General features: G+C 34.4%; 5 protein-coding genes across 8 annotated transcripts; 3 read left to right on the top strand and 2 right to left on the bottom strand.

The window, feature by feature from the left end:
- The first annotated feature begins 7908 nt into the window (after positions 1 to 7908).
- LOC108319482 (lysine-specific demethylase JMJ18) lies at positions 7909 to 16244 on the top strand. The gene is made up of 12 exons (XM_017550642.2): positions 7909 to 8432; positions 8633 to 8714; positions 9314 to 9385; positions 9727 to 9804; positions 9899 to 10414; positions 10509 to 10730; positions 11176 to 11337; positions 12851 to 13216; positions 13358 to 14426; positions 14521 to 14624; positions 15131 to 15328; positions 15595 to 16244. Exons 2-12 carry the CDS (start codon positions 8673 to 8675, stop codon positions 15901 to 15903), a joined length of 3138 nt encoding a protein of 1045 aa, XP_017406131.1. The 5' UTR covers positions 7909 to 8432; positions 8633 to 8672; the 3' UTR covers positions 15904 to 16244.
- Positions 16245 to 18629: 2385 nt separating this feature from the next.
- LOC108319451 (FAS1 domain-containing protein SELMODRAFT_448915) lies at positions 18630 to 19247 on the bottom strand. Its single transcript, XM_017550592.1, has one exon. The coding sequence runs from the start codon at positions 19245 to 19247 to the stop codon at positions 18630 to 18632; it is 618 nt and encodes a 205-aa protein (XP_017406081.1).
- A 1463-nt stretch (positions 19248 to 20710) lies between these two features.
- On the bottom strand, positions 20711 to 28267 carry LOC108319483 (gamma-soluble NSF attachment protein). 4 transcript variants are annotated; one of them, XM_052876309.1, is made up of 10 exons: positions 28111 to 28267; positions 27580 to 27647; positions 27394 to 27478; positions 27096 to 27254; positions 25670 to 25807; positions 23569 to 23647; positions 22324 to 22403; positions 21907 to 22036; positions 21391 to 21532; positions 20711 to 20982 (listed from the first exon to the last, which is right to left on the bottom strand). In XM_052876309.1, exons 1-10 carry the CDS (start codon positions 28155 to 28157, stop codon positions 20975 to 20977), a joined length of 936 nt encoding a protein of 311 aa, XP_052732269.1. In that variant the 5' UTR covers positions 28158 to 28267; the 3' UTR covers positions 20711 to 20974. The 4 variants fall into 4 exon arrangements, with proteins under 4 accessions (XP_052732269.1, XP_052732271.1, XP_017406132.1 ...); XM_052876311.1 differs by lacking the exon at positions 28111 to 28267 and adding an exon at positions 27967 to 28052; XM_052876310.1 differs by lacking the exon at positions 20711 to 20982 and adding an exon at positions 21030 to 21339 and having other exon boundaries at positions 21439 to 21532.
- Positions 28268 to 39200: 10933 nt separating this feature from the next.
- LOC128196151 (uncharacterized) lies at positions 39201 to 40468 on the top strand. The gene is made up of 2 exons (XM_052876098.1): positions 39201 to 39510; positions 39579 to 40468. The coding sequence occupies exons 1-2, from the start codon at positions 39201 to 39203 to the stop codon at positions 40466 to 40468; spliced, it is 1200 nt and encodes a 399-aa protein (XP_052732058.1).
- A 14972-nt stretch (positions 40469 to 55440) lies between these two features.
- LOC128196150 (uncharacterized) lies at positions 55441 to 56708 on the top strand. The gene is made up of 2 exons (XM_052876097.1): positions 55441 to 55750; positions 55819 to 56708. Exons 1-2 carry the CDS (start codon positions 55441 to 55443, stop codon positions 56706 to 56708), a joined length of 1200 nt encoding a protein of 399 aa, XP_052732057.1.
- The last annotated feature ends 11780 nt before the right edge of the window (positions 56709 to 68488 follow it).

Below are 68488 nucleotides of genomic sequence, written 5' to 3'. Positions count from 1 at the left end.
TTTTTGTTTTCGTTTTCGCTTTGAACAACTTAATTGTTGAACTTGTTTGTTGTTTTTTTTGTTGAACTTGTTTGTTGTTGTTGTTTGGTTGAACTTGTTTGTTGTTGTTTGATTGAACTTATTTGTTGTTGGTTATTGTTATTTGTATTAATACTACACTACACGTTCATAGTTCATGCTTTATAAAATACCAAAAACTGAAATTTGTTATTTTTCTGCTTTTTAGGTCTCGTAGAATTGTGAAAAAGGATCACAATTAACTAAAAAAACAAAAAAAAAATTGATTAACGTCGAATATTGACAAAATTCAACGTCAATTTAATGTCTCTCGATATGACGTCGGCCTCGAATTCGAGTGAAAGGCCCAAAATATTCGACATTGTACGTTGTTTTTGTACTAGTGTTTTAACTACTATATAAAGTGGACATGGTGACATTTTTGTAATCAGTAAGAAAATTTTCTATACCGGTTCTAATTATAACTGTAATAGAAAGTAGTTTCCTTCCTCTTCTTTTTTTTGGTAAACAAATAGTTCCCAAATCAATAATCCTTATTCTCCTTATTCTTTCTCTCACTCTCGTACCTTATTATCCTTTATCATCTAGCAACACATCTCTTTCTTCTTTCTTCCCCAATGTGTAAGGCCCTTATGCACGCCTAAAACTTTCTGTTGTCGCACCCTCTACTAGCAGCAGAATGGACGCCATTGTATAGCTTGTGTTTGAGATCATTGTTGGCGTTTGCAAATGAGGTGCACGTAACCTCTCATCTTCTCCATAAGACAAAGTTGTGTTACCCAAGTTTACCGCTTCCTCCGCCACCATCGCTTCATGTGTCCGATCAAAACTTTGACTTGTCGGTGATTGTTTCTCCTTTTCTTCTTTTTGTTTTCTTTTTTGAATAATATTTGTGAGTGGAAGATGGTGCTGAAAATTGAAGATGATGGAATTAGTAGTGAAAGGGATTGAATTTGTGCCAGTGAATCGGTCCTGAACGGGTGTTTGTTGTTTTACTGTTATTGGAGTATATTTGTCTTCACAAAATTATAGCTTATTGTTTCTTGTTTTGGTCTAATAAACTTATTCCAGTTTTGTTATATCCAAGGGTATGTATGAATTTGGCTTCACAAAGATGTTTGTTTTTTGGTATAATCTTTAAACAAATGATATTTTGCTTGTTTCCATATTAGAGATTCATTCAAGGATGATGCATCTAACCATGGAGATTCTAGGGGATCATACAAGTTATTAGAAAAACATTTTTTTAAAAAATTCTATACCAGTTGTACCTTTAACCTGTATAAAAAGTAGCACTTTCTATATCGATTTTGAAACCGATATAAAAAGTCAATACATTTTATACATCTTTCTTCTATGTCGATTTCAGAACTGGTATAAAAAGTCATTTTTAACTGATATAAAAAAGGTTTTCTCCACTAGTTAACACATCTTATGAGGTATGTTGATTATATTCATTAATTACCACATTTATTGTTTGCTGGCACACTAAGTTAACTTGGACATCAAAGTGTCTTCGTTTGACTCGGACATCGGAGTATCTTCTGTAGACACAACCCGTACCCAGCTAAAGGAGGACGAATACCTAGAGAAAAGACAATTATCTTGAAGATTGAAAATTTTAAGTGTTTAAAGTGCCCTTAGAGTTTTTTATAGGATACACATTCAGCTCTATAAGAACAAAAGTTTGCAAGTAAACATGAAATCTTACAATTGGTTATATCACATTTTCAAATGTAAAGAAGTAAAATAAAAGCATAACACAATGAATTATATGTGAACACAATTAATTATGTGCCAAACATAATTTAATTATCTCTTTATTTTTCCTTTTATCATGTGCACCATAATCTTTATGTAACTTTTCTTGGCTTGATTATTGTCTTTCAAGAACATAATTAATTATGTGACAACCATAATTAATTATCTCTTTATGTTTATTCTTTTAATTTTTTTTTATCATGTGCACCTATAAAATTTGTTTGGCTTTTTTCTTACTTGATTTTTATGTCTTCTTTTAATTTGAATGGAAATGAACAATATTTTGCCTTCACTCTTTCATCGTTTCGTCATCTGTAATGCTATGATTCATTACAGGAGATCCTAATTTATTTTGTGAGTTCTAGTGTGTCACATCATTTGTAAGATTTCCACGAAACTTTTGCTCTAATGCAAAGAATTTATAACGCTCATACTCTAATACTTTTTATTTACTTGTTGACAAAATAGATATTTGTTTGATAGGAATGACTTAGGTCTTAAACTTATGACCCTCAGTATGACTCTTACATATGATATACCCTTAGAGTTAGTTCCACATGCAAGATTTGACTAATTATTATTTTTAGAGTTGATTGATTCAATATGTCATTGAACATTATGAACAAGATAAATTAGACCAAAATTAATTATTTAAATATTATACTACTAATTCAATATAATAATATTATTAAAGTAGCAGGTTTAATTGTGAAACTCGCATTAATCTCCCTTTGAACAATTGGCTATTGAGAATCAAGGTTGTGTGGCCTTGGCTTGGATACCAACTTATGCGAGATTCAAGAATGATGAGAAGGTGAGTGATAAATCATGGAGTTGATCACCACGTGTACTACCCTAATAAGATCAAAATTGGATTCTTGTAACTTAAAATTCCAAAAGGTTATCCTAAAGAGAAATTTCATTTTCTGTCAAATTTTAATATATCATTACATTATAATGTACATCCTTTTTACAAGATGCATTAGGCAAGACTCTTTGAATTTTACATTAATTCTCAATAAGTACTCCTTAATATCCATTAGTATTGTATTTAATTCCTATTATATGAATAATTATTTCCTACATTTAATTAAAAGATAAAAATTACAAAAGAAAACTAAAAAGACTCTTTAATATCATATCAAAGCTTAATTCACTCTAAAAAAGAGGTTTTGTGCGAAGAGGTCCACTTATATAATATAATTTGTTCTTAACTTTAGTTCATGTGAGATCTTTAACACACTCCCTTAAGTTCGACATCAAGGATGAACTCGATAATAGATGTCATAGTAGGCTAAAATCTCCAATAGGATAAAATCTTATGACTTTGATACCATACTAAAGTAGTGAGTTTAAGGCTAAATTAATTCTACAAAATCGGCTCAATAAGATAAGGTTTTCCCCCACTTATATGTTATAATTTGGTATTTTTAGTTGAGCATGAGAATTGAGTCGCATGATAGGTCTAAATCTTAGCTATAATTGACTCTTAGGACTTTGATACCATATTAAGGTGGGTGGATTTAAGTCTAACTAAACCTTACAAAATTGGCTCAGTAAAGTGAGGTTTGTCCTCACTTATATATTATAATATGCTTTTATCTCTAGTTGATCTGGAATCTCTACCACACCTCATTACGATGAAAACATTGAGTGTAGAAATTGAGAAAGACCCGATAATGGTGACACAATTGACCCAAATTTTGATTATGATAGATTTGTATGGATCTGATATCATTATAAGATAGTGAGTTTTAGTTTAACTCAATCCTATAAAACCAACTTTATAAAATAAGATTTGTCTCTATTTATATATTATAATTTAGTCTTATCTAAAGTTAATATAGAATCCGTAATAAGTATTAACATATTTTGTTTTCGCTGTATAATAAAATAATAATAATATTAGTATAAAGAACTTTAATTTTGTAGTTTTGTTTAAATTTTGTTACTTGAGATAATTGAACACGTGTTTGGTCTTTAGTAATTTCCACACATGTTTATTAAAGAGATAATTAACCTTATAATATCTAATAAATCTTAAAGGAAGTCTTCTACCTTTGTTTTTGTTCGATACATTTAAAATTTTTAATGGCTTCTTTTAAGGTTAAATATTAATCTAGATCTTCTCTTTAGCAAACACATCTAATAATCATATCAAACAATTGTTGAGTTACTTCAAACCATTAGTGAAATTTAAACAAAATTAAAGTTTTTTTAGTAAAATTATACTAAAAATAAAATATATCAATTCTTGTTATACTTAATTGATTTTTCATCCAATTACCTATTTATTATATGTATGTGAAAGAAGAAAATCTAACATATCTATCTTAATTCATAGGTATAAACGTGTAACAAATGGACAACTCCTTTAATTTAATACATAATCATAGTGGAGGAAGAATTGTCTTAGTGTTATGAACATTCTCTAGTGCAGAAAAAGGATACGGCACCGGTTAATTTCACTCATAGGCATCGATTTTTGAACCGAGGCATATTCAGGCGAGGCAAAAAGTGGTAGCCTTTTTGCCTCGGTTCCAAACCGAGTTATATTGTCTGTCTCTACGGCCTCGGTTAGAGAACCGAGTTATGTTGTCTGTCTCTACGGCCTCGGTTAGAGAACCGAGTTATGTTGTCTGTCTCTACGGCCTCGGTTAGAGAACCGAGTTATGTTGTCTGTCTCTACGGCCTCGGTTAGAACCTAAACCGAGGTAGTAGGATCTTTTTTTTTCTGATTCTAATTTTAAACTCCAGAACCCCAAACTGAAAAACGTTAAAAATGAATCAGAAAGCCAGAGATGAAACTCAGAGATGAAACAGCAAATTACATACTCAGATGATGAAATAACAATATTACATTCTCAGATGAAACAACAATATTACATTGTCAGATGAAACAGCAATATTACAAGACACAATATTACAACATCCAATGTCAAAATTCTCTCTACAGAAGCAGCAAAATTACATACTCAGAAGCAATATTACAACAACAGAAGAAACTCAGAGATGAAACAGAAAGCCAGAGAAACCAAATTTCTTCCTCTTCGCACATGGTGAAACAGAAAGCCAAGTTTCTCTATTCTTCCCCCAACGGCATGGTCAGAGGTCCAAAGGTTTGTAAAATACAAAAGCCTGAGATTTACCGTGTGAGCTTTTGCTCCTCCAAACCCCAACCGCCGCAGGCCCGCCGCCCCTCCACCTCCTGCCCCGCCACCCCGACGAAGCCTTCACCGGCTTTTGTCCCGCATGCCTCTGCAAATGCCTCGTCCTCCTCGACCCCAACAACAACAACAGCCTCGCCACTGCTCGCAAACCTCCATCCACTGCCGCCGTCACCGCCCTTAAAGCCCTCTTCCGCCCTAGAAACCCTAGAAGAAAAAGGAAACTTATTATGTTGATCGGTGTAAATCAAAGTTTAATCGGTGGAAAAAGTTTCTAACGGTGAAAACAAGCTTTTAATCGGTGGAATCGAAGGGAAATGGTGAAAAGGAGAAGAAACCCTAACAGAGATGATTCTGTGAGTGTAGAAGGCTTACCGTGACGATGAAAGGCTTGCGATGAGGAGATCCCTCTCTCGAGCACCGTGGAACGGCAGCGGCCGACGGCGTGGTTGAACGGCGGCTTGCGGCAAGGGATGAACGCGGCTTGAGGCAAGGGTTGAACGGCGGCTTGCTGCGAGAGGGCAGAGGGCGAGAGGGCGAGAGGGCAGAGGGCGAGAGTGCGAGAGGGCAGAGGGCGAGAGTGCGAGAGGGTAGAGGGGAGATGAGAGTGAGAAGAGGAAAGAACGAGAGGGGAGATGAGAGTGAGATGAGAGTGTCAGAGGAAAGAAGAGGAAAAAATGAAAAAGCGGGTCAGGTTGAGTGATTTGACCGAGTAATAGGCCTCGGTTCTACCTTTAACCGAGTCAATATAGTGACCAGCAGAGGTGTATAGGCTTCGGTCTCATTACAAACGAAGCAATAGGAAGGGTTTAGGCACCGGTTTCGTAGCAAACAGGCAGTAGTTACGTGTCAGACTTTTCAGACAGCGCAGTAGAGGTGTATAGGCACCGATTTTGTGTTAACCGAAGCAATATAGCTTTTGAACCTCGGGTTGAATGGGGACCGAGGCATATAACCTTGTACGCTTCGGTTTCTCAATAACCGAAGCGTATATGGGGCGTCAAAATCCGCTTTTTTTACTAGTGATTATATTATTAGTCTTGGAGGGAAAGGTTAAAGAAAAAAAAAAGATATTACCTGAAAGAAATGATATAAAGAGACTAATTTTGATGTTTGTATTTTAATTTTGGGTAATATTGTACAAATGAGTATAGGAGATTTATTAAACTTATAGGAGATATATAGGTCATGGAGATTATCTTCTTCTTTTTTCTCAATGTATCAATATAATATAACTACTTTTATTCTTTGTTTTTTATGGTAGACATTCGTTGTACTTTAATATTTTATTCTAATTCTTTTGGAGAGAAAAAACAAGATAAAACTATTCATCATAATAGCCCCATTATACAAAAAAAATAATATATAATAATAATAATAAAACTATAAAGTAATTAATCACAAAAGTTGATCTAGTTTAGTTCATATATTCAAACTTAATCAAATCAAAACACATTATGATTAATTTAAATTATCCAAATCCAAACATTTCTAATATAGCATTTAATATTACAATTCTAAATTAGTGATTACGTGATTAACATATATAGAAAAATAAGTTTGATATATATTGTCTAAATAATTTGTCAAAAGAAAGAACTAAAATAACAAAACAACCACACGGAAGTGTAAAACTATAGTGCGAAGCCTAAATTAAAAAATAACAAACAAAACAACAAATAATATTTTAAAAGAAAAAAAAAACAATAAACTACATACTATATAGATGCTATAACTCCCTAAAATCACATGTGCATAGGCACACATACAGTACAACAAGACAACTTCTCCCATAAACTTGCAAGTACTAAGGTTCTAAGCTTTCAAATAGTTAATCATGACATGCTTATCCAACTTTTGTAAATCTTATAAACCCAAATTGATAAATATTTGTAGTAAATATTTTTGAAAACCTTAAACAGATAAATATATTTTTCAATATATTTTTTAGATTCAAAATAAAAAAAGAAAATTGTGTTTTAAATGGAGAAAACAGAAAATTAAATCAGAAATTACACTAATTAAATAGGTATAAACTGTTTAAGAGTAGGTAGTAGTAATTGCTAGTATCTCTAAAATTATACCAAATTAACCTAAAAAGAACACAAACATAATCATAAATAGTTTCATACAGCTAACAATAATTATGTCTGTTTTAGAGTAAATAGAAATAAATAGTTGGTTATTTGTGTTTTTTGTTTGATGTTAATTTTGAGAAAAATAAAATAAAAAAGGACCCACAGTTTTGAGGTTGAGATAGTTCGTGATGATTGTTTGATGTTTTTTTTGCAAAGAGAGTACACAGAGTTCGTTGGTTGGTTTCACACTTTCCGTTAATACTGCGTGCGTTAGAGCGGGTTCATTTGACTTTCTCACGGTCTCTTTTTTTTTTTTTATATATTTTAGTTTATACTTACCCTACTTTCAATGGTTTTTTATATTTTTTATTCATTCATTTATTTTATAGTTTAATAATTATGCACTTCTAATGTAATTGGTTTCATACTGTTAACTGGTCAAAGTAATTGTTGTCATAATTTTTATATTATCACTATTATAAAATTTAGTTAGTTTATAGCAAATGTATTATCTACAGTTATTAGATGGTAAAAGATTTTGTAATATTATAACTAACATAACAATTTATCTTGATAAAATATTTAATCTTATTTCAAATGCACATTAATTACTTATTTGGTCTTTATAGATATGCAATTTTGATCTATTGATTCCTAATAGATATTACATAATATTTTAATATCTTTTAATTTTTAAACCATCATTTGTAATTTTTGAGCTTTTATAATCTAGATTTGTAGAGAGAAAAAAAAATAAATAAAGAATTTGATAATATATTTTAAAGATATAAAAAACTGTTATAACAAGAGGAGTAGATTACTTAAGAAGCAAAGACACCTTTCAAAGAAGGATCTTCACCTCTCTCTTTCTCTCTGCCGTATGTACAGTTTTATATATTTATTTTTTTAGAGGCTATACTATATATTTTCTTCACAAAAATAATAAAAATGGTTTTGGTTTTAGTAAAATAATAAAGGGAATTGAATAGAATATTTTGAAAAGTATTGGGATTTTACTTTTTGTTGAGGAGATATATCTTGCTCATTATTTCTTTTTATTAATTATTAATTTGATAGTTTTGTTTCCCAGTCCACCTGTCAAAATAAATTAAAGGAAATTACTGAGTCAATTGTTGTTTCTGTTTCTCCTTTTAATTTTGTTGTCTTCATCTTGTGGGAACTGTTTGAATTTTTGAGCATTTGATTTGATTCCAAAATTCATAGGATTTTGTACTATTTTACATTTGTAGGTAATTGTTAAGGGGTTTCACAGAAATTTGCATACACATGCAAATTGAATTTGCATTTAGGTTTTCTTCACTGTGTTGATCTCTAAAGGAATTTCTAGTTTAATTCATTTGTACGCAATCACAACGTGAAAGGAACGAACTATCTTTTGCTGCATTGGGTGAGTATTTTGATGTTCTGCATTTGTTCTTCTTTTTTCCCCTTTTAATTTTCTTTTTTATTCCTTTTTACTGTTTTTTAACGTTTTTTTTTCTTCTGTCAGTTGGTTTGCTTGTAGAGAAGTAGAAAACTGTTTCTGGGTTATCCCCTTGATCTTTTTGTGAACTGTAATGAAAAAGGGGTATCTGGTTTTTGTTGCAGGCATTATTATTCATTTGGCCTTTTCATAATATTGCACTCAATGGAGCAGTTGAAATTGGCTACAAATTCTGACGCCAAAGAGGTAAGATTTCCAAACCCTAGCAATGTATCTCACGTCTTTGTTTTTGAAGCCTGTTTGGAATATTTTATTATCCTGCCTCTCTGTTCGAATCTTCTATTCTGGTTTTACGGATCACAGTTGTTGGTGATCTTATTATCATTGTTTTTTTCTTTTCTTATTCTACTTATGACATTGTTGGTTCACTTGTGAGAACTATTGTTGTTCAACACTTCTAGTTTAGTTGATGAAGTAACTTCTGCTGATCAGAAGGATGGTTTAAATTTTTAATTTCCTTTTATTGTAATTGCTTAACGTCTTTCTGTACCCTGACCTTTAATATGTATTTGTAAGGTATATGGTTTCTTTCTTTCATGGAGTTAGGGAATATTAGAAATTTTTTTATCAAGTGATGATAACTAGTACTGTCTCTGTTTAGGTTTTTGGAATTGCATACACCAGTGTTATTGTTTTTTTAAACTGTCACACCTGATTGTACCAAGTTCCTTGGCAATATTTGGATCGTAACATTATTAGTTATAATTTGATTAAATTCATTGTTTACCTTGATTAATTTTAGTGGGGCTGCTAGTTTTAACAACTTTATCAATCATATTTTTCAGGATAACCCTTTGGGGAACAAGCCAAAAAATAGCAATGCACTTGAGTCTTCTGACAGTCTGAGAAATAGAAAGGTATGCAATATGGTCCTACACTGTGAGACTGCATGATGCTTTGATGGTCCATGAACAATACTTTGTTTTTTCCTTGCCATTCTTTTGAGCTATCTATACTTGTCTAGATAATAACGAGGCGAGTCTAACTTGAATAATCTGATACCCGTCTTATTGAAAGTGTAATGAAATATCAATTAAGTCAATGACCACATTCAGTGTTTCAAACATATTTCCTGTAGTATTGAGGAAAATAGTGCAATGAAAGCCCAACATTAGTGACTATATTATCTAAGAGAGTGAGGGAGAAAGATTTGTTTTTCTTTATATTCATAAATTGGATTTTTGTTGCTATGTTGCAGATATCAGCTCGATGGGATCCAGTTGGAGCATGTCGGCCAATAATTGAAGAAGCGCCTGTTTTTTATCCGACTATTGAAGTACTTGTTACTATTAGAGTCGTCTTCATATTTCTTGTATACTAATACTGTATTTTGAGTAATTTGATTTCTTATTATTAATCTTTTTAATTAGGAATTTGAAGACACTCTCAGTTACATAGCAAAGATACGACCCCTAGCTGAGCACCATGGCATATGTAGGATTGTTCCTCCGGCTTGTTGGGCTCCACCTTGTCCACTTAAGGAGAAAGATCTATGGGAAAATGCTGAATTTCCCACCCGTATTCAGCAAATTGATTTGCTTCAAAATAGGGAACCTATGAAGAAAAAATGTAGGGGAAGGAAGCGAAAACGTAGAAGGCTCTCCAGAACAGGCACATGTAGGAGGAAGCCTGCCAATGCAGCTTCTCATGCTAAGAATGCTTCTGATTCTGAAGAGAAATTTGGGTTCCAGTCAGGATCAGACTTCACGCTTAAAGACTTTCAGCAATATGCTGATTATTTTAAGGAATGCTATTTTGGGTTGAAAGATGCTGATAGAGACAGAACAGTTGGTGACAGTAACCATCAGAAGAGATGGGAGCCCTCTGAGGAAGAAATTGAAGGTGAATACTGGCGAATAGTTGAGCAACCAAGTGATGAGGTTGAGGTATTAATCATTGTCCATTGACTACTATATTAGTCTTTATTGCCACAGAACTGTGCAAACAATATATTTGTTACTGTGTGATATTGTTTTGTAGGTGTATTATGGAGCTGACTTGGAAACTGGAGCACTTGGAAGTGGTTTTCCTAAGGCATCATCCATAACAACGAGTGACTCAGCTCAATATGCCCTGTCTGGTTGGAATCTGAACAATTTCGCCCGACTGCCAGGTTCTGTACTAAGCTACGAAGGAAGCGACATATCAGGAGTTCTAGTGCCATGGCTGTATGTTGGCATGTGTTTTTCATCATTTTGCTGGGTAAGTAGTGAGAGTTTTTTCCAACTCTGAATGTTTTAATAAGGTGAAGTGTTAAGACATGAGATGGAATGTTGCGAGTTTTATGTCATGATCTGTCGTGAAAAGTTTAAGTAATTTTCATGAAAGTTTGCTTAACTTTTTATCATCTTTTATTTGGTTTGGGTCACTTCTCATTTATTTAAAGGTGACAAAATAAAAAAGTAGTAGTAGAGAATGGTGTGGGTTGCCACATGCTTCTTCATCATTAAATTATCTAATTTAATAGAATACTAAGAATGTTTACACTTGCAATATTTTGAATTCTACTTATGTTGATATATTTGACATGTTGAACAATAAATCTACTAACCTGTCTTGATCTTGAATTTTGCATTTCTTTCCTTTTAATTCCTAACTGTTTACATTAAAGCTAACACATTGTTGTCATTTCTGCTTCTTGGAACAGCATGTTGAGGATCATCACCTTTATTCACTAAACTATTTGCACTGGGGTGACCCTAAAGTATGGTATGGTGTACCTGGAAGCCATGCACCAGCCTTGGAAAATGCAATGAGGAAACACTTGCCTGATTTATTTGAGGAACAACCACATCTACTAAATGAACTGGTATAATCTATTGCTTGTACTTTCTTTGTTGCATTCACTCGTTGACCATTGTATGTTAAGTCATTTTTACTGTTTCTATGGAGAAGAAGTATTTTAGAGGTACACACATGTGTACTATATATAGTAACTTATTAAAGTACAATGGGAATCAGTCTTGAATGCTTCAAATCCCTAATTATAATAACGAACATCTTACAGCTATAAGATGTGCCTGTTCTAATTTGACCATGTGTGAAATAGGCTATATAACACACTCATCCTCTAGGTGGAACATATGTCATGTGGACTATGTTGTTACGGGTATATGCAGCCCAAGAACCTCAAAAGGACTTAGCAAACAGACCATCCAGCTTATTGCTGGAATTAACAAAATTGGTTGTGATTTCACTGGCAAACACCTTTTCTCTAACGAAGTTACAATAGATCTCTCTATGCATTGGATCCTTTCATGGGAACTGAGTTTGGTGTAATGTTGAGTCCAACTAGATTGTCATAGATAAGGTTCGTCCCCTAGATGTTTACCAAATTTAGCTATTGGAGTTGTTGGCTAAGTCGCATAAGCTCTCATGCAGCTATTTCCATAACACAGAATTCTACTGTGTGGATTATGTTGTGTTTATTGCTCTTCCACGAGGATAGGTTTCCCTAAGCAATAACATAATCTTGAAGTGGGTCTTCTGCTAGGGTTATCTAGCCCAATCAACACCCGAGGAACTATTTATCTTTGCATACCAACTCATCTAAATGACTATCACAAGAGGCATTCAAAAATTGACAACACACACCATAGTTATAGTTTGCTTATGTTAGGTTTAGTGATGATGAGATGCATGCTAATCGGCACACTGTAAGATGCCTTTATAGGTATAAATATTAAGTGAAACTGAGGAAATATGGTAATTATGTTTTAATTTTTGGGTATATGAGAAACTGAGTCACTATACTCCAGGAACTAAAATTCAACTGCTAGCATGTGTAGGAAAAAGTGGTGAATGAGAATAGGCATTGCCTATCTTAATGACTTTACAGTTCCTTGTAATCAATATCCTTTATTGAATATAGTAAAACTAGGTATAGGATTAATCTCCCTTATGTAGAAAATACACACAGGGAATGTATTTATAATAATGAGAATATGGGCTAAGCCCAAATATGAATGAATATGTAAAAATAACATATTAACATATGGACTATGTTTCTCTAATTAACATAAAATGCAATATATCTAACATCTTTCATGATGTATTCTTTTATGCCACTAATTTTCAGCTCTATTATTGTTGCAGTGATGCTAATTCTTATTGATCTGTGTTGTTCTGTTTGTAGCCTTTCACTCCTTACATGATGGGATGAATGTTGTCAGTTATATTTTTACTAATAATTATCATTTTGTTCATCTCCAGATTTTCTTCATTGCATTTGTTCAGTTTTTAGCATTCTATGTACACAACATAGCTTGTAAGTTTGGCAAAGTACTATAATTCTAATGGTTTTGATTTTCATCTTTGAGCAGGTTACCCAATTTTCTCCTTCTATTCTTAAATCTGAGGGAGTACCTGTGTATCGCACAGTCCAGCATTCTGGGGAGTTTGTTATTACCTTTCCGAGGGCATATCATTCTGGCTTTAATTGTGGCTTCAACTGTGCAGAGGCAGTGAATGTGGCTCCTATTGATTGGTTAATGCATGGACAGAATGCTGTTGAGATTTACAGTTCACAATGCCGTAAGACATCGTTGTCCCATGACAAGCTGTTATTTGGATCAGCACTGGAAGGTGTACGGGCCAGTACAGAGATAGCTCTTGGAAAGGAATCTCCGAAAAATTTGAAATGGAGGAGTGTCTGTGGGAAAGATGGAGATCTTACCAAGGCAATTAAGGTAAATAACTCTTTCACCCTCCTCCATTTGATCTTATCATCTTCCACAAATTCTGGAAGCTCCATGAAGTTTGGTTTATTTTACAGTTTTTGCTACCATGCAAATATTTTTATCCTGTACTTATTTTCTCTATTACCGTAGGCAAGGATAAAGATGGAAGATGAAAGGCTAGATTGTCTTCCAACTCATCTTAAGTTGCTCAAGATGAACAGTGACTTTGATTTGTACACGGAAAGAGAATGCTTCTCTTGCTTCTATGACTTGCACTTATCTGCTGTAGGTTGTGAGTGCTCTCCTGACAGATATTCTTGTCTTAAGCATGCTAATTTGTTCTGCTCATGCGCAATGGAGAAAAGATTTGTTCTGCTACGATATACTAGAAATGAGCTAACTAAACTGCTTGAAGCATTAGAAGGAGAGTCACATGCTATTAAGGTGTGGGCAAATAAAAACTGTGGAATGGTTTCTGCCAATGCCAATGAGGTTTGCATAGATAAATCAGATGTTGAGAAAGATATCTACAAAACCAAGAATTGTGAAGAAATAGATAGCTTAACTGGCTGTGAAGGAACCAAGGATAGGTCAAATTTAAACACACCAAGTAGTCCTAATAGTCATATTACTTCTGATATAGTGCAGTCTGAGTCTCACCCTGTAACTTCTAGTGCAGCATATGACAGTATAGATAGTCATAACGACAATAACAGTGATAAAAAATTTGTCACAGACAAGGAATATAAAATGGATCAGGATGGTTATCTGGATTTGAATCTTGATGTTTTCTCTGGTGAAAATGAAAATCATGTGCTGGATATTGCGGATAACCATCACAGCGAAGGTGTTTCAGAAGAGGAAAAAGTATGCTGTTCAGAAGCCAAAAAGGAAGAAGACAGCATGGAACTTGGTGGTGAGGGTAACTTATCAAACTCGACTTCTGTTCTAAACACAGATTTTTCGTCAAGTTCAATGGGCAATCACAATTATTGTACATTTGATGGTGGAAAATTTGAGCTGGATCTGCAAACAGATTCTAGGAAGCTTCACAACAATCTATCCAAAACAGGAGCCATAGACACCACAGATACTCAAATGGATTTGACAGACGAAAGCTGCTTGGTGCGGATGTTTGGTACTTCTGTCGAGCCTGTAAGTTTGGGATCTGTTGTTCATGGAAAGCTGTGGTGCAGTAAGCGTGCGATATATCCAAAGGGTATGTACATGTTCTTTTCTGGGTCATATTTTACCTTCGATTGTTTGTTTTTAAAAAGTGACTTAAATTGCTGCTTTTTGGTATGCTTTTGAAGGCTTCAAGAGTAGAGTTCTCTTCTTTAGCATTCTTGATCCAACGATAATCTGTAGCTATATTTCTGAAGTCATTGATGCTGGATTTCTTGGACCCCTTTTCAAGGTATCATTGCTGACCTATGTTTTAGGTTTGAAAACAAAATATATCGGCAGTTACTGTTCCTTTATAATACAATGATCCATATAGTTTACATTTTCAGATGCCCATTTCGCTATGCATTTTGGCCTTAATATTAATTAAACACACAGTTTCGTAGTCTCCAGTGTAGATTCAACATGAATAATTTGATATAGGAAGATCTTTTTTTCCTATGTACTTTTTGCCATATTAAATAAAGGTTTCCCTCGTCTTGAAATATATTGTATGGGTTGCTTTATGTATTGGTGGGATAAACCCTGTGGCCGCTAATTTTTCCATGATTAGATGTTAAATTTAGTGGCATCATGGTCTCAAATTATTGAATCTGATAAATAGTGATAATATTTTTTTTCTTTAGGTTAAGAAACTCAATCACATTACTATATATCACTAGTTAGTTAACTATATCCGAGTCTTAAATGATTTAAATTGATGTGTATTTCTATCTTGTTCCATCAAATGTATTTCAGGTTACCATGGAAGAATGTCCAAATGAGGCTTTCACAGATACCTCATCAGATAATTGCTGGGAATCAGTTCTGAAGAGATTACATCATGAAATCAAGAGGCGTAGGAGTCTAGGTGAACTAGAACTTCCTAACTTAAAGCTCCTGAGAAGCATTAATGGTCATAGAATGTTTGGCTTCCTTTTACCATCTATTATTCAGGTAATATAGCACACGAATCCTATATTTTAGCCCAACTTGAGATAACACCAATATCTTCTAGGTGTAGTTTATTATCTTTGCATAATTCAAATTACTTTACCAAATTGTGTTGAACTAAATTAACATAGCTTACTATGGGCAATTTTGTTGAATAATACCGAATTAATTTGGAGACAATTTGGTAAAAATTGACTCGTATAGAATGTTCCTCTGGAATTATGTTCTTGCTTCTGATGTTCTATTACATCTTCTTGACACTTTCTCAGGCCATCGAAGTTCAAGATCCCTGTCATATGTGTGTAGAGTACTGGAATCACAAAGTTGCTCCTTCAGGCAGTGTTGTTGATAACTTGACCTACGGTTCCAGAAGCCCTTTTGGTGATATCAATACCAAAATTTTTGGTATCAATTTGATTAAGCGTAACTTTTTTGAAGAGATGAAACAAATACTACAAAGGGCAAGTCCTGATGAGTTAAGCACACTGCATAAGTTACTCAGCTCTGATGCATGGTACTGTGAGTGGAAAGTGACATTGATGGCACTGATGGATGAGATCCGGAAAGCTTGTCAATGAGAAATGAAGATCTCAATTCTTTGAGTCTGGATAGATATATTTGATTTAGTCATAATAGTTAGATCCATTCTTTCAGAGAAAAATTAAACTGAAGAGTTTTGTGGGTGAAGAGGAGATAAATTTTTGCTACTTGCCCTTCATCAGTGACCTATACACATGGACAAAGCCATTGACCCATTTTCCAACATTCGTATACAATTTTCCTTTTAAGGTCTACCATTAGCTGTAGCTGCATTTAGGTTTACATTATATTCCTTTTCTCTCAAAATTTCTGTACATACTAAGAAAAAATGCTGGTGTTACAATAAATGATAAAAGGTTGGGAAAAATTCATGGGGACATTTGGTGCTCAAGTCCAATTGCTTCAGCTCAAAATTTTGAATGTATGATTGTAGTCTCAAGTAAACGGAATTAGTAAATCCTTACATCTTAGAACCCAAAGGGGGTGCTTTAAATATGACAGAATCTTGTGTTTAATAAACTGCAGGTTCGAGATTTCATTCGTCTCTAGCTGATAGACAGATTGAATTTCATGTCTCAATTTTTTTCATACTTGGAATCAAACTTCTATTATTGGATTGTGGAAAACTAAATATTTCCCTTCTATCAAACGCAACTTAAATAAAATGGTTTTGCATAAAACTTAGATTTTATTTTTATTTTATTTTGAATTAAAATTAACAATAATAAATTTTTATTGAGTGTTTTCACTTGACCAAGAAACTAACTCGTGTTTATTGAGTATTTAGCATGATCATCTATTTTGATTATTTATAAAGATGGACAAATCCTGAGTCCGAGCATAATTCCAAAATGAACAAATCTTGTTTAATTTTAGGATTGTTCTACTTTTTTTCTTTATTTTATTAAAACAATTAGAGAAAGACAAAAAAAAAATAGAATAACCTTTTATAGACAATTGTCTTTATTTGTCCATCTTCGTAATTTACTTAAAATATATCTATTTATGTAAAATATGTAAATAATTACATCATTATAGTAAGAAAAACTACAACAATATCACATAAATTCAATTTCTTACTATATTACACATATCTGGATATAAATTTGCATCCGACTGACACAGAAGAAATTAAAAGATTAAATAAATATAAATTTTGAAATATTAAATTTGAACTATATTGTCGTATTGTATTCAAAACTAATTTAGGTCCACTTTCTCTTTTATTCTAAGTTTTTCAATTAATTAAATGGGATTGGCAGAATAATATGCAATCGAGATAAGGATTATAATTGAGATTATGTCCAACTAAACACGAATATGGAAACATTGGATTCACTTTATTAAACATGTATCAAATACTAAATAAATATTAGTGATTGGATTGTCTACAAACACATTACACAACATTCTTTAAAGAATTCATTGAGAGTTTTAAATCTAAGTGCTTGGATAATTATATATTTTTAATATTAATGTGTGGTTTTAAGTAAAATTTTATTATGCTTAGATTTTGGTTTGGATGGTCTAAAGACATCTCATATTTTCTTAGTAAATTTAGAAAAAATTTATATAATGTGTGAAATTGTTAGATAACATAGCTTTAAAGAACAATTTAAATGTTATCGAAGAAAATAAATAGCTATTTGGAAGGAAAACAAATTGTGGATTATATATATATATATATATATATATATATATATATATATATATATATATATATATATATATAAAGTTTTATCTTATAGATCAACAGTGACATCGGATTGATTAATTATCCAAAATGTTTTACATATTATCAAAAGCAAAAATTAAGAAAAAAATACGAAAATATTAAAATCAGAATTCATTGCCTTTATTTATCAAGTGTATTAAAATTTAAATAAGTTAAATATTTACAAGGTAGTAAATACAATAGAGAAAACATCTTAAAATTCAAAAATAATAAAGTTATTATTTTAAAATATGAATTGAAAGTAGCTTGTAAAAGATATCAATTAATAAGGTGAGCACCCTCTCCATTCGATAATTGAATCAAGTCGAATTTTTTATGTTAGACTTGAATTGTGAAAAAAAATAATTTGTTGTTAGAAGTTGACTTATTTATTTAAGAAAACATAGTTAAAAACTTATGTTTGTGCTGCTAAAAAATAAATTCTGTAATTTATCTCATTTATTATAGATTAACTATTTTTTTTATTTTTTGTAAAAAAAATAATTTATCAGCGTAACTTAGTAAGTATTTGAGTATAACACATTTAACTAATGATGAAAAAAACGTAATTATGAAAAATTCGAAAATTACAAACTATCTCATTTTCGTAATTAAAATATATATATATATATATATATATATATATATATATCTCATTTACTATTACACATGATAAAGATCAATAAAAGCTTCGTCATCAATCTTTTGTCGAAAATTTATTTTTATGCTAAAGAAACTAATAGCGGTCTTATTTAGATAAATTGAAATAATTTATTATTAAATTAAAAAAATTGAAAAAGTAAATTACTTAACAATCCTTAGTTTCAATTTTGAATGCTAAAAGTACGAGAGAACAAGGGAAGTGGGACCCACAAAAAAAAAAGTAGTGCATGCAGAACTAAAGAAACGAAGACGTAATTTGTAATGGAAATCTGAAAAAACGTAAGAAAGTTTCTTGAAATTAGTAAGAAATGTTGTTCATCAGAGAAGTAGAAATCGAAGAAACTAACCGTTTGGCGTAAGATGTTATCATAGTTTTCGAAAGCTCACTCAATTTCTTGAATATTCTTGAAATCGATAGATTGAAAAACCTTGGCATAGTAGCAGTGGAAGAACGAAGGAGAAGAGGGGTAGCATAACGACGCCGTTGAGGCGGGAGCCGGAGGAGGACGCGCCTGAGTTCCAGAAGGAGTCGACGGAGTGGCCAGCGGGGGGAGGAGGCGAGGGCGGGAGGCCGTCGCCGAAGAGAGAGTAGTCGAGGAAGGACTGGACGCCGTGGACGGCGAGGGAAGGGGTGGAGAAGAGGTCGGGGTGGGTGAGGGGAGTGTGGTCGAGGGAGAAGTTGGCGGGGGAGTTGTCGGTGACGGAGATGGTTTTGGCGGCGAGGAGGGTAGGGAGGCGGGCGCGGCGGGGCAGGAGGAGGAGGTCGGAAAAGGGGAGGCGCTGGGGGACGACGTGATAGGGGAGTAGGAGGGGATCCGGCGGAGGACTGTCGAGGGCGGCGTCGCGTGGGATGAAGAGGGTGGCGCTGAGCGGAAGGAGGGTGCCGTTGGCGGAGGAGAGGATGGAGACCCAGGCGCTGAAGTCGGTTGCACCTATAAGCGCATCGAGAATGTTGTTGATTTGTTGTGTTGGTGGAGAGGGTGTTGAAGATGTGGGGTCCACCATTATTAGAATGAGGATGAAGAAGATGAGCTTTTGCATGATTGTGAGGAAGATGGTGTTTCTTGGAAAAGAAGAAAGAATAAGGGTTTTTCATTAACCATTTAATCATATTTATCAATAAATCTCTGTTTAGTTCCCTTAACAAAAATGGAGCACTCAATTTCTGTATGTATTTCATTCTATTTTTTCCCACAAATAGTTAATACTTTTAGCAAGAATTAAATGCAACTTCTTAGATACTTCTTTATTTTTTCTATCCATCTTAGCAATTTTCCTTATAATATAAACTTATGGTAAAATCAAATGTAAGTTAAGGAAGTGAAATAATCATTCTAATTGAAAAATAATAATAAATGCCTAAAAAACTTTATCTACCTTTTTCTTTCTTATTTTTCTCTACTGTATCTGTTTTTATCACTTATATAATTATATTTCAATGAACGTACTCGAGTGTCTTTTCTTTTATTTTCTAAGGGATGGATTGAGTTCATTTTGGTATTTAGTTTTTTTAACTACTTTCTATATACCTACACTTATATAAAGAACGATTTTTTATATACTCTTTTTTATGTTCACTTCCTTTTTGTTCTTTTTATTTAAATTCAGCTGACTTTTTAAATTTAACTGTTTTTTTTTTAATTTAACTATTTTTAAAAATTAAATATATAAAAATCATCTATTAAATAAATAAAAATTATTTACAGAATAAATAAAAATTATCTATAATTAAATTGTAAAAATTATTTATATTTATTTTTATAATTATAATTTTATTATTTTTGTTATAAAAAAATAACACATGCATTACATAAATAGAATGTTAATTTTTAATGTGTTAACTTCATTTCAGGAAGTTATAACTTTATTTGTCGATTAAGAATTGGTAGAAATGTAAAGATGGGTTGAAGTCATGGGTAAACTCGCTTAACCTATTGAAATATGACAAGGTTGAATTAGCTTTCAACTTAAATAACCATACTCACATAATTCATCAAATCAAGGCGTTAAGAAAAGCTTGAATTAGGTTAATCCAACATATTGTATTCTTCCATATATTATTTAGCTAAACACGTTCAGCTATACATTGTTTTGTCTTCCAAAAAAGACTAATAGTTACCAATTATACCTTATTAAAACTTAGAACAAAAACAAACTAAATTTTATTAATTGAATAACCCAAAACATAATTTGGTCAATCAATTTTGCAAAGGATTGAATTGTTATTTAAACAAACTAATCACTTAAAAACTCTGTAAGAAAGGTGACACATCTCATCATTGATTGAATTCACATCAATTACTTTCTCTAATAAAATATGAGATTTAAAGTTTCAATTTATAAATTCATCTTAGTATTGTAATTAAATGATTTAATCTTTCTATCAGATTAAATCTATTAAAGTGACATTGAGTGGTCAGATGTCTAATTTGAAGTATTAACATCACACGTATAAATAAAAAAGCATGTGAAAAAAAAAATAGCTCTCCTCTTATTACCTGCACTGCATTACACGCAAGAAAACAAAATATTTTTATACAAAAACCAATATATACTGATCAATTCAATTTACTCGTCAAATTGAAATAGGTTCATCAACACTCCTATAAATAAACACATATAAGAACACAACCAGAGTTTAAGTCAGATCGTCTTCATCGAGGTCATCTTCTTCAGCAGCATTCTTAGCCTTTAATGCATTCACGTCACCTGTTGGAAGTTTCCTCGCAAGCCTAATGATCTGCAGACAATGCACTCCAAAGTGTCATGAAAAGTTAAGTCCACATACATAAACTCCATCAATAAAAGTAATAGCATCAGTAGCTACTGGTTAAAGATTGTGTATGTCGCATAAAATTTGCAAGCAGTTGATAATGGCAAAAATAGGATGTCAAACAAGGGGCAGGTTAAAAAAGAGGACAGGTGAAAGCATAGAAAGAAACAACAACAGCTGAAACCATGAGAAGCTTCATGAAAAGTAATGTTTTCTTGTTATGAAGATGGCCACTGAACTGACAGATTGTGTGAACCAGTACGAGAAGAAATGTTGAACTGAGTCATCATCAAAGTAGTTTACAGATGCATTGTGCTCCATGGGCTATAGGAGGATACAGATAGAGTGAAGAAAGAAACAATGTTCAGGACGTACAATAAATAAACTGAGGAGACTCAGGTTGTATGTCAAGAACCGAGGCACCTTGGAACATAGGACGGCCGTATTCCTCAGAATTGCGAGAGTAGACAACAGGTATCAGCTGTTTCCCCCATACATTTACTTTGGCTCTGGTAACCTGGTTGATATAAAACTAGTTGTCTTTCCCCCTTTTACAATTTACTTTGGATCTGGTAATTTGGTTATGCTATCAAACAAGTCTAACGACATACTGTTACCACGAATTATACATTCAAGGGTTAAGAGATTTTAAGCAAAGTAATGTACGGGGCAACAAGATCATCAAGTTACTATAGCAGGTAACCCTTGAAACCAACCGGAAAATAAAAAAACTGGATTAAATCTGGGATTTATTTAATTTATGGATTCAATAAAAGGAAAACCTAGCATCAAGACAACAAGCCCTCAAGTTTCTACGGCTAGATTGTATTCATTATGTTTTACATTCACTTAACTCTTGTTCCATAAGAACTCATGTACTAAATCACTTACCACATGGTCAAGATGTGAAATACCACTCGACTGAGCAATACGTTTGATTTCTTCAACATCCCCATCTGTGTAGGCAGCAAGTAGCTTGCTAGCACAACGATTCTGGTCACTTCTGAGAAAAGCATCAACCCTAGAGACACCACAAACATTTATTATGCCCTTTAGTCATCAATTTAATCATTTTCAAAATAGCTCAGGATAATAACAAAAAGGTCTCCATTTTTTAAAAGCAGAAACTTTACCGTGTGAGTTATGCTAGGAACTAGAAAAACTTAGTGGAAATAAAAAGAAAAAAAAAAAAACAATAGCAGGGACACCAACAAAAACAATGATGACAAATTCAAAGCTATAATGATCCATATCACACTGTTTGAGTTTGCAGCCACTTAGCAGAATTACAAGGAGTCAGAAACTTACTGAGAACAGTCATTATAGCACTTCTCAGCTTGCTTAAAGTCATCAGCATAAAGGTAGATAACAATTGCACTGAGATACGCCTGCAATATGACAAGGAACATGAGAAGTTTATCACAAATTAATACATTCGAAATTCTACCTTCTACTGTCTGACACAACTCTCTTATTTCTAGCCTTGGACCTGGCCACATAAACATGTGGAATAAAACCAAGCACAACAGGAAGAGTTTCAAAGAAATAATTTAGTCAACAATATTCAAACAAAGGAAGCTAATCCGTTGCCTTCAACTTGCATCAAAGTTTCCAAGTGCTAATTTGTATGTTCTTAATACAAGCAGAATGATGAATTACAGTGCCCGCTGCTCTGATTCTAGATATTTATCATACATCATGCAGTGCAGTTCTGGAGAATCTAAAAGATTATAACAGTGCTAAGCACATTTCATGGTAGAGTATAACTGTGTCCAGACTAAGGAACATGAAATTTAGCCTCAGATTTTATTAGTGAAAGGATTAACTTGGAGAGGTGAACCTAAAAAGAAACACAATGCATGCAATCTAAACATCAGCTATTAGTCCAAAACCAACTTGGTGTAAAAAATTTAAAATATTATTTTACTTAGCTTGTTTTCAGTCTTCTTTTTTGTTTCCCTTTAAGGTTCATTTGACCCAATTTTTTGACGTTAAATCCACTTTTAAGTTCTCTAAAAATTGTTCGACAAACTTTTAAGGCTGCCTAACTTCTTTTAGGTTTTGTTCACTTGAATGAATTTGGGGGAGAGTGATTGAATGAATTTGAGAGGATTTGAAAATAATTTTTTTTTTTGTTTATTTGAATGGATTTGGATGGATTTGGAAATAATTTTGTTTAATCTGTCACATCAATCAAATCCTATATTAATTCTCACAAACGTTGCTTCCAAATTCACTTTCGCTTACCTCAAAATTCACTCAAATAAACAACAACAAAATTTATCTTCAAATCCTCTCAAATCCACTCAATCACCTCTCCTAAATCCATTCAAGTGAACAAAGGGTTAAGGAGGAAAAATGCCAGCTAAACACACTCTTAAACTTTATTTCGGTTGTCTTCTTTTTCTCTCAAGGATTTCTTATTCTCATACTTACAAGGTTCCAGCATATCTGTTCAGAAGGCCTCTCTATTACCAGTTATTTTCTTTTTGAAATCTCTGATGATAAGATATGATTTATGATACAGAATACAAGAATAAAAATATTCCAAACCTTGCTCTGGCTATTGGTAGCATTACACTTGTCAGCTGCCAAGCCCAATCTCAACATGAAAGATGCTGCATCTGTATATCTGTGCATTAAGAAAACAAACCCAACAAAATATGCAAGTCAAAATAGAAGAATTGAAATGTTCAGAATTTGCACTAATGAAAATCTCTGTATTAACATTATGCAAAAAGCATCAATTTAGCTTCCAAAAGTAGTGGTTTCTGCCTAACTGGTTGACATATTTCTTTTTATACAAAAAGAAAAAAAGAGAAGGTTTTCTATAAGAATCCCTCCTGGGATGAAAAAAGGGGAAAATCAACCAATAGAGTTTCCCAATCCCTATCTATAAGGGACGCCCCTATTAGAAGATCACAAACTTTACATCAACTCGAAACCAAATGACTAATCTTCTCCTAGAGAAATTACTCATTCAAAGAAATCTCGATAAAAGATGTGCACACACATAGCCAACTGCCCCAAACATTAGCATAAATTTCATATTTACCCAAAAAATTGCTTCTTTACTTCTACCAAAACAAGAAAAGGTAATTAACAAGAGCTGGTCCAAGAATCTAGAGCTCATCCTAAACTCCAAAAAACTCAAAGTGCCAAAAAAAGTGTTGAACAAAGAAACAACTATAGAAAAGAGAAAAACAATATGCAAGTGCATAAAGAAAACAATAAGCTTAAGGTAGGAAGAAATGCGTTTTGTGACCTCCTTTGAATGCAAGATAACACTTGAGAATTAAACGGTAAAATAATTCTAGAGGGCTTGATTGATCCCTCTCATAATCTTTTATTTATAAGAATAAATTGATACAAAAGTACATGATAAATAGGGTAACCCTAGACACAATATAATCATGATAAATAGGATAATCCTAGACACAATATAATCATGATAAATAGGGTAACCCTTGACACAATATAATCATGATAAATTAGGATAAATATCCTAACAATAACCATTCAACTCTTTCATAAACTATTTTTACATCCCAATAGTATGTTGTGGGTGTCAGATGTGCTTGGTGTGGTTAAACAAACTTCTAGTCTTCTTGATTTGCTGTTTTTCATGTTATTTTAGTAAATGTCTTAGATTAGATATTGATTACTTGTTTCAGTTGGGTGTGAATTCAAAAAATAGAGGTGGCCCTCAGCTTAGTTGAAACCAGAGTCTATCTTGTGAAAAATCTTCACGTCTCACAAGTTTTTTTTTTTTTTTTGTGATAAAATGTCTTCATTCTAGACAGATTTAGAATTCAGTTATAATAAGTCTTCTTTTAATCAGTGATTTTTAGAATGAAGAATTTGAGAAGACAAACATTTTGTTTAATTTGCACTCTGCAATACATTTTGAGGTATCACCAAAACCAACCACCATAGAATTCCTAAGTAAGCTTTTCCCTTCTATTTAGTTTAACATCATCTCAGCAGTCAACTGTTATCAAGAACAAAGTGCTTTCTTGGCTACAAATTTATCATTCGTTAGTCTAAAATTTGTGTTGTTCCTTCCCGAATATACAATGAAGCCCTTAAGCCTCCAATTACTAACTCGGCATTGCAATTCACAGCACCCAAACTGCCAAATTGTCCCCATTATGGTCCTTTATCATCACATCATTGCTAGAAAGTGATTGGAAGCCTTACATACTTAGAAACTCCAATTCACCTGCTCTCCAGACCCCAACTTTTGGGCCTTAAATTATTTATCATTCTATTTCAATTTGATTACAACATCTCAATCACATTTATAATACATCACATGCAACAAGTTGAACATTAATAGGCATGAAATTAACAGAATGTAAATATAAACATTTCTGCAGGATAATGACATTTATGGACATGCTAGATAAAGCAGATGCAAAGAGCCTTTTACCTGAGGATCTTGTAGAGTAGGCTCCTCGTTTAATGAAATAGTAAACTCGTTACATTGTGCTTTTTAAGAGTCAATTATAATATTCAACTTATGTTGTGTCAACAATGCCAACATACAAAAGTAAAACAAATCAATGAAAAAACAGTGGAAGATAAGTTTCCTTCATAGTCTAAGTACCATCAAAATGTAATGCCTCAACTTTTAAGTTCTAATAAAACTTACTTTTGAAGTTTTATATAAACATTAGCAGCAGCACGATATAGGTCAAAGGCCATTTGTTCTCTTCCATCGTCTTCAAGAGCTGTACAAGCATCTGTATATAGCTGAATCGCTTCTTCAGGCATGCTATCTTCCAAAGCACTACAGAGAATGGGAAGGTATTATGAAATGTATTGATAGTGATGAAATGATATATATAGACAGTCATACAGTATTGTATATACAGACGTAGTATATGCATTGATTAGTGTTTCTTTACATACACCATCTCCATTCTGCTGAACTGCAGTACATAATGAGATAAATATGATATGAAAGCCATTATGTGTTAAATTTAGCAGACTTGTACGCATGACTTCTAATATTTTCTATTGCCTCCAACTAAGGTTTTGCTTTCAGTAGCCATTCACTGAAAAAAACTATTGATGTCAACTCTTCCTTAGTAGAAAGATAAGGTATTAAAGAGAAAAGGGGAAGGAACATGGCTATGTTTAAAACAGAAGGAAACATGTTGAGAACTTGAAAAAATCATGAAAGTAGAACCAATATCATATCTGAAATGGAAGCCCTTTAGACACAGTCACAGCAGCTCACCAAAGAGAGGCCACATAAAAATTCATCCCAAAGCAATCCAGATGGGATAGAAGCAGATTTTCAAAAGTGACTAACGCTTTATGAATTAAACATTTTTAGCCTTCTATATAAACAACTAAAAAAATGTATCAAAGGACTCTAAAATACACACTATCTTAGAAAGTAAACTTTATGTATACCTCAACATCACAAAACCAACTTGTGAGATAAGGTTTGCACCCACTTATATAATATAATTTGCTCATATTTCTGGGGAATGTGGAACCTCCAACACATCTTCTTACACAGAAAACTAAACATCTCAAGCATAGGACTACATATTTGTCAATGGTCTAACAATAGGCACAACAGACGTTGCTAGAACAGGCTGTAATATCATATTTAAAAGTGGATTTTATGTTTAACTCAGTCTCATAAAACCAACTTAAAAAGTGATACTTGCTCCCACTTATATAACTATGTAAGAAAATAAAGAATTTACCAATAACAATCACACCGATTACGTTTTCATCTCCTTTATTTATGATGATCAAATTCTTTGAAATAAAGAAATAAATATGTTAAAAATATTTTCTCTTAATCACTATGGAGATGTTGAGGATATTTTTATCTTCATAATCCGCTATTTACAACACACTACAACAATGTTTTAGCTTCCTATATCTTCACAAGGGATAGACGTAAGCTACTGTGTACCACTCATTAGGGCTTCCACATTATGAATTTCATAAGAAGTTGGTGGCAAGTTAGTTAACAATAATAAAAACAATAACAACTAAAATAAAGCATAGAATTTTGTTGCAAAGCAACGGGGTAAAGGAAACAATCTATTTACCGGGCTGCCTTTGCAAGGGCATCTGATGCAGGTTGTGGTCTCCCACACTCCATGTACAATTCAGATGCCTTTCGATAGAAGTCCCCAACTTCCTGCCAATTACTTAGATCCTTTCCCAAAGCTGCGGCAGATTCCATGTGCTTAGCTGCATCCCAAGGTCTGGTTTACTTGTCAAGGAAAGACATAGAGACAGATTAACATAGTGAATCTAATAACACTCTATAGTATAGTAATATTTTTTTCTCCTTTATGGAACAAAAGGAAGAAGGAAACCATAAATCATATGATATAAGGATACGATGAAAGCATCTCTTGTCCTTTTGAAGCTTTCTCATATGCTATTTTGGCTTTCTCATGGTTCCTGGCAACTCGAAACCCATTAGCTGAAACAGAAAGAGTTTATCAGATTCCCATCAACCAATCTTGTCTCCAAAATTTCCTTTAGCACCAAGAATCAAATATTAAGGAAGCTTGAATACTTTACCTGCCTGCTCATAAAGAGCAGTAGCACTTTTCCAATCCGCACTCCACCTCGTGAGACTGAGTGTTGTTCTGCAATGAAAAATAAATATAAGGTAGCATACATGAAAAAAAAAACGTAAGTACAATGCCCTGGAATCAACGGGCTTAATCACAAATAAATCATATTGAGAATAAGAAGTACAGTGAAGTGAGAGCTTATTCATTCACACAACTTAAAAACAGAATCAAATTAATGAAATCCACAAGCACAAAGGCACTCGATCGATACCAATGTCATTACCAGTATGATTTCAACATCATTAGGACAAATCAACCTAAGAAACAGAAATTGTGTGCTGCTGTTAAAACAACTTGTTTGATAAAAATTAAAAAAAAAAACATGGATTACATAAGATTGGTGCAGAGAAAACCCAGACGATTCAAAATTTAAACCTATCAGCAGCGAAATCGACAATGCATTTGAAAATGAAATTGCTAAATTGATTTGAAGAGAAAAGAAGGAAAAGAGAATGGAAAGAGAAGATGAACATACAGCTTATCAGCTTTGGCTAGCAACTTGTTGGGATCAGAAGCCGCCATGGTTGGTCGATTGCGTGCTTGTGTGCGTCTTCTGCAGTCCCTCCGATTCAAGTGTGCGAGCGAACTCACCCTGCTAACACGCTTCTTTGGGTCCACCCACAACTTACCACGTGGCTCGTAATTAAATAAACAAAAATAAAATATTGAGCTCTTCGGTCCTATAACAGTTTAACAAATTTCATGCAGAAAAAGAAAAATTTAACAAATTTTGTTAAGACAATTTAACCAATTAAATATTTAATTATTACTATTTCATTCTTTAAATGTGTAAGTTAATGAGAATATAAAAGAACCAAAATAATATGATTTAGTCCTTGTTGTGTAAGAAGAATAATTGATTTCTAAACTTTACAATTCATCCTCATATCCACCGTACTAAAATATAAATTAGTGCCAAAGTAGATGTCCAACATTACAATTTAATGACAAAACGATTTCCAAGAATTTAACAATGAGATACACTTTTAAGGACTAAATCAAATTTGTTGAATTTTTAAAATCTAATATACCACTAGTTTGTATATTTAGATGGTGATTTATTATTTATTATTTTACATTATTATTTAATTAACAAGTAAGCTGGACTTACGTGATAAAAAAAGATTTAGTTTTACAGTAAGTTAGATTTATTATATTATGATAGGTTTTCGCTATGAATACTTGTCATAAAAAGTTTTGTATACTAGTAATTGATAAACTATGAGAATTATATTTATGTAATATTTTTTATAAAAATAAAATTCAAAATTACGTTATAGTTTACATAAATTATAAGGATTAAATATGTTTTTATTCTTTAACATTCAATAAAAATTAAAATTAGTTCTTTTAAAATTTTGAACTAATTTAGTTTCTTATTTTTAACATTTAACATGAATTTAACCTTTTAAACCAAATTTTATTAAATTTATTTGAAGTTTCAAATGTGTTCAACTAACATTGAGAGAAAAAATGTATCAAACAATATAATAGAGATGTCACTTTTCTTTTTAACCCCAAAGGACCTTTTTTATAATAAGTCCATTTTTTCTGACCCACCACTGAGGAGGTTTTTCTAAAGTCCCTATCCTAAAATTATATGAAATATTTTTAAAACATCAAATAAAGTTAACAAAAGTTTATTAAAATAATTAAATTCACAGATCTTTAAAGTTGAGAGACTAATTTGGATCAAAATTTTAAAAATGAATTAATTTTAATTTTCACTTAAAAATAAAAGAACAAAAACATATTTAATCTAAATTATAATTAACCCTTACAATAATAATATTTGTAATAATAATAATAATAATAGTTTTTTAACTTAATTTCTACTAATCCCATTTTATTTCAGTATATTTTTATCAATTTTAACTTTTTTAATTATTCACATTTTATTTTAACATAATTTACACTAATTATATTTTATTTTAAATTACTTTTATGAACAAAGATAAAATGATAATCATCTAAATTTTTTTAATTTATCAAACTCATCACATAATTCATTAACTTTCATATATATTTTCTCCCATTTTCTTTGTTTCTTATCATATTTTTCTTAATCCAAACTTACTTTTACCTTTTTCTCCTTTCAAATTCATTTTTCTAAACTTATTTTAGAAACAAATTAAGCTTAACTGACAAAAAATAATGTTAAAAAAATGTAGTAAATACACTCTCATATTAAGTTCTTTCTTAAAACTATTTTGTTAAAAAGTTATCATCATAAGAACTAATTTAACATTTAATTATACTTTTATAACTAATTTGGCACTAAATAATAAATTTTGAGACCATTTTATACTTTTACATGTTTAAAATAAATAAAAATATAGTACTTTGTTTTGATGTTTTTATAACACTTTTGTTAATTACAAAAACTCGTTTTATTGAAAGAATTATAATGTATAACTATAACACTTTTAAAATGCACCTAATATGTAACTTGTTAATTTCGTCCTTCTAAAAATTTAAGTTGGTGTAATTTAGGAAAAAATTATACATACGTAAGCACGTGTATATATATATATATATATATATATATATATATATATTAAGTCAAACTCATGAGTAGCACAATCCTAAAAAGTAGGTAGCAAGTAGAAATAGCATGAAAGATGAATCTCAAGAAGAAAAAACCTATTTTACCCTCAACATTTCTTTGTGGAGAAAAAAACCATCTTCATGTTATACTCTTGGTCTCCTATAAATCCCAGTTTCATTGAAACGTACATGAACTCAAACATCACATCATGACTTTCAATTTCACCAACCTTCAACTGATGATCACCTTTGCTCTTGTGCTACTCTACACCAACATTCAGATTTCATTTGCAAGTCGCTGCTTGTTACTGCATAAAAACAAGCTTCCAACAGATCTACCTTCGTTTCCACCACTATTCTCAAAGTCTATAATTGAAAATGTTCCCAACCCTTTATTACCAACAATACCGTCATTTCAACAACCAGTTGGTGTGCTTCTCAACCCTCCTGCATTTTCACTTCCAATGTTGCCACCTCTCCCCAAATTGCCTCCTTTGCCATCTCTTCCTCTTGTGCCTTTACCACCAATTATGCCTTGCTCTCGTTTTTCACCATCAAGATCTTCTTCTTCTGCCTTGCTTCAACCAATCCCACAGGGAGAAAATGTTGCAAAGCCATGAAATCCAACTTCAGCTAATTAAACTCATTGGTGAAAGTAAATTAAAGAAACGGTTAATGGTAGCAAAAAGCTTACTACAATTACTTTACCATTATTTTTTATGTGATTATTCTCTTATTAAATATGTCATCTTTGTCTATTTGCAGTGATCTGACATTTGTAAGATGACTACATCTTACAAATAATTACGCGTTATTAAATGATTTAATTTTTATATTTTGTCAAAATGATTATTTTTGTTAATTTAACACGTAACATACGAAAATTACCATGACAAATTAAGGAAATATAAAAACAGTATATTAAAATAAATCATGAATTAGTTTAAAATAAAATAAAAATAACAGTATATATATGTGGTATGTAGAATTCAATATCTTAATAATCTCGTAATTCAGAATTACATTGGGAGATTAAAGGTTTATTTTAAAATAAAATAAATATAATTATGATTTTCAAGATATTTCAACCATTTACTAACCAAGCACAGAGGGTTTTCTGTCTCTAACTCAGTCTTCATTACTCTCTTTACTAATGCTTCAGTTCTGTCTAACAGACAAAATAACTATACTCAAATCAGAACCTTTTAATAATTTTATTAAGATAAGATGCTTATTAACAAAAGTATTGCATAACTTTTTATTTTTCAAAAGTTTTAAAACAAAAATACTGAAAAGCAGTGTAATTTTAAAACATATAAGAATTTTTTTTTTAACCATGGTAGTTTATAATTGATCCATTATAATTAATCCATTTTACGAATATATCATCAAATTGTTAAAAAAATTGTTAAAATATCATAATTTATTTGAGAACTTATTATAGGGACCGTTCCCATCGTTATTCTTGGCAAATGAGTAGGGTTAAATATTAAGAACTTAAAAAAAAGAGATTAATTATAAACTTCATAAATAAATTAAAAGAAATATGATAAAGCCAACACATAAACAGAAACATGTTTTATTCAAAAGACATGAACACATAAAACTGAAACATGGTTTGTTCAACACACGTGCTCTATTCTGAAAATAACAGACATAAACCAAAACACAGACACCATGCACACAATTGCTTAAAAACATATGAAGGAAGTAGATTTCCATGCATAATCAGGTAGGTGGAGAAGGTGCAGAAAAGTGAGCACGATGAGGGATTGGTACAGGAGGAAGTGGAAGTGAAGGTCCTGGCCATGGTAACCCTGGAACGTTTGGTGATGGAAGTGGAAGCGATGGAGGTGGGAATGGAAGAGGAGGAAGTGGAATTATGGGTGGAAAAACCTGGTTTTTATCATTTTTTTCTTCTTTCTTTTCCACTTTGTAGTTGCTTGTTCCATATGCTTCTACTATGTCATGATTTTCTCTATTTTCATCACTAGTATTACTCTTGAGATTCCTTGCACTACTTGGAACAACTTCACTGTTCATCACTGCAACCAAACAGAACAAAAGCACAAGATTAGAGGCCATTTTCAAAACTGGCTTTGGTGAGTTGTGTTGCTATAGAGAACATGTTATAGAGGCATATATATATGTAAGAAAAAGTAAGTTAAATAATAAAATTGTTACTTTTAAAAGAGTTAAATGATTTTATTTCTCTAAATAGCGGATTTTAATTATTATAGCTTTTTGTTGAAGTTTTTTTTTTGTTTCTTATCTTTAATATTACATGACTAGATAATTGAGTAAATTTAACCTTATTGTTAATTATTTTTAAAATTTTATTTTCATTAGTTGTTAATGAAAACATATAATAGTTTTCCTTAAAGAATTTATTGACTGTGGCAGAAGAAACTCATATTAAAATGTTCAATGTTATCCATGTACATTTAATAATAAGTAGTGAATATTGATAATTGCATGCACGTTATAAGAGAGAATCAATTGACACGATAACACCATTCTGAAGGTTGCTGAAGAACCTAGATGGTTGAGAAGAATGCCACGGTGAGGACACAAATTCACTCATCATAATTAATTAATTCTTTAAGAAAACTAGTGTTTATGTATTCTTTTTGTTAAATATATTTTTAGTAAATTAAATAAAATTGAAATTAATTTTTTTCAAAATTTTAGATTAATTTTTTTTTAGAATTACATAAATTTAATTTTTTTAATTAAATTTAATTATAAGTTTATTTGATGTCTCAAATATATTTTTAATTAATATTAAAATAAAAAATTGTTAAACTGTGTAAACAAAAATATCATGTATTTAAAATATTAAATAAATTTAACAGAATTTAATATAATTAAATTCATTTTTTTAAAATTGAGGAATTAAATTGAACTAAAATTTTGAGATGGAATAATTTCAATTTTTCCTAATATTTATCCTGTATTTCATAAACTATAAAATAAATAAATAAATAATGTAAATTTTAGCTTTTAAAAATCTTTTAAACAAATATTTAATAAATACTATAAAAACAGGTATATTGGCATGTCCGCCCTTAATTATTTGAGACGTCTGTTATGAATAAAATTGTGACAAGATTGAAGTCTTAAAGTACATAATTGTTAACACCCAATTTTGTCCGGGTAATTTTTAATAAAAAATATATACTTCTTTCCTTTTTATGATGTTTACTTCATTTTATTTCACTTGGTTTTATCGATTATTATGTTTGAATTGATTTTATTTTGATGAGATTTTATTTTATATGATTTAATTTTATTTTGTTAGATCTTATATGATTTTATTTTATTTGGTTTTATGTGATTTTTTTTTAATTATATTTTATGTTATGTTGTTTAATTGGGTCTAATTTTATTTAATTTTATTTGTATTTTTATGTGATCTTAGATTTTTTTTTTACGTTTTTTCTTTATTTATGGAATGATTTGATTTGATATTTATTTTGTGGATAGCATGTAATTTTATTTGATTTGGTTTAATGCGGTTTAATTTTATTTGATTTGTTTCAAATTTACTTTATTTGATTTTGTCTTCCTTATTTGGATTTATTTCATGTAATTTTATTGTATGTGATTTCATGTGATCTTGTTTCTGTTATTTGTTTTTAGTTTTAGTTAATTTTGTTTGTTTTAAAACTTACTTTATTTTATGATTTTTATTTCTATTTTAGTTTTATTTATCTTAATTTGTTTTATTTATGGAATTAGTTGATTTTGATTAATATGATTTAATTTGGTAGTGATTTTATTTGAATTAAGATTCCAATGTGTCTTCTGTTGATAATCTTCCTATTGCACCTTTAGACATTGCTCCTTTCCAATTATTCTCCAACGTGCCAGCCATTCATTGTTCTCTTCAGTTAATCACTTTCTTTTCCTAGCCGCCCACTAAGTTTTCCAACCATACTTTCATTTCTCCTCTTCCACCAATTAACTTAATCCTTCACAAAAAGCCTGAATCAGATCAACAGGAAGCAATCGAAGCTGACAGATACCATCTAATTTTATATATACCATTTGAGGTATCACATGGAGAACAGTTTACAAATTTCTACCTTTACCAATCCTCCAATCACAGCTACCGACACTCTCACCTCTTACTGTGTTAAAGCCTACATAATTCACAAGAGAGGGGGAGGAAGAAAAACACAGCTACTGGGGAGACCCATCATTCTACACTCTGACCAATCTTCATCCTAACCCATAAACATCTCTCGGCCATCCTTACAGCCGACACTTATGAGCCAATGAAACCCGCCGACAATTTGCGTTCTTTTGCCAATTTAAGCAGAGGGAAATCTATCAATCGGGGCATACCCACGGCTACTTGAGGCCATCATCATCCGACTCTCATCATTTTCCAACCTCTATTCCCCTCCATCAACCTAACATCGTCACCTTCATTTTACCTCACGGCCATTTCCCCAATCTTCATCATCTTAATATCATCTTCATCCATATACCACCTCCAGCATCATCTCTTCATCCTTACCCCTTATCCCACAACCATCGGGAACACCCATCATCATTAACCCTCACTTGTAGTACCAAAATCCCCAAAGTCGTTTCCCTGCAAGTAAAGAGAATTAATCCAAACACCCAAATCAATACACAAATCAATACACAGAGCAGAACTAATCCAGTGTTTACCCCTCCCTGGGTTACCAATTTCGAAACAAAGAAGAGAAGGAGGGAGGAAGCAATGATGCTGGCCGGATCGGGGCGGCGTGATGTGGTGGCTGGTCCAGAGAGGCAGTGACTCGGTGGTCATTTGCGGCGTGGTAGCTGGATCGGAGAAGCAGTGGCGCGCCAGACTGAATCGAAGAAGCGACGACCCCGGCTTGGTGGTTGCAGCAGCTGACGCAGCGGATGGCCGGCATCGTTGGTGGCTGCGAGAGCGTGTCCAGATCGCGGTACAGCGAGCAGCGGAAGAGGAGAGCTTTCGCCTCCATCGGCAATGGCTCCGACAACGAACGTCGTCATGGACCGTGGCTCGCGGCTGCCGTTCGGGCGGAAGTTTGGTTGTACGTGGAGGAGCTCAGCTACCTTTGGATTCAAATGAAGAGGAAATGAGACTTTGGTCTCGTTTAGCACAAATGGGAGGAGGTGGCAGCACCCCTTGGGCCAGATCCACATAAACAACAAAATAAAAAAATAATAACAAAAAAAATATAAAATGAAATTGAAACAAAACAAAAAAAAGTATTTTCCTCCTTCACGCACCCCGTCATTTTCATTTTCATACCTCCATTTCATTTGGCTTAAGCCCATTCTTGCTAACAAAAATAAAAAAGAAAGAAGAATTGGGCTCACACATTTCAGGATACACCACCAGTTTCATCCTTTCACTCCTAACAGATACAAAAGTTGGAAAGAGCGATTTTGGCCCAAACTAAGGGGGCTCCAATTTTACTCCGCACGCAACACTGGTTTTCATCTATGCACTCCTATTCTTGTTGGTTTGATTCTCTCGCTTTATTTTTAAGCCTTTATTTCTTTATTTTTATTACTTGTTTGATTGTTAGTTTTTTTTACTGTATGTAACCCTTTGTATGATACCTCACTTGTATATTGTATCTTATATTTTGTCAGATTTGTTCATAAAAAAAAATTAAAAAAAGTAAAAATAAAAATAAAACAAAAGACAAAAAGAAAAATACAAAATTAAAAGATAAATTAAAAATTACAAAAATATGTTTTAAAGGTTTAGGCACATGTGTGATCGCACGCATCGTCCTTGTGCCAAAAACTTTTTCTCTTTCTTCAAAAAATACCAAAAATACGTTTCAAAGGTTTAAGCACATGTGTGATCGTACGCATCGTCCTTGTGCTAAAAAAACCTTTTCTCTTTCTTCAAAAAATGCCAAAAAAATATGTTTCAAAGGTTTAGGCACATGTGTGATCGTACGCATCGTCCTTGTGCTAAAAACCTTTTCCTTTTTTCAAAATCCCAAAAATATGTTTTAAAGGTTTAGACACATGTGTGATCGCACGCATCGTCCTTGTGCCCAAAACCTTTTCTCTTTCTTCAAAAAACGTCAAAAATACGTTTCAAAGGTTTAGGCACATGTGTGATCGCACGCATCGTCCTTGTGCTAAAAACCTTTTCATTCTCCTAAATAAAAAATACAAAAAATATAAAATCTTCAAAAACTAAAAAAACATCTATTTTTCAAACTACAAACAATATCGCCTTGCAGAACTACGTGATCCTTGATTCTCCATCAAAAGTGGAGATACGTAGGAGCAAGGCCAGTCCTTGTCAGGCTCATTCTCCCAAAAATCCAAATTATCCATAACAAGTTCTCAAACAAATTTCCAAACAAACATCTCAAACAGTTTTCAAATGAACTACGGAACCCTGATTTCTCATTCTGAATGAGAATACGTAGGAGCAAGGTCGATCCTTGTCGGGCCCAAAAAACTAAAAAATATTGTTTGTTTCTTTAGAGTTTTATTTTAAGGGGAAGTTAAATACTTTGAAAACCACATCCACATTCGCACATTTAGTTAAAGGTACTGCCTTAGGGCAGGCGTTGTAGGGTGCTAATACCTTCCCTACACGTAACCGACTCCCGAACCAAGAATCTGGTTCAATTTGACCATGCCTTATCATTTTATGGTTTTTTTCCGTAGTTTTCCAGAATAAACTATGGTGGCGACTCCAAAATCTCTTTTCAATATTTATTCTTTTTTATTGGATCGTCGTCCCGTCGCGATTCCGGTTGCGACAGATGGCGACTCCACTGGGGACGTGAGGAGAGTCAGGCCATTTAATTAGATGTGCGAATTCAATGTGGTTTTTCTTTGTGTTCTTCTTCCCTTTTTTTTTCTTTATCCTTATTTGATATTTGTCATAATTGTATGTGTGTTTGTTTTGATTATATTGAACCCTAGGGTAGAAAAACATGTTATATCTGCCTGGGAATTTTCTGGTTGTTTTGCAGGTGAGGGTTTGGGGTGTACAATTGCATTCTCCCTTCACACACACACAATATGCATATCGTGAGTGGGGCCCTATACCCGGGTCTGAGCGCAACTTAGAAATAGAGGGGTTGTGTAGCGGTGTCATTTGGGACATACTTCCTGTTTGGCTATCGTGAGAACCCCAGCCAGAGTCTGTTCTCTTCATTTGGGTCTCCACATCTAGTTGATTACTTTGAATGTTGTGGAGAAACAGTGAAAAGAGCCATAGCTCTGGTGGCCTGATTTAAGCATTAGGGAGCTATCCTTGTGAGTGCATATATTTGGCCTTAGAACTTCAGTCATCCAACCTTTGATAAGGCACAAAAGGGAGAAATGTGTATTCTTATAACCCTCATGTTTGCTTAATAAAAATCACGCACCTTGTACATATCACCATATCTCTTTATCTTTTTTTTTTCTTTCTTTCTTTTGCTTTTTCCTTTTTCTTCGCTCATTGTTTTTCTTCATAGTCTTGTCACATTTTGTGGATTCTAGTCAAAAATTATAAAGTTGTGATTAAGGCCCTTAAGCTAAAAATGGAAATTAACATGGAATTTGAGTCAAGGGGTATAAGAATTTGGTGAGTTTGTCAGAGGGGAAGAATTTGGGAAAATATTAAATGCAAGTCTTGAGGCCAAAGCTCTATACAACTAAATCGGGCAATATACCCATGTCCCGTCCTGGCTGAAGTTTATGGGACCCTTAATCGTTGTTACGAACTTAAAGAGGGAAAGATGTTATGTTGTCTACCAGTGGTGTATTTGTGGTTCATTTCTCGTGAGACTGGAGACGCCTTAAATTCCCTGTACCCCATGGACGAATTATTGTAGTATGTAATCGATTACAAGGACATTGTAAACGATTACCCGAGAGAAAATTGGATTTTGTACAAAAAGTCCATCACAGGTACTCAGTCAGGTGAACATGGGTCACCATTGGAAAAAGAAGTGACTTTTAGGCACTTTTGCGCTTGTCTTAGGCTGTTCCTTGTGAATTACATGTGAAAAGAGCAAATGAATGAGCGCAACTTTGTGCAAGTTTAAACGAAGAACAAGATAAATGGTGTGTCCCTTGGCAGCATAAATCAGACTACATATCATTGCAGGAGGTATCCTAATGTACCCCTCATGGGTATTAGGTGGTGTATTAATTGCAATCATATGTTAGCGCAAAAAATAATTTGAGTATCCTGAGAGGATCGCTAACGCCTGCATCTCTCGCCACATTGCAGATCATATGAGGCATGAATCTTTTGCTGAAATATTTCATCAAGTTAAAGACACTCGGGGAAATGTTGTTCGCTTCAAAGAAAGGCCCAAGGTCATGGACTGTTAGTGGAAGTTTCCCTTAGCCAATGAATCACATAAAGGGTTAAGACAGTCAAGTTGTAATTCAGATTAATTTCCCCTACCCAACTTGTGAGAAGAAATTTCAAAATGATGAGCAGTGGATAGAAGCAGCAGTGACAAAACTAGAAGGAATGTTGGCGTCAACTAAAAAAAGGGGACATAAAAGATTGATGAGTCAGATGAAGGAATATGTCGTTGAAGAAGGACAAGTTACGAAGAGTTGGAAGAGAAGTCTCTCACAATTATCTTTCCTCATCAATTAAGTCATTGAAAATGTTCCTAGGCTATTAGCTGATGCTGGGTCTGTAATGTCAATCATCAACCCGCCTAAGGGGATTGAAACATTCCTCAATTGCTGCAAGAAACTGATCAGACAAATGAAGAATGTGATGACTAAAGCCTGCGATGGTTGACCAAGAATTCCTATGTCTCGCATTTTGGAGATTTCTGAATGATGAATCGCCTTATTGACTCTGTTTCGTGTTAATTTCCAAAATTATACCGGGGCAAATATTTTCACAGCTTTGTAGTTTCTGACTAGAGAATTTGAACTATGTTTTCTTTTCTTTTCTTTTTTATTTTTATTTTTCTTTTTTCTTAATTTGTTTCACAAAAAAAATACAGCTAAGCATCTAAGACACCCTAAAGGACACGAACCAGTGGCAAAATCATGGAGAACCAAGTAGAAGTTCAAGAGGGAATGAAGGCCGATATCCGACAGCTGAAGGAACAAATGAGACAGGTCCTAAAGACCCTGGATGCCTTACAAAGTCCTGGATGTTTATGCACACAACGATCACAACAAGGAGTTCCAGAAGCACAAACTTTCCCTTCCTATGGTCTTCCCCCGAATTATACTCCACCCTCAGGAGTGGACTCGAGACATCTTGACACTCAAAAGGCCGAAGGTAATGCAGCTGAAGTAGAAGACGAGCCTGGGGCAACCACTTTTACAATTCCTAGGCAGACGATCCAACTAGGTATTGAGAGCATGATAATGAAAAAGAACCTGAGACGAAGTCTCCATCTTGTGTCATTACACCAGCAGATTTTAAGGACGATAAGAGCAGATTAGAAGTCCTTGAGAAGAGGTTGAGAGCCATAGAGGGTGAAGGAAGTTTTGAATTTGGAGATGCTAAAAAACTATGTTTGGTTCCTGACGTGGTGATACCTCCAAAGTTCATGTTGCCAGAGTTTGAGAAATATCGGGGAAATACTTGCCCGAGGGGCCACATAAGCATGTACTGCAGGAAAATGGCAGCTTATGCCCACGATGAAAAACTTTTGATTCACTTCTTCCAAGAAAGTTTAATTGACGAAACTCTAACTTGGTACATGCGCTTAGATACTACTCACATCTACTCATGGAAGCATCTGGTTGAGACATTCCTAAGGCAGTATGGATATGATAAAGATTTGACACCTGACAGAGCACAATTGCAGAACATGGTGAAGAAAGAATCTGAATCATTCAGAGAATATGCCCAAAGGTGGAGAGAGATAGATGCTCAAGTAGAACCGAGTCTGAACGACAAGGAGATGACTACCACGTTTTCGAGTACTCTGCAACCACCATTTTATGAGCACATGTTAAGCATCTCAGTCTCCTCAAGTTTTACTGACATAGTAGTAATTGGAGAGAGGGTTGAGAGTGGCATAAGAAATGGAAAATTTGCACTAGGCCCAGAGCTAGTAGCAAGTTTAAATGAGTATGATCCTAGACGTGAGAAAGGCAAAGAACGAAGAGCTAATTCACATTTTATTGCCTGTCCTCAAATGTCGCATTCCTATGGGTCTAGTCGAGCAACTGAACGAAGAAATTACAATCGTGATGAGAAGGGCGTCAACTTCACTCCTATCCCCATGACCTATACAGAGCTACTACCAGATCTTCTCCGCAGAAACCTCATAAAGATTTGTCCAACTAGGCCTATATGACCTCCGTATCCAAGGAGCTATGACATAAATGCCAGGTGTGATTATCATGGAGGGACGTGTGGACATTCAACTGAAGCATGCAAGGCTCTAAAACGTAAAGTGCAATCTTTGATTGATTCAGGATGTTTAAAGTTTGAAGAAAGTTAATCCAGCACTGTGGCAAGACGTAAGTTCACCTCTACAAATGCCATGGACGAGTGAAGATGACTCTCGGATTATTTGGGAAAGCATAAGTTATTGTAAAAGTCGGAACTGATGTTGTTTTGCTCGAGCTTTAATGAGGTTTATGCTCATTGATGTCACGCTTTCATCCATGAACTGTTAATGTAAACTTTCATTACTTGGTATCTCCAAGGTTTACTGGAAATCGTATCCTAATAGGGTGTCAAAAAAAAAAATTAATAACAAAAAAAAAATTGAAGAAATCCTGAGTCATTTGTCTTCTTGCAGATTGTCAAACTCTTGTTTTTCGAAAATAGAAAAAAATAATCAAAGGCAAAGTTACAGTGTCATACTCTTCCGAGGTCAAATGTCTAATAAACAATAACAATTTGATGCTTTCTCTCGAGACGTTTGTGCGCATGGTGCTTGAAAAATATCACCCTTCAAAAATAGAAGATTCCTCCCAACAATATTGCCAATGCCCTAGGTAACAAAGTAAACCTTCACCCCGGGGCAAATTGGTTTGGCCAGAAGTTTTCTCGCTTGCGCTAGTAGGTTGATCCTTAAACCCATTGAAAAAAAAAGGGGAGAATAGGTCACTTAGATTCAGAAACCCGAAAGGGTGATATAAAAAAAAAGGGGGGGAGGGGGAGGTGAGAGATGAAAATGAATAATGTCTCAGGAAGAGAGGATTTCCTTGCCAACTAGCCTAAAGCATACAAAAATATCGAACCCATTTGGGGCCATCCTTTTAGCCTTCCCTTTTTCATACCCACTACTTCTTCCAAACAGAGCCCCATGCAAAAAAAAATAATAATAAAAAAAACTGGGGCAGCTTTGATCTTACTTGAGTTTTTGTACAAATTATCATGGATTCATCATCATATTCATTATACCAAATCGGGGAAACGTTTTAGGTACCTCGTGTTTCGCTTCGGCACTCGTCTACTTTACAGAACGTATGAGGTGACATTAGCGTGACTATCCCGTTTTCTCCCAAACCATTCTAACAACTCCCATTTTTCACTTGCGAGTCTCTTCAAGCATGCGTACGTTGATGTCTCGGGAGAAAAATTCAAAATGTAATCCCAAAGTTAGACCTCGGATATGTTACATTCCTCACTTTTCTAAGCTTTGAAAATAATTACTAATTTGATGACTGCAAGTAAGATAATTAACTCGAAAAAAAAAGGAAGTCGTTTTTGAAAGCTTTTACTTGAGTCCGATTTCATTGCACAAAAACAAATTTTCAAAAAAAAAGGGAGTCATCAAAATTTCAATTTGTTCAAATTGTTTTACGAGTTCATTGTTCCTCTCTTCCCATTTCTGCTTTGTCTCATATGCATAATGATTTCAAAATTTTGTTTTTCATGCTCATGATGTTCGCTTTGGATCTCATTTCATTCGAAGTCTTTTTTCCATATTTTCTTTGTAAATAATTTATTTTCTGTTGAACCCGGTTTTCCATTATTTAGTTTAAATTAGAAATTTTTGTTTATACTGAAAAAAAAAAAACCATAAAAATCTAATTTCATTTCATCATCGGAGCAGGAAATTACAGTAAAGGTCGGATACACTCATGCGATCTTGGCATCATGATAAATAAAATAAAAATGCATAAAAAAGAAAAAAAACAGATATAACAAAGAAGTGCAAAGTCACAAATTCAAATAAAAAACAAAAATAAAGCAGATAACAAAAGCAAATAAAAGATTGTTCAGGGTTCGATCACTGGTGATCGTTAATATTACAGACCATGAAAATATAAAAATAAAATCAAAAGGAAATTCAGCGAAAAAATTCCCGAGCTGGTTGCGGTGGTCTGAGGGAGAGCTCCGTCGAGGGAGCTCTGGTCCGGAATGTGAGAAGCATGGGTGGAGGGATTTGTCGTTCGTCCCTATCGTCGTCAATGATGATCGGAACGGGGAACAAGTCCAGCAGCCTTGGCGCCCTCATGATCACCCAGTCGTATTCTTTCCAAAAAAAATAAAACAAAAAATTTGTCAATATTAAGATGAAGAGGGAAATTTTCAAAAAAATAGGGGGTGGAGGAGATCAGGATGCTTACCATACATGTATAGCGGCAGTTGTGAAAACTGAGTGCCAGTGGGGTCTATCTCCGCTTGCCAGCGCCTGACCCGATTGCCGTGGTTGTTAAACCAGCAGTGCACATTGTATTCACTGGCTTCTCCGAAAGCCCTTAGTCGAGATGCAATCTCAACGACTTGAGCTCTGCTAGGATGTGTGACCCCGTAATTGTAGATGTGGGTCATCATTCTGACCTGATCGTCAGTAGGTCGCCACCGCTGACTGGTGTACCTCTCCATCTCCATCTCGCTCATCTTTCCTCTCTAAGTTTTCTGAAACAAAACAAAATATATAAAAAATAAAAAGAACAAGAACATAACAAAAGCATAAAACAAAAAGTTTTTTTCAGTGTTTTCTTTATGTGTTTTTGTTTCCTTTTAAGTTTATCTTGTCCGGTCGGTCTTTGTTATTTCAGTGTCTGGTCTCGGATCTGTTTCACGGTCCTTGCAAGAGGGTCCTAAACGGATCTATGTCCTTTTGTCCTTGTCCATTTGTCCATGTCCGGTTCATACAATTAAAATTCTCTTTTTAAGTTTTCTGTTTTTATGGGGTACGTGGCGTTGTTCTACCCGATTGTCTCTGCCATACCTTCAATCGAAGGGAGATAAACGTCTGGTTTCCAGCCTATATACCCCTTAAGTTTAAGACAGTTGTGTTTTTAAGTGTTTTAAGTTTTTAAATTTTAAAAAAAAAAAGAGGAAGAAAGAAGACTCAGAAAGAAAAGCAAAGAAGAGCAAGACGGAAATAAAAGCAGACAAAGCAGAAAGCAGAAGAAAATAAAGAGCTTGCAGGAAAGGAAAGCAGAAAAGAAAAAACAAAAAAAGGAACAAGAAAGGAAGGCAGATGCAGAAAGCTAGAGAGTAAAAAATAAACCAGAAATCGTAAAGGAAAAGAAAAACGAAAAAAACAGAGAAAGAAAGATCGAAAGAACAGAAAAGCAGAGAAGGAAGGATGGAAGGAAGGAAAACAAAAAGGAAAAACTTAAAGGAAATAAAGAAGATCGAAGAGCTCAGAGGACTTACCTGGAAGTGGAAGGCACACGGAAGCTCCTCGGAAGGCACGGACGCTGTGGAAGGCGGGGACGGAGGAGCCTCGCAGAAGTCCAGACACTCAAGGAAGAGAGAGGAGAGAGAGAAGAGGGAGAAAGAGAAGGATAGAGAGAGAGAGCGAAATCAGAAAATGTCGCTCGACCCCGAAGGGATACCTGTTTTATAGCTGAGCAAATCCATTGTGGCTACAGTTCCGGTCGCTGCAACCGTCTGGTGTCGGTCTGATTGCTTTCTGAGTTCAAAAAAAAAATTTTGAAAATCTGAAAACGGGTATGGTTTTGTTGGGTCGATCCGGCCCAATTCAAGACTTCTTAGATGATCCGATTTCACCAAAAAAAAATAATAAAACAAAAAAATCAAAAATATGATAAATGGAAAATTTTCAAAAAAATAATAATTGGAGTGTTGTAAAATTTGAAGTGTTCAAAATTGTTTTTCATTTGCTTGATAAAGGACATTTTTCAGGTTCATTGGGCCTCATTACCATGTTAGCCTTCTTTGAACCCAATTCTTTCTGAAATATAAATTTGAGTGAAGAATTGTTTTGGCATGTTTGTAATTTCACATCACACCATTTTGTTTGATTTTTATTCCTTCTTCTTCTGCATTTTGAATAAATCTAAAAAGAAATAAAGAAAAAAAAGGGAACAGAGCTTGAGCTCATTAAGCCCAATGGCCTTCGTGGTTTTTCTCTCAGAGTCTACTTCTTTTGAAAATATGTCAAAAATATTTTGTTTTCACATTTTTGCTGTTGAATGATGTTTAGTACATTTGTTCAAATTGTCCTGTGTGATTTTCTTTGAATTTTTTTTAAAAAAAAATCTGAGAATGAAAGATGAACAGTTTTTGAGCCCATTAGGCCCTTTGTCATATGTGGTTTCTCTTGAACCAGTGCATCTGAATTTCTGAAAAAATAAAAGATGCATGTTTATGTAGATTTTGTGTTTTCATTTCATAATTTCCCTTTTCATTTGTGTGAACAAGTATTTGTGCAAAAAAAAAATAAAAAATAATGGAATTCAGACCTTTGTCTGAAGATTTTGTCATGGTTGTAAAAGAGGAATAGTGTTGGGCCCATTGAGTCTAGTGGTGTTGCAAATTTGTCTTTACTCCAATCTTGTGAAATCCTTTCATAACACAAAATTAAAAAGAATGAATTTCTTTTAGCTTGTTCCGTAAACTTTGAAAAAAAAATGTTTTCTTGGTCATCTTCTTGTGTCAAGTTCACACGGCTCAGGTCATCTGATCCATTGGGTCAATGTGTCTGGTAAGTCCAACTTCCTTTTGTTACTTCTCCTCAGGTTTTCAAACGTTTTTTGGCCCAACTCGGCCCATTACATGCATATTTCAAATTAATTTCTATTTCTAAAAGATAAAAAACACAAAAACTTTTTTCTAATATGTTTAATGTTTTTTTACATTATGTAAATGAATAAAACAAAAAAAAACATTTTTATTTTTCAAACGTTTTTTCTAAATCAAGTTTTCTCATATCAATTTTTGCATTGCTCACCAAGCCTAGTTTCCGCACTGGTTCCCAAGCTCATTTTCCACATTAGCCCAGAAAGTTCATTTTCCATACTGGCCTGCAAAGCCCAGTTCCCATGCTGACCCGCAAGGCCCAGTTTCCACAATGGCCGAAAAATATCAATTTCCACAATAGCTCTCAAAGCCCATTTCCCATACTGGCTTGCAAAGCCCAGCTTCCATGCTGACCCGCAAGGCCCAGTTTCCATTGGCCAAGAAATCCCAATTTCCCCAATGGCTCACAAAGCCTATTTCCCATATCGGCCCGCAAGGTCCAGTTTCTAGGCTGGTCCGTAAAGCCCAATTTTCAAAAAAAAAATACAAAAACAAAAATAATAAAAAAATCTGTTTTTCAACTAGCATCATCATTTTCATTTCATATTACTTTTCTTCATGCATAAAACCAAAAAAAAAATACGCAAAAGTTGAGTCAATTATTTTCGATGCAAATCATCCATTTTATGAGATTTAAAAAAAAAATAAGTATAATGGATGTCATAATCTCCTGGAATCAAATGATCAAATCACATATTCTTAAGAGATATTTGTGTGTGCATCGCTTGAAAACATCATCCTTTAGCCCTCACTATACCAAGAGATTGGCCCAATCATGTCCTTGAGCCCAAATAATAAACACCAAGTTTTACTCCGGAGCAGATTTTCCGTTACCTCCACTGCTTTCATTTGGGAGATCCTGGAATCCGTAAAAAAAAATGAAAAAAATGAAAAAGAATGAAAAATGACTCTGTTGAGATCATTTAGTCTTTGTCTCTTAATTAATCTTTTGAAAATAAAACAACCAAAATTTGAAATGATGTGTGGCCATTTTTCTCCATCCAAAAAAAAAAACAAACAAAAATATATCCTTTGATACCAAATTTGAGCCAATAAGAAATTTTCTTTTCAAAATTTTACCCAAACAAGAGTTACCATCACAGTAGAAGTCGACTCAAATTGCAAGAAGAACACACTTAGTGATCAAATGAAGAGAATTCAGCAAAAGCAAAGCAAAAATTGAAAAGAGTCACAAAGTGATGACAAACAAAGAGTGAAGTTTGCAAATTAGCAAGGGAAGTCAAAACAGATTTGACAAATAGTTGATACAAGTGTAGATGGTAACTCCTGTTTTTCAAAAGTACCCACAAACATTTATTTGGGCCTTTATATCCTTTCCTTCAATACCCCTTAGCCCAAGCCACATTACAAGCCCAATAAAAGTCCACACAGATTGAATAATGGTTGCTTAAATTTTCATAAAGCTTAATTTTGAGGCAAGACAAAATGACTAACAATGCAATTAAAAAAATGATGAAAAAAAGAAAAATGTCCTCGGAAGAAGGGAACTCCCTGTTAATCAAGATTATACAAAGGAAAATCAAGCCAATTGGGGCAATCTTTTCAAGCCAATCCTTTCCATATTCATCACAAATTCATGAACACATTCAAATCCCATTCAAACTCTTCCCCCAATTCCCAAACTAGGGGACAATTTTGGGCAACTTTATTTCATGTGTTTTGGCCCTTCCAAGATATGGTCAACTTTGTTAGTCTCACATTTGTTGCATCTGTATATTCAAAGTTCGTACCAAGACCGAGGCATCCCTTGTTGGGCCTCTCAGATTTGTCTGCACTGAAACTCATGGATCCACCCTCAAAACAGGGGCAGACACTTTAGGGCTTTGTATGATTTTGAGTCCATCTTATCATTCGTAAACCCAGAGTGGGGGGAAACTTCTTTTTGAACCTCGCTTAATTGACTCATACCCAAAACCAAGGCGTGTCTTTCATATGCTTCGGCCCATTTAGAGTATTGAGCAACTTTGTTAAATCTCAAACTTTTTTCATCTGAATATTCAAAGTTCATACAAAGACTGGGGCATCCCTTGTTGGGCCTTGCATGATCTTGGTTCGCCCCGAACTTCAAAGTCTAAAACCACCAAAATTGGGGCAATTTGCAAATCACACATGATATTTTCACTCCCTGATTCCTGACTTATTCCCTCTCATTTCAGATACATGTGTCCATACCAATACTTCTACCATGTTCCAGAGCAGCTTCTGGGTATCTACTACCTCACATTGGCCTTTGTAGCCGTTTTAAGGAGTAAGAGGCTCAAGTAGCCATCCCGGTACTCTCCAAATCCTTCCAATCATCCTCCACATATTTTTCCAACCCCTGATATCAAGCATGTACACACTAGTATCTCGTCAAGAAATGCATAGCACACAAGCTTCATTTTGAACAATTGACTTTAGAATTGGACATCCATTGAAAGGAAATTGGAGATCTAGATCATCATAAATTGGATGATTTTAAAGGAAACAAATTGACTCTAAAAAAAATGTCATAGTTTCATAATCTACCCATACATCATGTACATATTTTCATCAAACTTTGAATTTGCCTCCATGTATATTCATCAAATTTCCTTCCTTCAAAAAGACAAAAATATTCAACATGCATCAAAGTTTTCTCCTCCAATTTCAAAATTACGTACTTTCACCAAATTTTCTTCTTTCAAAAAAAGACAAAAAATCAACATTCATCAAAGTTTTCTTCTCTAAATTTCAAAATTTTCATCAACCAAGTTTCTCTTGCATATCAAGATTCCATATACTTGTACAAAAATGCAACACCTTGTTTCTTAATTTCAAAATTTTCAAAGAAAAAAAAATCAAAAATCAAAATCAAAAATCAAAAAATTTTCTCAAAATTTCAACCAATTCCAATTTTCAAATTCAAAGCAATCAAACATTTTTCCCTCTACCATTTTATCTCGGTCATCTGCAAGAAAATGGTCGAAAACACTTTCCAGTTTTATTTTATCTCGGCCATCTGCAAGATAATGGTCGGACGCACTTTTCAATTTTGTTTTATCTCGGCCATCTGCTAGATAATGGTCGAGCGCACTTTTTCAATTCCATTTTATCTCGGCCATCTGCTAGATAATGGTCGAAAGCACTTTTCTCTTTTTTATCTCGGCCTTCTGCAAGATAATGGTCGAAAGCAATTTCAGTTTTATCTCGGCCATCTGCTAGATAATGGTCGAAAGCACTTTTCTTTTGTTTTATCTCGGCCATCTGCAAGATAATGGTCGAGTGCACTTTTCTTTTAGTTTTATCTCGGCCATCTGCTAGATAATGGTCGAAAGCACTTTTCTCTTGTTTTATCTCGGCCATCTGCAAGATAATGGTCGAGCGCACTTTTCAGTTTTGTTTTATCTCGGCCATCTGCTAGATAATGGTCGAAAGCACTTTTCTCTTGTTTTATCTCGGCCATCTGCTAGATAATGGTCGAGCGCACTTTTCAGTTTTGTTTTATCTCGGCCATCTGCTAGATAATGGTCGAGCGTACTTTTCTTTTGTTTTATCTCGGCCATCTGCTAGATAATGGTCGAGCGCACTTTTTTGTTTTGTTTTATCTCGGCCATCTGCAAGATAATGATCGAAAGCACTTTCAGTTTAATTTTTTTTTTTCTTGGCCATCTGCAAGATAATGGTCGAGTGCACTTTTCTCTTGTTTTATTTTGGCCATCTGCAAGATAATGGTCGAAAACACTTTTTCAGTTCCATTTTATCTCGGCCATCTGCAAGATAATGGTCGAAAGCAGTTTTCAGTTTTATTTTGTCTCGACCCTCTGCATGGCAATGGTCAGGTACATATTTTAATTTTTTCAAACGACCCTCTGCATGGCAATGGTCGAACCCAATCAAATTCAAATTTCTCATTCATTTAATCTTGTTCATTTTATTTGAAAAAAAAAACAAAAAAATTTTAATTAATTCAAAAAAAATGAAAAATTCCCTGTTTGTTCCTGATTCTTTTTCATTGAAAATTCTCTGTTTTTCCTTGTGTATTTTGAAATCCGAACGAAATTAATATTTCTATCTTTACTTATCTTTTACTCTGATAATATGAAAACTTTGTTTATCATATGATCTAGTAAAATCTAAGTAAAGAGGGGCAACACTCAATTTCGTCCGGATTGATTAATAAATTTACTTTCAAAAAAAAAATTAAAAAAATATATTTCCTCATTCACTGCATCTGTAGCATTAGTGGACCCTCCACGAGGTTGTTACACCTCAATCTCTCATTTACCGTGCACTTTATTGAAATCTTATTGTTGTTTCTTTTCGTCTATTTCATTTTGAGACCCGAACAAAATTAGTGTTTCTATCTTTACTTATCTTTTACTACGATAATATGTAAATAGTAAATTTTCATATCATCCAGTAAAATCTAAGTAAAGAGGGGCAGCTGTTAACACCCAATTTTGTCCTGGTAATTTTTAATAAAAAATATATACTTCTTTCCTTTTTATGATGTTTACTTCATTTTATTTCACTTGGTTTTATCGATTATTATGTTTGAATTGATTTTATTTTGATGAGATTTTATTTTATATGATTTAATTTTATTTTGTTAGATCTTATATGATTTTATTTTATTTGGTTTTATGTGATTTTTTTTTAATTATATTTTATGTTATGTTGTTTAATTGGGTCTAATTTTATTTAATTTTATTTGTATTTTTATGTGATCTTAGATTTTTTTTTTACGTTTTTTCTTTATTTATGGAATGATTTGATTTGATATTTATTTTGTGGATAGCATGTAATTTTATTTGATTTGGTTTAATGCGGTTTAATTTTATTTGATTTGTTTCAAATTTACTTTATTTGATTTTGTCTTCCTTATTTGGATTTATTTCATGTAATTTTATTGTATGTGATTTCATGTGATCTTGTTTCTGTTATTTGTTTTTAGTTTTAGTTAATTTTGTTTGTTTTAAAACTTACTTTATTTTATGATTTTTATTTCTATTTTAGTTTTATTTATCTTAATTTGTTTTATTTATGGAATTAGTTGATTTTGATTAATATGATTTAATTTGGTAGTGATTTTATTTGAATTAAGATTCCAATGTGTCTTCTGTTGATAATCTTCCTATTGCACCTTTAGACATTGCTCCTTTCCAATTATTCTCCAACGTGCCAGCCATTCATTGTTCTCTTCAGTTAATCACTTTCTTTTCCTAGCCGCCCACTAAGTTTTCCAACCATACTTTCATTTCTCCTCTTCCACCAATTAACTTAATCCTTCACAAAAAGCCTGAATCAGATCAACAGGAAGCAATCGAAGCTGACAGATACCATCTAATTTTATATATACCATTTGAGGTATCACATGGAGAACAGTTTACAAATTTCTACCTTTACCAATCCTCCAATCACAGCTACCGACACTCTCACCTCTTACTGTGTTAAAGCCTACATAATTCACAAGAGAGGGGGAGGAAGAAAAACACAGCTACTGGGGAGACCCATCATTCTACACTCTGACCAATCTTCATCCTAACCCATAAACATCTCTCGGCCATCCTTACAGCCGACACTTATGAGCCAATGAAACCCGCCGACAATTTGCGTTCTTTTGCCAATTTAAGCAGAGGGAAATCTATCAATCGGGGCATACCCACGGCTACTTGAGGCCATCATCATCCGACTCTCATCATTTTCCAACCTCTATTCCCCTCCATCAACCTAACATCGTCACCTTCATTTTACCTCACGGCCATTTCCCCAATCTTCATCATCTTAATATCATCTTCATCCATATACCACCTCCAGCATCATCTCTTCATCCTTACCCCTTATCCCACAACCATCGGGAACACCCATCATCATTAACCCTCACTTGTAGTACCAAAATCCCCAAAGTCGTTTCCCTGCAAGTAAAGAGAATTAATCCAAACACCCAAATCAATACACAAATCAATACACAGAGCAGAACTAATCCAGTGTTTACCCCTCCCTGGGTTACCAATTTCGAAACAAAGAAGAGAAGGAGGGAGGAAGCAATGATGCTGGCCGGATCGGGGCGGCGTGATGTGGTGGCTGGTCCAGAGAGGCAGTGACTCGGTGGTCATTTGCGGCGTGGTAGCTGGATCGGAGAAGCAGTGGCGCGCCAGACTGAATCGAAGAAGCGACGACCCCGGCTTGGTGGTTGCAGCAGCTGACGCAGCGGATGGCCGGCATCGTTGGTGGCTGCGAGAGCGTGTCCAGATCGCGGTACAGCGAGCAGCGGAAGAGGAGAGCTTTCGCCTCCATCGGCAATGGCTCCGACAACGAACGTCGTCATGGACCGTGGCTCGCGGCTGCCGTTCGGGCGGAAGTTTGGTTGTACGTGGAGGAGCTCAGCTACCTTTGGATTCAAATGAAGAGGAAATGAGACTTTGGTCTCGTTTAGCACAAATGGGAGGAGGTGGCAGCACCCCTTGGGCCAAATCCACATAAACAACAAAATAAAAAAATAATAACAAAAAAAATATAAAATGAAATTGAAACAAAACAAAAAAAAGTATTTTCCTCCTTCACGCACCCCGTCATTTTCATTTTCATACCTCCATTTCATTTGGCTTAAGCCCATTCTTGCTAACAAAAATAAAAAAGAAAGAAGAATTGGGCTCACACATTTCAGGATACACCACCAGTTTCATCCTTTCACTCCTAACAGATACAAAAGTTGGAAAGAGCGATTTTGGCCCAAACTAAGGGGGCTCCAATTTTACTCCGCACGCAACACTGGTTTTCATCTATGCACTCCTATTCTTGTTGGTTTGATTCTCTCGCTTTATTTTTAAGCCTTTATTTCTTTATTTTTATTACTTGTTTGATTGTTAGTTTTTTTTACTGTATGTAACCCTTTGTATGATACCTCACTTGTATATTGTATCTTATATTTTGTCAGATTTGTTCATAAAAAAAAATTAAAAAAAGTAAAAATAAAAATAAAACAAAAGACAAAAAGAAAAATACAAAATTAAAAGATAAATTAAAAATTACAAAAATATGTTTTAAAGGTTTAGGCACATGTGTGATCGCACGCATCGTCCTTGTGCCAAAAACTTTTTCTCTTTCTTCAAAAAATACCAAAAATACGTTTCAAAGGTTTAAGCACATGTGTGATCGTACGCATCGTCCTTGTGCTAAAAAAACCTTTTCTCTTTCTTCAAAAAATGCCAAAAAAATATGTTTCAAAGGTTTAGGCACATGTGTGATCGTACGCATCGTCCTTGTGCTAAAAACCTTTTCCTTTTTTCAAAATCCCAAAAATATGTTTTAAAGGTTTAGACACATGTGTGATCGCACGCATCGTCCTTGTGCCCAAAACCTTTTCTCTTTCTTCAAAAAACGTCAAAAATACGTTTCAAAGGTTTAGGCACATGTGTGATCGCACGCATCGTCCTTGTGCTAAAAACCTTTTCATTCTCCTAAATAAAAAATACAAAAAATATAAAATCTTCAAAAACTAAAAAAACATCTATTTTTCAAACTACAAACAATATCGCCTTGCAGAACTACGTGATCCTTGATTCTCCATCAAAAGTGGAGATACGTAGGAGCAAGGCCAGTCCTTGTCAGGCTCATTCTCCCAAAAATCCAAATTATCCATAACAAGTTCTCAAACAAATTTCCAAACAAACATCTCAAACAGTTTTCAAATGAACTACGGAACCCTGATTTCTCATTCTGAATGAGAATACGTAGGAGCAAGGTCGATCCTTGTCGGGCCCAAAAAACTAAAAAATATTGTTTGTTTCTTTAGAGTTTTATTTTAAGGGGAAGTTAAATACTTTGAAAACCACATCCACATTCGCACATTTAGTTAAAGGTACTGCCTTAGGGCAGGCGTTGTAGGGTGCTAATACCTTCCCTACACGTAACCGACTCCCGAACCAAGAATCTGGTTCAATTTGACCATGCCTTATCATTTTATGGTTTTTTTCCGTAGTTTTCCAGAATAAACTATGGTGGCGACTCCAAAATCTCTTTTCAATATTTATTCTTTTTTATTGGATCGTCGTCCCGTCGCGATTCCGGTTGCGACAGATGGCGACTCCACTGGGGACGTGAGGAGAGTCAGGCCATTTAATTAGATGTGCGAATTCAATGTGGTTTTTCTTTGTGTTCTTCTTCCCTTTTTTTTCTTTATCCTTATTTGATATTTGTCATAATTGTATGTGTGTTTGTTTTGATTATATTGAACCCTAGGGTAGAAAAACATGTTATATCTGCCTGGGAATTTTCTGGTTGTTTTGCAGGTGAGGGTTTGGGGTGTACAATTGCATTCTCCCTTCACACACACACAATATGCATATCGTGAGTGGGGCCCTATACCCGGGTCTGAGCGCAACTTAGAAATAGAGGGGTTGTGTAGCGGTGTCATTTGGGACATACTTCCTGTTTGGCTATCGTGAGAACCCCAGCCAGAGTCTGTTCTCTTCATTTGGGTCTCCACATCTAGTTGATTACTTTGAATGTTGTGGAGAAACAGTGAAAAGAGCCATAGCTCTGGTGGCCTGATTTAAGCATTAGGGAGCTATCCTTGTGAGTGCATATATTTGGCCTTAGAACTTCAGTCATCCAACCTTTGATAAGGCACAAAAGGGAGAAATGTGTATTCTTATAACCCTCATGTTTGCTTAATAAAAATCACGCACCTTGTACATATCATCATATCTCTTTATCTTTTTTTTTTCTTTCTTTCTTTTGCTTTTTCCTTTTTCTTCGCTCATTGTTTTTCTTCATAGTCTTGTCACATTTTGTGGATTCTAGTCAAAAATTATAAAGTTGTGATTAAGGCCCTTAAGCTAAAAATGGAAATTAACATGGAATTTGAGTCAAGGGGTATAAGAATTTGGTGAGTTTGTCAGAGGGGAAGAATTTGGGAAAATATTAAATGCAAGTCTTGAGGCCAAAGCTCTATACAACTAAATCGGGCAATATACCCATGTCCCGTCCTGGCTGAAGTTTATGGGACCCTTAATCGTTGTTACGAACTTAAAGAGGGAAAGATGTTATGTTGTCTACCAGTGGTGTATTTGTGGTTCATTTCTCGTGAGACTGGAGACGCCTTAAATTCCCTGTACCCCATGGACGAATTATTGTAGTATGTAATCGATTACAAGGACATTGTAAACGATTACCCGAGAGAAAATTGGATTTTGTACAAAAAGTCCATCACAGGTACTCAGTCAGGTGAACATGGGTCACCATTGGAAAAAGAAGTGACTTTTAGGCACTTTTGCGCTTGTCTTAGGCTGTTCCTTGTGAATTACATGTGAAAAGAGCAAATGAATGAGCGCAACTTTGTGCAAGTTTAAACGAAGAACAAGATAAATGGTGTGTCCCTTGGCAGCATAAATCAGACTACATATCATTGCAGGAGGTATCCTAATGTACCCCTCATGGGTATTAGGTGGTGTATTAATTGCAATCCTATGTTAGCGCAAAAAATAATTTGAGTATCCTGAGAGGATCGCTAACGCCTGCATCTCTCGCCACATTGCAGATCATATGAGGCATGAATCTTTTGCTGAAATATTTCATCAAGTTAAAGACACTCGGGGAAATGTTGTTCGCTTCAAAGAAAGGCCCAAGGTCATGGACTGTTAGTGGAAGTTTCCCTTAGCCAATGAATCACATAAAGGGTTAAGACAGTCAAGTTGTAATTCAGATTAATTTCCCCTACCCAACTTGTGAGAAGAAATTTCAAAATGATGAGCAGTGGATAGAAGCAGCAGTGACAAAACTAGAAGGAATGTTGGCGTCAACTAAAAAAAGGGGACATAAAAGATTGATGAGTCAGATGAAGGAATATGTCGTTGAAGAAGGACAAGTTACGAAGAGTTGGAAGAGAAGTCTCTCACAATTATCTTTCCTCATCAATTAAGTCATTGAAAATGTTCCTAGGCTATTAGCTGATGCTGGGTCTGTAATGTCAATCATCAACCCGCCTAAGGGGATTGAAACATTCCTCAATTGCTGCAAGAAACTGATCAGACAAATGAAGAATGTGATGACTAAAGCCTGCGATGGTTGACCAAGAATTCCTATGTCTCGCATTTTGGAGATTTCTGAATGATGAATCGCCTTATTGACTCTGTTTCGTGTTAATTTCCAAAATTATACCGGGGCAAATATTTTCACAGCTTTGTAGTTTCTGACTAGAGAATTTGAACTATGTTTTCTTTTCTTTTCTTTTTTATTTTTATTTTTCTTTTTTCTTAATTTGTTTCACAAAAAAAATACAGCTAAGCATCTAAGACACCCTAAAGGACACGAACCAGTGGCAAAATCATGGAGAACCAAGTAGAAGTTCAAGAGGGAATGAAGGCCGATATCCGACAGCTGAAGGAACAAATGAGACAGGTCCTAAAGACCCTGGATGCCTTACAAAGTCCTGGATGTTTATGCACACAACGATCACAACAAGGAGTTCCAGAAGCACAAACTTTCCCTTCCTATGGTCTTCCCCCGAATTATACTCCACCCTCAGGAGTGGACTCGAGACATCTTGACACTCAAAAGGCCGAAGGTAATGCAGCTGAAGTAGAAGACGAGCCTGGGGCAACCACTTTTACAATTCCTAGGCAGACGATCCAACTAGGTATTGAGAGCATGATAATGAAAAAGAACCTGAGACGAAGTCTCCATCTTGTGTCATTACACCAGCAGATTTTAAGGACGATAAGAGCAGATTAGAAGTCCCTGAGAAGAGGTTGAGAGCCATAGAGGGTGAAGGAAGTTTTGAATTTGGAGATGCTAAAAAACTATGTTTGGTTCCTGACGTGGTGATACCTCCAAAGTTCATGTTGCCAGAGTTTGAGAAATATCGGGGAAATACTTGCCCGAGGGGCCACATAAGCATGTACTGCAGGAAAATGGCAGCTTATGCCCACGATGAAAAACTTTTGATTCACTTCTTCCAAGAAAGTTTAATTGACGAAACTCTAACTTGGTACATGCGCTTAGATACTACTCACATCTACTCATGGAAGCATCTGGTTGAGACATTCCTAAGGCAGTATGGATATGATAAAGATTTGACACCTGACAGAGCACAATTGCAGAACATGGTGAAGAAAGAATCTGAATCATTCAGAGAATATGCCCAAAGGTGGAGAGAGATAGATGCTCAAGTAGAACCGAGTCTGAACGACAAGGAGATGACTACCACGTTTTCGAGTACTCTGCAACCACCATTTTATGAGCACATGTTAAGCATCTCAGTCTCCTCAAGTTTTACTGACATAGTAGTAATTGGAGAGAGGGTTGAGAGTGGCATAAGAAATGGAAAATTTGCACTAGGCCCAGAGCTAGTAGCAAGTTTAAATGAGTATGATCCTAGACGTGAGAAAGGCAAAGAACGAAGAGCTAATTCACATTTTATTGCCTGTCCTCAAATGTCGCATTCCTATGGGTCTAGTCGAGCAACTGAACGAAGAAATTACAATCGTGATGAGAAGGGCGTCAACTTCACTCCTATCCCCATGACCTATACAGAGCTACTACCAGATCTTCTCCGCAGAAACCTCATAAAGATTTGTCCAACTAGGCCTATATGACCTCCGTATCCAAGGAGCTATGACATAAATGCCAGGTGTGATTATCATGGAGGGACGTGTGGACATTCAACTGAAGCATGCAAGGCTCTAAAACGTAAAGTGCAATCTTTGATTGATTCAGGATGTTTAAAGTTTGAAGAAAGTTAATCCAGCACTGTGGCAAGACGTAAGTTCACCTCTACAAATGCCATGGACGAGTGAAGATGACTCTCGGATTATTTGGGAAAGCATAAGTTATTGTAAAAGTCGGAACTGATGTTGTTTTGCTCGAGCTTTAATGAGGTTTATGCTCATTGATGTCACGCTTTCATCCATGAACTGTTAATGTAAACTTTCATTACTTGGTATCTCCAAGGTTTACTGGAAATCGTATCCTAATAGGGTGTCAAAAAAAAAATTAATAACAAAAAAAAAATTGAAGAAATCCTGAGTCATTTGTCTTCTTGCAGATTGTCAAACTCTTGTTTTTCGAAAATAGAAAAAAATAATCAAAGGCAAAGTTACAGTGTCATACTCTTCCGAGGTCAAATGTCTAATAAACAATAACAATTTGATGCTTTCTCTCGAGACGTTTGTGCGCATGGTGCTTGAAAAATATCACCCTTCAAAAATAGAAGATTCCTCCCAACAATATTGCCAATGCCCTAGGTAACAAAGTAAACCTTCACCCCGGGGCAAATTGGTTTGGCCAGAAGTTTTCTCGCTTGCGCTAGTAGGTTGATCCTTAAACCCATTGAAAAAAAAAGGGGAGAATAGGTCACTTAGATTCAGAAACCCGAAAGGGTGATATAAAAAAAAAGGGGGGAGGGGGAGGTGAGAGATGAAAATGAATAATGTCTCAGGAAGAGAGGATTTCCTTGCCAACTAGCCTGAAGCATACAAAAATATCGAACCCATTTGGGGCCATCCTTTTAGCCTTCCCTTTTTCATACCCACTACTTCTTCCAAACAGAGCCCCATGCAAAAAAAAATAATAATAAAAAAAACTGGGGCAGCTTTGATCTTACTTGAGTTTTTGTACAAATTATCATGGATTCATCATCATATTCATTATACCAAATCGGGGAAACGTTTTAGGTACCTCGTGTTTCGCTTCGGCACTCGTCTACTTTACAGAACGTATGAGGTGACATTAGCGTGACTATCCCGTTTTCTCCCAAACCATTCTAACAACTCCCATTTTTCACTTGCGAGTCTCTTCAAGCATGCGTACGTTGATGTCTCGGGAGAAAAATTCAAAATGTAATCCCAAAGTTAGACCTCGGATATGTTACATTCCTCACTTTTCTAAGCTTTGAAAATAATTACTAATTTGATGACTGCAAGTAAGATAATTAACTCGAAAAAAAAAGGAAGTCGTTTTTGAAAGCTTTTACTTGAGTCCGATTTCATTGCACAAAAACAAATTTTCAAAAAAAAAGGGAGTCATCAAAATTTCAATTTGTTCAAATTGTTTTACGAGTTCATTGTTCCTCTCTTCCCATTTCTGCTTTGTCTCATATGCATAATGATTTCAAAATTTTGTTTTTCATGCTCATGATGTTCGCTTTGGATCTCATTTCATTCGAAGTCTTTTTTCCATATTTTCTTTGTAAATAATTTATTTTCTGTTGAACCCGGTTTTCCATTATTTAGTTTAAATTAGAAATTTTTGTTTAGACTGAAAAAAAAAAAACCATAAAAATCTAATTTCATTTCATCATCGGAGCAGGAAATTACAGTAAAGGTCGGATACACTCATGCGATCTTGGCATCATGATAAATAAAATAAAAATGCATAAAAAAGAAAAAAAACAGATATAACAAAGAAGTGCAAAGTCACAAATTCAAATAAAAAACAAAAATAAAGCAGATAACAAAAGCAAATAAAAGATTGTTCAGGGTTCGATCACTGGTGATCGTTAATATTACAGACCATGAAAATATAAAAATAAAATCAAAAGGAAATTCAGCGAAAAAATTCCCGAGCTGGTTGCGGTGGTCTGAGGGAGAGCTCCGTCGAGGGAGCTCTGGTCCGGAATGTGAGAAGCATGGGTGGAGGGATTTGTCGTTCGTCCCTATCGTCGTCAATGATGATCGGAACGGGGAACAAGTCCAGCAGCCTTGGCGCCCTCATGATCACCCAGTCGTATTCTTTCCAAAAAAAATAAAACAAAAAATTTGTCAATATTAAGATGAAGAGGGAAATTTTCAAAAAAATAGGGGGTGGAGGAGATCAGGATGCTTACCATACATGTATAGCGGCAGTTGTGAAAACTGAGTGCCAGTGGGGTCTATCTCCGCTTGCCAGCGCCTGACCCGATTGCCGTGGTTGTTAAACCAGCAGTGCACATTGTATTCACTGGCTTCTCCGAAAGCCCTTAGTCGAGATGCAATCTCAACGACTTGAGCTCTGCTAGGATGTGTGACCCCGTAATTGTAGATGTGGGTCATCATTCTGACCTGATCGTCAGTAGGTCGCCACCGCTGACTGGTGTACCTCTCCATCTCCATCTCGCTCATCTTTCCTCTCTAAGTTTTCTGAAACAAAACAAAATATATAAAAAATAAAAAGAACAAGAACATAACAAAAGCATAAAACAAAAAGTTTTTTTCAGTGTTTTCTTTATGTGTTTTTGTTTCCTTTTAAGTTTATCTTGTCCGGTCGGTCTTTGTTATTTCAGTGTCTGGTCTCGGATCTGTTTCACGGTCCTTGCAAGAGGGTCCTAAACGGATCTATGTCCTTTTGTCCTTGTCCATTTGTCCATGTCCGGTTCATACAATTAAAATTCTCTTTTTAAGTTTTCTGTTTTTATGGGGTACGTGGCGTTGTTCTACCCGATTGTCTCTGCCATACCTTCAATCGAAGGGAGATAAACGTCTGGTTTCCAGCCTATATACCCCTTAAGTTTAAGACAGTTGTGTTTTTAAGTGTTTTAAGTTTTTAAATTTTAAAAAAAAAAAGAGGAAGAAAGAAGACTCAGAAAGAAAAGCAAAGAAGAGCAAGACGGAAATAAAAGCAGACAAAGCAGAAAGCAGAAGAAAATAAAGAGCTTGCAGGAAAGGAAAGCAGAAAAGAAAAAACAAAAAAAGGAACAAGAAAGGAAGGCAGATGCAGAAAGCTAGAGAGTAAAAAATAAACCAGAAATCGTAAAGGAAAAGAAAAACGAAAAAAACAGAGAAAGAAAGATCGAAAGAACAGAAAAGCAGAGAAGGAAGGATGGAAGGAAGGAAAACAAAAAGGAAAAACTTAAAGGAAATAAAGAAGATCGAAGAGCTCAGAGGACTTACCTGGAAGTGGAAGGCACACGGAAGCTCCTCGGAAGGCACGGACGCTGTGGAAGGCGGGGACGGAGGAGCCTCGCAGAAGTCCAGACACTCAAGGAAGAGAGAGGAGAGAGAGAAGAGGGAGAAAGAGAAGGATAGAGAGAGAGAGCGAAATCAGAAAATGTCGCTCGACCCCGAAGGGATACCTGTTTTATAGCTGAGCAAATCCATTGTGGCTACAGTTCCGGTCGCTGCAACCGTCTGGTGTCGGTCTGATTGCTTTCTGAGTTCAAAAAAAAAATTTTGAAAATCTGAAAACGGGTATGGTTTTGTTGGGTCGATCCGGCCCAATTCAAGACTTCTTAGATGATCCGATTTCACCAAAAAAAAATAATAAAACAAAAAAATCAAAAATATGATAAATGGAAAATTTTCAAAAAAATAATAATTGGAGTGTTGTAAAATTTGAAGTGTTCAAAATTGTTTTTCATTTGCTTGATAAAGGACATTTTTCAGGTTCATTGGGCCTCATTACCATGTTAGCCTTCTTTGAACCCAATTCTTTCTGAAATATAAATTTGAGTGAAGAATTGTTTTGGCATGTTTGTAATTTCACATCACACCATTTTGTTTGATTTTTATTCCTTCTTCTTCTGCATTTTGAATAAATCTAAAAAGAAATAAAGAAAAAAAAGGGAACAGAGCTTGAGCTCATTAAGCCCAATGGCCTTCGTGGTTTTTCTCTCAGAGTCTACTTCTTTTGAAAATATGTCAAAAATATTTTGTTTTCACATTTTTGCTGTTGAATGATGTTTAGTACATTTGTTCAAATTGTCCTGTGTGATTTTCTTTGAATTTTTTTTAAAAAAAAATCTGAGAATGAAAGATGAACAGTTTTTGAGCCCATTAGGCCCTTTGTCATATGTGGTTTCTCTTGAACCAGTGCATCTGAATTTCTGAAAAAATAAAAGATGCATGTTTATGTAGATTTTGTGTTTTCATTTCATAATTTCCCTTTTCATTTGTGTGAACAAGTATTTGTGCAAAAAAAAAATAAAAAATAATGGAATTCAGACCTTTGTCTGAAGATTTTGTCATGGTTGTAAAAGAGGAATAGTGTTGGGCCCATTGAGTCTAGTGGTGTTGCAAATTTGTCTTTACTCCAATCTTGTGAAATCCTTTCATAACACAAAATTAAAAAGAATGAATTTCTTTTAGCTTGTTCCGTAAACTTTGAAAAAAAAATGTTTTCTTGGTCATCTTCTTGTGTCAAGTTCACACGGCTCAGGTCATCTGATCCATTGGGTCAATGTGTCTGGTAAGTCCAACTTCCTTTTGTTACTTCTCCTCAGGTTTTCAAACGTTTTTTGGCCCAACTCGGCCCATTACATGCATATTTCAAATTAATTTCTATTTCTAAAAGATAAAAAACACAAAAACTTTTTTCTAATATGTTTAATGTTTTTTTACATTATGTAAATGAATAAAACAAAAAAAAACATTTTTATTTTTCAAACGTTTTTTCTAAATCAAGTTTTCTCATATCAATTTTTGCATTGCTCACCAAGCCTAGTTTCCGCACTGGTTCCCAAGCTCATTTTCCACATTAGCCCAGAAAGTTCATTTTCCATACTGGCCTGCAAAGCCCAGTTCCCATGCTGACCCGCAAGGCCCAGTTTCCACAATGGCCGAAAAATATCAATTTCCACAATAGCTCTCAAAGCCCATTTCCCATACTGGCTTGCAAAGCCCAGCTTCCATGCTGACCCGCAAGGCCCAGTTTCCATTGGCCAAGAAATCCCAATTTCCCCAATGGCTCACAAAGCCTATTTCCCATATCGGCCCGCAAGGTCCAGTTTCTAGGCTGGTCCGTAAAGCCCAATTTTCAAAAAAAAAATACAAAAACAAAAATAATAAAAAAATCTGTTTTTCAACTAGCATCATCATTTTCATTTCATATTACTTTTCTTCATGCATAAAACCAAAAAAAAAATACGCAAAAGTTGAGTCAATTATTTTCGATGCAAATCATCCATTTTATGAGATTTAAAAAAAAAATAAGTATAATGGATGTCATAATCTCCTGGAATCAAATGATCAAATCACATATTCTTAAGAGATATTTGTGTGTGCATCGCTTGAAAACATCATCCTTTAGCCCTCACTATACCAAGAGATTGGCCCAATCATGTCCTTGAGCCCAAATAATAAACACCAAGTTTTACTCCGGAGCAGATTTTCCGTTACCTCCACTGCTTTCATTTGGGAGATCCTGGAATCCGTAAAAAAAAAATGAAAAAAATGAAAAAGAATGAAAAATGACTCTGTTGAGATCATTTAGTCTTTGTCTCTTAATTAATCTTTTGAAAATAAAACAACCAAAATTTGAAATGATGTGTGGCCATTTTTCTCCATCCAAAAAAAAAAACAAACAAAAATATATCCTTTGATACCAAATTTGAGCCAATAAGAAATTTTCTTTTCAAAATTTTACCCAAACAAGAGTTACCATCACAGTAGAAGTCGACTCAAATTGCAAGAAGAACACACTTAGTGATCAAATGAAGAGAATTCAGCAAAAGCAAAGCAAAAATTGAAAAGAGTCACAAAGTGATGACAAACAAAGAGTGAAGTTTGCAAATTAGCAAGGGAAGTCAAAACAGATTTGACAAATAGTTGATACAAGTGTAGATGGTAACTCCTGTTTTTCAAAAGTACCCACAAACATTTATTTGGGCCTTTATATCCTTTCCTTCAATACCCCTTAGCCCAAGCCACATTACAAGCCCAATAAAAGTCCACACAGATTGAATAATGGTTGCTTAAATTTTCATAAAGCTTAATTTTGAGGCAAGACAAAATGACTAACAATGCAATTAAAAAAATGATGAAAAAAAGAAAAATGTCCTCGGAAGAAGGGAACTCCCTGTTAATCAAGATTATACAAAGGAAAATCAAGCCAATTGGGGCAATCTTTTCAAGCCAATCCTTTCCATATTCATCACAAATTCATGAACACATTCAAATCCCATTCAAACTCTTCCCCCAATTCCCAAACTAGGGGACAATTTTGGGCAACTTTATTTCATGTGTTTTGGCCCTTCCAAGATATGGTCAACTTTGTTAGTCTCACATTTGTTGCATCTGTATATTCAAAGTTCGTACCAAGACCGAGGCATCCCTTGTTGGGCCTCTCAGATTTGTCTGCACTGAAACTCATGGATCCACCCTCAAAACAGGGGCAGACACTTTAGGGCTTTGTATGATTTTGAGTCCATCTTATCATTCGTAAACCCAGAGTGGGGGGAAACTTCTTTTTGAACCTCGCTTAATTGACTCATACCCAAAACCAAGGCGTGTCTTTCATATGCTTCGGCCCATTTAGAGTATTGAGCAACTTTGTTAAATCTCAAACTTTTTTCATCTGAATATTCAAAGTTCATACAAAGACTGGGGCATCCCTTGTTGGGCCTTGCATGATCTTGGTTCGCCCCGAACTTCAAAGTCTAAAACCACCAAAATTGGGGCAATTTGCAAATCACACATGATATTTTCACTCCCTGATTCCTGACTTATTCCCTCTCATTTCAGATACATGTGTCCATACCAATACTTCTACCATGTTCCAGAGCAGCTTCTGGGTATCTACTACCTCACATTGGCCTTTGTAGCCGTTTTAAGGAGTAAGAGGCTCAAGTAGCCATCCCGGTACTCTCCAAATCCTTCCAATCATCCTCCACATATTTTTCCAACCCCTGATATCAAGCATGTACACACTAGTATCTCGTCAAGAAATGCATAGCACACAAGCTTCATTTTGAACAATTGACTTTAGAATTGGACATCCATTGAAAGGAAATTGGAGATCTAGATCATCATAAATTGGATGATTTTAAAGGAAACAAATTGACTCTAAAAAAAATGTCATAGTTTCATAATCTACCCATACATCATGTACATATTTTCATCAAACTTTGAATTTGCCTCCATGTATATTCATCAAATTTCCTTCCTTCAAAAAGACAAAAATATTCAACATGCATCAAAGTTTTCTCCTCCAATTTCAAAATTACGTACTTTCACCAAATTTTCTTCTTTCAAAAAAAGACAAAAAATCAACATTCATCAAAGTTTTCTTCTCTAAATTTCAAAATTTTCATCAACCAAGTTTCTCTTGCATATCAAGATTCCATATACTTGTACAAAAATGCAACACCTTGTTTCTTAATTTCAAAATTTTCAAAGAAAAAAAAATCAAAAATCAAAATCAAAAATCAAAAAATTTTCTCAAAATTTCAACCAATTCCAATTTTCAAATTCAAAGCAATCAAACATTTTTCCCTCTACCATTTTATCTCGGTCATCTGCAAGAAAATGGTCGAAAACACTTTCCAGTTTTATTTTATCTCGGCCATCTGCAAGATAATGGTCGGACGCACTTTTCAATTTTGTTTTATCTCGGCCATCTGCTAGATAATGGTCGAGCGCACTTTTTCAATTCCATTTTATCTCGGCCATCTGCTAGATAATGGTCGAAAGCACTTTTCTCTTTTTTATCTCGGCCTTCTGCAAGATAATGGTCGAAAGCAATTTCAGTTTTATCTCGGCCATCTGCTAGATAATGGTCGAAAGCACTTTTCTTTTGTTTTATCTCGGCCATCTGCAAGATAATGGTCGAGTGCACTTTTCTTTTAGTTTTATCTCGGCCATCTGCTAGATAATGGTCGAAAGCACTTTTCTCTTGTTTTATCTCGGCCATCTGCAAGATAATGGTCGAGCGCACTTTTCAGTTTTGTTTTATCTCGGCCATCTGCTAGATAATGGTCGAAAGCATTTTTCTCTTGTTTTATCTCGGCCATCTGCTAGATAATGGTCGAGCGCACTTTTCAGTTTTGTTTTATCTCGGCCATCTGCTAGATAATGGTCGAGCGTACTTTTCTTTTGTTTTATCTCGGCCATCTGCTAGATAATGGTCGAGCGCACTTTTTTGTTTTGTTTTATCTCGGCCATCTGCAAGATAATGATCGAAAGCACTTTCAGTTTAATTTTTTTTTTTTTCTTGGCCATCTGCAAGATAATGGTCGAGTGCACTTTTCTCTTGTTTTATTTTGGCCATCTGCAAGATAATGGTCGAAAACACTTTTTCAGTTCCATTTTATCTCGGCCATCTGCAAGATAATGGTCGAAAGCAGTTTTCAGTTTTATTTTGTCTCGACCCTCTGCATGGCAATGGTCAGGTACATATTTTAATTTTTTCAAACGACCCTCTGCATGGCAATGGTCGAACCCAATCAAATTCAAATTTCTCATTCATTTAATCTTGTTCATTTTATTTGAAAAAAAAAACAAAAAAATTTTAATTAATTCAAAAAAAATGAAAAATTCCCTGTTTGTTCCTGATTCTTTTTCATTGAAAATTCTCTGTTTTTCCTTGTGTATTTTGAAATCCGAACGAAATTAATATTTCTATCTTTACTTATCTTTTACTCTGATAATATGAAAACTTTGTTTATCATATGATCTAGTAAAATCTAAGTAAAGAGGGGCAACACTCAATTTCGTCCGGATTGATTAATAAATTTACTTTCAAAAAAAAAAATTAAAAAAATATATTTCCTCATTCACTGCATCTGTAGCATTAGTGGACCCTCCACGAGGTTGTTACACCTCAATCTCTCATTTACCGTGCACTTTATTGAAATCTTATTGTTGTTTCTTTTCGTCTATTTCATTTTGAGACCCGAACAAAATTAGTGTTTCTATCTTTACTTATCTTTTACTACGATAATATGTAAATAGTAAATTTTCATATCATCCAGTAAAATCTAAGTAAAGAGGGGCAGCTGTTAACACCCAATTTTGTCCGGGTAATTTTTAATAAAAAATATATACTTCTTTCCTTTTTATGATGTTTACTTCATTTTATTTCACTTGGTTTTATCGATTATTATGTTTGAATTGATTTTATTTTGATGAGATTTTATTTTATATGATTTAATTTTATTTTGTTAGATCTTATATGATTTTACTTTATTTGGTTTTATGTGATTTTTTTTTTAATTATATTTTATGTTATGTTGTTTAATTGGGTCTAATTTTATTTAATTTTATTTGTATTTATTTGTGATCTTAGATTTTTTTTTTACGTTTTTTCTTTATTTATGGAATGATTTGATTTGATATTTATTTTGTGGATAGCATGTAATTTTATTTGATTTGGTTTAATGCGGTTTAATTTTATTTGATTTGTTTCAAATTTACTTTATTTGATTTTGTCTTCCTTATTTGGATTTATTTCATGTAATTTTATTGTATGTGATTTCATGTGATCTTGTTTCTGTTATTTGTTTTTAGTTTTAGTTAATTTTGTTTGTTTTAAAACTTACTTTATTTTATGATTTTTATTTCTATTTTAGTTTTATTTATCTTAATTTGTTTTATTTATGGAATTAGTTGATTTTGATTAATATGATTTAATTTGGTAGTGATTTTATTTGAATTAAGATTCCAATGTGTCTTCTGTTGATAATCTTCCTATTGCACCTTTAGACATTGCTCCTTTCCAATTATTCTCCAACGTGCCAGCCATTCATTGTTCTCTTCAGTTAATCACTTTCTTTTCCTAGCCGCCCACTAAGTTTTCCAACCATACTTTCATTTCTCCTCTTCCACCAATTAACTTAATCCTTCACAAAAAGCCTGAATCAGATCAACAGGAAGCAATCGAAGCTGACAGATACCATCTAATTTTATATATACCATTTGAGGTATCACATGGAGAACAGTTTACAAATTTCTACCTTTACCAATCCTCCAATCACAGCTACCGACACTCTCACCTCTTACTGTGTTAAAGCCTACATAATTCACAAGAGAGGGGGAGGAAGAAAAACACAGCTACTGGGGAGACCCATCATTCTACACTCTGACCAATCTTCATCCTAACCCATAAACATCTCTCGGCCATCCTTACAGCCGACACTTATGAGCCAATGAAACCCGCCGACAATTTGCGTTCTTTTGCCAATTTAAGCAGAGGGAAATCTATCAATCGGGGCATACCCACGGCTACTTGAGGCCATCATCATCCGACTCTCATCATTTTCCAACCTCTATTCCCCTCCATCAACCTAACATCGTCACCTTCATTTTACCTCACGGCCATTTCCCCAATCTTCATCATCTTAATATCATCTTCATCCATATACCACCTCCAGCATCATCTCTTCATCCTTACCCCTTATCCCACAACCATCGGGAACACCCATCATCATTAACCCTCACTTGTAGTACCAAAATCCCCAAAGTCGTTTCCCTGCAAGTAAAGAGAATTAATCCAAACACCCAAATCAATACACAAATCAATACACAGAGCAGAACTAATCCAGTGTTTACCCCTCCCTGGGTTACCAATTTCGAAACAAAGAAGAGAAGGAGGGAGGAAGCAATGATGCTGGCCGGATCGGGGCGGCGTGATGTGGTGGCTGGTCCAGAGAGGCAGTGACTCGGTGGTCATTTGCGGCGTGGTAGCTGGATCGGAGAAGCAGTGGCGCGCCAGACTGAATCGAAGAAGCGACGACCCCGGCTTGGTGGTTGCAGCAGCTGACGCAGCGGATGGCTGGCATCGTTGGTGGCTGCGTGGTTTAAGCACATGTGTGATCGCACGCATCGTCCTTGTGCTAAAAAAACCTTTTCTCTTTCTTCAAAAAATGCCAAAAAAATATGTTTCAAAGGTTTAGGCACATGTGTGATCGTACGCATCGTCCTTGTGCTAAAAACCTTTTCCTTTTTTCAAAATCCCAAAAATATGTTTTAAAGGTTTAGGCACATGTGTGATCGCACGCATCGTCCTTGTGCCAAAAACCTTTTCTCTTTCTTCAAAAAACGTCAAAAATACGTTTCAAAGGTTTAGGCACATGTGTGATCGCACGCATCGTCCTTGTGCTAAAAACCTTTTCATTCTCCTAAATAAAAAATACAAAAAATATAAAATCTTCAAAAACTAAAAAAACATCTATTTTTCAAACTACAAACAATATCGCCTTGCAGAACTACGTGATCCTTGATTCTCCATCAAAAGTGGAGATACGTAGGAGCAAGGCCAGTCCTTGTCAGGCTCATTCTCCCAAAAATCCAAATTATCCATAACAAGTTCTCAAACAAATTTCCAAACAAACATCTCAAACAGTTTTCAAATGAACTACGGAACCCTGATTTCTCATTCTGAATGAGAATACGTAGGAGCAAGGTCGATCCTTGTCGGGCCCAAAAAACTAAAAAATATTGTTTGTTTCTTTAGAGTTTTATTTTAAGGGGAAGTTAAATACTTTGAAAACCACATCCACATTCGCACATTTAGTTAAAGGTACTGCCTTAGGGCAGGCGTTGTAGGGTGCTAATACCTTCCCTACACGTAACCGACTCCCGAACCAAGAATCTGGTTCAATTTGACCATGCCTTATCATTTTATGGTTTTTTTCCGTAGTTTTCCAGAATAAACTATGGTGGCGACTCCAAAATCTCTTTTCAATATT

This window comes from Vigna angularis, chromosome 4 (assembly GCF_016808095.1).
Source record: "Vigna angularis cultivar LongXiaoDou No.4 chromosome 4, ASM1680809v1, whole genome shotgun sequence".
In the NCBI taxonomy this organism is placed as follows: Eukaryota; Viridiplantae; Streptophyta; class Magnoliopsida; order Fabales; family Fabaceae; genus Vigna; species Vigna angularis.
Note: the sequence above shows the minus strand (reverse complement) of the source record. Positions and strands in the feature narration are given on the sequence as shown.

Coding starts and splice junctions, on each gene's coding strand:
- LOC108319483 (XM_052876309.1), bottom strand. CDS start 28,157: ATGGCGGCTTCTGATCCCAACAAGTTGCTAGCCAAAGCTGATAAGCT. Junction 27,648..28,110: donor CTAGCCAAAGCTGATAAGCT/GTATGTTCATCT, acceptor TTTTCATTGCAG/AACAACACTCAGTCTCACGA. Junction 27,479..27,579: donor TGCTCTTTATGAGCAGGCAG/GTAAAGTATTCA, acceptor TTTCTGTTTCAG/CTAATGGGTTTCGAGTTGCC.
- LOC108319451 (XM_017550592.1), bottom strand. CDS start 19,247: ATGGTGGACCCCACATCTTCAACACCCTCTCCACCAACACAACAAATC.
- LOC108319482 (XM_017550642.2), top strand. CDS start 8,673: ATGGAGCAGTTGAAATTGGCTACAAATTCTGACGCCAAAGAG. Junction 10,731..11,175: donor GTTTTTCATCATTTTGCTGG/GTAAGTAGTGAG, acceptor TTCTTGGAACAG/CATGTTGAGGATCATCACCT. Junction 11,338..12,850: donor CACATCTACTAAATGAACTG/GTATAATCTATT, acceptor ATCTTTGAGCAG/GTTACCCAATTTTCTCCTTC.
- LOC128196151 (XM_052876098.1), top strand. CDS start 39,201: ATGGAGAACCAAGTAGAAGTTCAAGAGGGAATGAAGGCCGATATCCGA. Junction 39,511..39,578: donor TAGGCAGACGATCCAACTAG/GTATTGAGAGCA, acceptor TTACACCAGCAG/ATTTTAAGGACGATAAGAGC.
- LOC128196150 (XM_052876097.1), top strand. CDS start 55,441: ATGGAGAACCAAGTAGAAGTTCAAGAGGGAATGAAGGCCGATATCCGA. Junction 55,751..55,818: donor TAGGCAGACGATCCAACTAG/GTATTGAGAGCA, acceptor TTACACCAGCAG/ATTTTAAGGACGATAAGAGC.